The 70972-nt window shown below is 45.5% G+C and overlaps 1 protein-coding gene across 2 annotated transcripts; it reads left to right on the forward strand.

Annotated features, from left to right (window-relative positions):
- The first annotated feature begins 11274 nt into the window (after window positions 1-11274).
- On the forward strand, window positions 11275-55279 carry CCDC50 (coiled-coil domain containing 50). 2 transcript variants are annotated; one of them, XM_062005760.1, is made up of 12 exons: window positions 11275-11457; window positions 28214-28276; window positions 29577-29706; window positions 34015-34105; window positions 37674-37791; window positions 41355-42053; window positions 44732-44838; window positions 45409-45453; window positions 45927-46031; window positions 46969-47048; window positions 48079-48176; window positions 49202-55279. In XM_062005760.1, exons 1-12 carry the CDS (start codon window positions 11409-11411, stop codon window positions 49219-49221), a joined length of 1605 nt encoding a protein of 534 aa, XP_061861744.1. In that variant the 5' UTR covers window positions 11275-11408; the 3' UTR covers window positions 49222-55279. The 2 variants fall into 2 exon arrangements, with proteins under 2 accessions (XP_061861744.1, XP_061861746.1); XM_062005762.1 differs by lacking the exon at window positions 41355-42053.
- The last annotated feature ends 15693 nt before the right edge of the window (window positions 55280-70972 follow it).

Below are 70972 nucleotides of genomic sequence, written 5' to 3' on the forward strand. Positions count from 1 at the left end.
AGGAGTGCCTACAAAAATTAATGTGCTGCTCTCATTAAAGAATACTTCTCTACCAAAGAAATACTCCCAAATTTTCCCTGCAGATGTAATATGAACAAATAAACCAAACTCATCTTCTCCCTCAGTCTTGTGAACCAGTGACCAGCCAGCTGAAGCATTACCCTTCTTCACAAAGTTCTCTTTGGACTGGAGGACACCTTTGTGCTACTGGCAACACTTTTCCAGCTGCCTCTGTTTCCCTAAGCTGCCTATTTCAAACCAGTCAGAGGTTAACAGCCCCCATGAAGCAAACGCTATACTTGATGAGCACTACCTCACAGAGGAGTCTAGGGTGGGCAGTAGCAGCTTTGCCTCAAAACTATATTCTTGAGAGAAAGTCTAATTTTACTTGATATGAAGGCTTTCAAATCCATACCAGTCTGTCTTGAGAAGTGCTGTGAAATTTGGCTTTGCCTTGACATAGATGGTGAGTTTCCCCATCTCATCTAACTTTATACAGACTCCACAAATCTCTTACCTTTTTTCCCCACCCTTGGCTATAAGGCAGCATGGGCTATTGGCAGGCTTTGTCAGGAAGATGATTAATTCCCTAGGATTTCCTCTTTCACTGTGGAGAAACATCGGTTCTGGGTCACTGCAACTGTTCAGCCCCCTTGTACAGAGTCTGCAAATCCTGTGGAGTGAGGGTCTTGGTGAGGGCGAGGGTCTGCCATTCTGCATTTACATGCTAGAGGTGAGATTCCTGGATGCTGTGAGGATGCTCTCAGCAGCTGGGTGGATAGTTGCCTGCCAGACACTGCCAGACACTAGTTGACATTTTGCATTTATTACAGCTACAAGACAGTTGATTTGCAATGTTGGGCGTCTGTAAGACTCCTGCCTGGAGGATTCCTTTGGTTTTAGCCCATTGTCTGGCTGTTGGAAATGCTATTACATGTTATTGTTCTTGCATATTTTATTCTCAATGGGAAAACAACATAGTCTCTGTATTCTCCTTATTGCTTCACTTAGTGATAAAATCTTCTACGTCATCCACTGAGCACTTGTGTCTGCAGCTCAAAGGTAGTGAGAACATGAGGATGCAAGCTCGATTTCTACCTCCCATGATCCTAGTCTGTCTAAGCCTCTTTGCAGAATGGTAGCATGGTAGGGGTTGGAAGGCATCTCTAAAGATCATCTAATTTAACCCCCTTTTGTATAGAAATTTCTCTTTTCAGAAATGTGTGCAGACTTCAGGCAACCAAACACCATCAAACTGAAAAATTGATAAGGGTGGACAAAGCTAACCAGTGCAGAGGGCAGAAATGGAGAAGACTTGGCTTAAGCAGATGCTTAACTCAGCTGCAACAGCTTTGAGTGTGAGAGATGAATACCTGTGTCAACATCCTAAGGGTGTTATCAACCCTGAGCAGCCTTAGCTGGGGCCTCCACCCTTCTCTCTGCTTATAGCCTGAGAAGCTCCATTTAAGTTCAGCCCTGTGCTCCTCCCCTTTTTGCCTGAGCTGTGTTGGAGGAATGCTGGTCTGCAGCTCACCTGTGTCTTTGTTGGCCTATAATCCCTACTGATCCAGACCCAGACCTGCAGGTTTAGTTCTCTACTTGACCTCAGGCACGTTCCATCAGTGTGCACCTGTCTGGTATTCACAGTGTACTGTTTGATCCTGGTTCCTATAATCAGGTCTGATTCTCACTAGTGGATTGACTTACAGCTTTACTCTGGATTTACCCTGAATCTGCCTCATCATCATCTGCTTCCCTGATCATTTGGACTCTTGATTGAATCCAGCTGCTGCCTCTGGTCCTGCCCTGCTTGCACACCTTGGGGTGAGTCCCTGTCCTGCTGAGAGTGTCACTGCACTTGGCTTCCCATTCCTGAGGAAGTTGCTGGCCCTTGCTGTTCTTGAACATCATCTTCCTCAAAATTTTTATCTTCATTTGATATGTAGGCTCCTCTAATTGGTAGACTGGTAGGTCTTGGAGCACTGAAGGCTTTCAGGCATGTTATATAAAATCCCAGTTTTTCTGAAGTCACTTTGGGCTTTGTTGTTAGCTCTAATGAAGCGAGACCTCCATCTAGAAGAGGTATGGTCCCCAAATAATCTAACAAGTTTAACACCAAACTCTTACTGTTTCAGAGTATGTCTTGGACAAGGGGAATTCAGTATGGGTTTTGAGTGACTTGTAAGATGCAGGAGGCAGTGTTGAGCTGCTGGAAGTGGGAGAACATGTAAGGGCTGCTTTCCAGAGCCAGTTTGGAGTGGCAGGTTTCCAGACCACTTTGTATGCTGTACATTTGGGGTTTAGGGGGAGAGAGAGCATATTCTTTTCTTTTCCAGAGTTCCAGAGCTTCCTGAGAATATATGAAAACCTCACATGCATCATGTATTTCATGTGAACCTTTACAGGCTTTGCTATTGTCTTATGGTCTCCACTTCCATTTTGTTTGGTCCCAAAGCAACCAACCTGCTGTGAGAAGACTTGTCAGAGAAGAACCTTTACTTAAGGCTGAGTGAAAGGACAGATGAACTGGCCTGCAGACTCTGCACCAAGGATGGGTCTTGGCTGCAACCAGGCAGTCTCAGCTAGTAGAGACAGGATTTTTATACTTTGTGATACATATGGGGAGAGTCATGTTATCACACTTTTCTTACCTAGAGTGTTTCTAAGAATAAGATGAGTCTGGGGAATGACCAAAAGAAAAAGGGAAATGAGGAGGGGTTATCTCTTGTAGAGGGAGAAGTCATTGAGATTTTAGCAGACAAGAAAGAGAGGCTCATAGCAAGGGTGAAGTGAGTTTCAAACACAACATCAGAAAGGCAGAAGTCTTCTTGCTCTTCATCCTGGGTAGTGACTGACAGTATACATCCCATCCCATCGCATGCCTCTATCACCTCTGTCTATTCACATGCCCAACAAATTGTTTCCACCTTCTGTAGCCAAATCCTTTCTCTCTTCCATAGCATCCACCTTTCTTGTTTGTATCACCATTATAGACCCGTCAGTGTATCTTCCTATTACATCTACCTGCTCCTCTGTCTCTCCAACTGTGCTTCACTTAGTAAGAATCAGAATAGAAGGTGCTGAAAACCACTGTCCTCTTCAGTCTTCATTGCTTACACACTTAATATCTCATTTCTCCTCTGCCTTTGTCACTCCTGCACCAGGGCAAACTTGAGGGAACAAAACCCTCTCCATTCCCATTATTAAAAGCATCATTGGAAGATGCTCAGATACTCTGCTCATGTCTGGTGCAAAGTCTCTGACAGAGCAACTTGACTGTAGAAAGAAATTCAAATCTTGTGCATGTAAGCCAGGAGAGCAGACCCCCTCACAGATCCCAGAGAACAGGGAGTGCATAATAGGGAGTGAAATGTAGTTATAAAATAAGAGTCTCTGTTCCTTAAGGGGCTGTTAAAACCAGTCAATATTTATGAAGCTTTCAGTCTGACTCATGCAATTTGTTGCCCCTTCTACGTGCATGTCTTTGGGACTCAGCTGTTGCTTGGCCTATTACTGACATAAAATTGGAGCTGTGGTTTAACTATATTATTGCTTAGAGAAATAAAAGTGAAAGGTCCAAGGCAGGATGTAAAGCAGCTCAAGTTGCCACTTTACCGCAAGCAACCAAGGGAACACACAGAGAGAAGGTTCACCAGCTCTCATCAAATGGGCATTGTACTAAAGAGCAGCAGTTCCTCGTGGTAAAGGCAGCAGAGGGAAAGAAGCTCAGCTGAGCTGCCTGCCTGGCATTTGCATCCACTCCAGGGGATGTCAGGAAACAGTTCAGCTTCTCAGAGAACAAGCCAGCTCCAAAATACCCTCCTGGAGTGAGAAACTGAAAAAATAATGCAGGAATGTAAAACCATTTGATAGGAGAGAAGGCAGCCAATGTAACTGGGATCAGAGGTGTTAATAGTACCATTCTCACCTCTGCTTCTTAATCCTGAGCTGCAGCACTTCCTCCAGACTCAATCTTCCATCCCTACTAACTAGGGTTGTGTGGCTGAGATTTCTGATGACGAGACAAAGGCAAAATAGAAACTTTTTCCGCTTAGAAATGTTCTGTGACTTGTTGGTCTCAAAGAAATTTTCAGTGATGGTCCTGAATGGTAAATATTGATGAGGCTCTGTAGGGAATGATCTGATCCCTGTGCCAAGACAGTGTCCTGTTCTGTAATGACCTAGTTATACCATCAGATATACCCTGAGCTTGATCCCTCTCTGTTCTGGCTCACCTTTTGCAAGCCCCGAGTCCATCCTGATGATAAGTGTGAACAGTGTCCTTGAACTTGGCAGGGACACCAAGTTCTGAGTAAGTGGTGCTGTGAAGTGTTGTTGCAAGAGTAATGTCACCTACAGAAGCTAGTCCTCCAGTATAGGCAGTAGAAGTAGAAAGGCTGAGAGTAAGTTGGTGCAGGAGCCTGCCTGGTTTTCTGGAGGACGTTTTCCCTCTATCATTTATAGGACATTAGAGAACAGTTAGTTGTGGAAGTGGAAGCTGAGGTGACAAAGCAGTATGTGGCCAGCAAGAGGCAATTTCTAGATCTGGGACTTGCCCTCCATGAATGCAGCTACAAGCCCATCACCCTGCCAACAGTGGAAGACCTCAGATCATTTATTCTTTCTAGAAGATGGGTATCGATGGTCTCAGGTCACTTATCATGTGAGCATGCAAATCCAGGAGGACCATAGAGGTGGTCTGGCATGGGGTTTCTGATGGTGCTTGCCACTACCTGGATGGAAGGGGAAGTAAGGCATGCTATGTGTTATCTCCACTGTGTAGCAGCAGGCTGTACTTAGGGTAACACAACCATATAGTCAAGGCCGGGTAATTTCTTGATGAAAATACTGGTTGGGAGACATTTGAGGTTGTGGAGATCAACACTGTTTGCTAACTGTGTCAACTTTCACACTGTCCTTCCCCTTTCTTGTTCTTCTTCTCTCAGTTCTCATCATCTGGCCTTTTGGTTTATTGAGAAATGTTACCCATTTTTTTGAGGAAACTCTCACCCACAGGTCACCCAAGGGAGGGCTTAGAGTGTACACAGAGGGTACACAGATCTATGTTTTTTTTGAGAAAACTTGTGCAGACAACCATAATCCTTGCATTTTAGAGAGACTGTCATCTTACCTCACTTTTCATTTGCACCCAGAGCTGCTGAGACTCCACAATAGCTTCTGCACGTACGAAAACAGTGTTTTGTTAAGTGACTACCAATGTTATGTGTATGTAAACTTGAAATGAGGGATCCAACTGAGACTAAAGGACATATCCATCCATCACTTTTTGTCCTGCTTGCCACCCTGCAGCTTGGGAAACAAGGGTGGCAGAAGTGATAGTACAGAATTAATTTTTCTATTCTCCAGAAAAAAGATGGGCAGGTGGAAAACAAAAGAGATTTTTAGGTAGATCTAGAAAAATTTTAAAGTGCAATATAGCAAACTTGCTGCTAGGCAAGAACTGCACTCACTTCAGCTCTCACCAAACTCCCTCTAACATTAGAGTGTTGAAGTTTCAACCAGGCAGTAGTGCCAGTGAATAGCTAAGAACTGGCCCTGGTGCTTCACTACCTGCCACTTTTGTGGGGCTTCTTATGCCTCCATTGTGTGGGATTGCAGGAGGCTCCCTGCAGAGCACTAAGTGAATAACACACTTCTCTGGTAGGTTCTGCTCTTTTGCCTTATAAAACTATGGAAAGATGTACAGTGGTCAAGGGAAGAAAGTTGCAAATGTACCACTTTTAGTATTACTTCTCACTTCCATTGGTAAAGGAGATTTTTTGGAAGGCATCTGGTCTCTTTTGCTGATGTGAAGCTTCACACTGTTTTGCTTGGAAAAAAAAATAATCACCAAAAATACAACCCTTGCAAAAGTATATGTAAAACTGTGGGCAGAGATGCAGAACTAATTTGCACCTTGCAGTTTCCAGGGCAGCCTATACAAACATCTGATCTGTGCTAGTAACTGAGCTGTGAGCAGCATCATACTTGACTTCAACTTGCATGGGTTTGCTGTCCAACTTGAAAGCCAACAAAAGCCCTTGTTCTGTAAATGCACAGCTCATTATTTTCTTAGTGCCCCTCATTATGTTACATGTAAGCACAAGTTTAGTTTCCTCTTTGTTCATTCTTTGCAATCAGCCCATTCATTTCCCCTGGTGTGCTTTATAATACCTTAATCCTTGCTGGCTCCTGCTCTCCTTGTTCTTCAGGGAGCTTGAATTCCCATTCAGCTACCTCTGGAAATTGCACACCTGCCTCTTGGTGCTCCTTGCCAATGCTGTAAAGTTTGCTTCCTCTCATCAGCTTTTTCTGGCACAAGACTTTAAACTTCTCTTGAAGTGCCTTAGCTTAGAAATGCAGGGAAGTTAATGACTGAAGTGCATCAAAGACAAGAAAAATACGAGCGTGTCCCTAGCTCAGGTAAGAAGAAAGGTCAGTCCCCTGATGTACAGGTTTTGGACCTGGGTTTATGTGGTACTTGATATCACGAGACATCTAGAACCACTTTTTCCCATCCCTTTGCACTGACCATTAACTGATGCATGTTCCTGCCTGTAGGATCATTGTCTTCTTTGTCTATTCCCGCAGCAGCCTCATCAGGTAGAAGTTAGCCTTGCCATCATTAAGGAAACTTTAACAAAGACTGTTCTGTTGAAAGTGAACATCTTGATGAGGCCTAATTTATTTCACAGTTGTTGTTATCCTGTTGACCTAAAATGACAGCGGGAGATTTGGAGAGGTGCCCAGTTTATTTAAGAAGCAAGCAGAAAAATGCCTCTTGCTGTCTGCAGAAAGAGCTCAGCATCAAAGGCACTCCTATCTCCTGGCCCCAGTGTTCTGCCTGGCAGCTCCTGCCCCTAAAAGCTCACTGTAGTTTTATCTGAGGGCCAGTCCAGATCCTGTTGCTTTTATCTGTTTTTGACATTTCCAATCTCTGCTTTGCACATCCTCTCAGGAGTGTTTTCAGTGCTGTGAGAGCTGGGAAAGAGTTGTGTGATGCACTAGCATGACAATCTGGGTGGACTGCAGGAGTGACATGTGTTTAGGGACAGGATCAGATGCCTGAGTGCAGATAGGGAAAGAGCTCAGTCCCGAAGCTACCTTGGGTTTAAGACTTGTGTGGTGGCACAGTCCCAGCTGCAGTACCATCTCTGAGCCCCTGCCCACAGCTGTCTGCTGGAGTACACTCCTCACTGATCATGATGTGCCTGGTACATGGTGTCTGCCAAGCACAGAGCCAAACAAGGCACACAGTGCAAGGACAAGGGTCTGGTGTTACAGGTTGTAGCAAGAGATCGACTTGGATACAAGGAGAGAAATCACAATAAGCAAAGTAAGGAACTGGAGCTCAGAGATGTGGTGTGATCTCTAGCCTTTGAGATTTTCAGAACTCATCAGTGCAAGGTACTGAGCAACCTCATCAAATTTTGAAGCCAGTCCTGCTTTGAGTAGAAGGTTGGACTAGAGCCCTGAAAATTCCCTCCTGAGTGAAGTTGCTCCATTAGAGAAAAGTTAAAGGTGTGTTGTGCACTCCAGTTCAAATTCTGTATCAGCTTCCCAGTTGCTTTTGTCCTGGGCCAAGAGAAGCTCCTGTGAGGTTTAGTGCATGCTTTTATAAAAGATTGAAATGCCATCTTCTTATTATCTTAAATAAAAGAAAGTGGTTAGTCTTCCCAGCTTTATTTGGATTCATCTGCCCACTGCAACATATACCATTTGTCAAACTAGATGCTGTACAATTTGTACAAGAATTTGTCAATCTAGCAGAACAGGTAAATCCCTTCCATATTTTTTTTACTAGAAGCAGTTGCTTTTACACCCAAGTGAGAGTGGGAAGGATGATTTGAGATCCACCACAATGAGGAGTCCTTTGGGAGCACAAGATGTGATGTGGCTGCAGTGCTAGTAAGACATCAGTAACTTGTTCTCTGGATTCTGTTTAATTTCCTCTCATCCTCAAGCCCCCTGTGGTAATTTGGGGGGTTTGTAGCTGTCTTTGAAAACTTCTATAATCTTCAAGTGATTCATGCCATATTTTAGTCTCAGAGATCTCATCTGAACATATCTCAAAAATAGAGATTCTTTAAGATGAGAGGGAAGCCCGATATCAAGACTGCAAAGAAAATACTTTGGTGTGTAGGACCCTGCCTTAGGGAACAGTGCTGACAAATGTTGTTCACTGTTTTTGCTTGTGCTAATCCTCTCAGGAGCCTGTTTCAGTCTTTCTGTGCCCTAACAGCTGGAGATGTTCCCCTTCATTTCTAGCAACAAGGAAGTAAATAATGTCACTTACATTGTGTCCCTGTAGTTTCTCTGGGTCCCAGCAGAACACACCAACCAGCTCCTATCACTAAGCTTCAGAAGATCTTGCAAGAATAACAGCAAAAAACGTGCATGATTAGGGGAGTCACAGGAAGGCATGAGGAGACATACAATTTGTCTACAAGAAATCTGACCCCAGGAACCTCAGGAAATATTCTGCTGTGACCCTGAGGTACCAGATATTGTTTTAGTGAAGATACACATAGCCAGGAACACGGCTTTCTCAACAGCAGCCAAAGTCACATCAGTCCAACACAGTATTTCTTAAGTGCAGTGGAGATTATGACTAATTTATGCTGCTGGTTTTGTCCCCAGCCAGACAGTTTAATATGATGCAAATTCATTACTGAAGGCTAGACCAAAGAGCTGTGTGCACGAAGTAAAATACAGGATCGCTGGGATGGACAGCTTAAAAGTTGTGCTCATAAATGTAGGGTCATAAAGGTGGTTCTGTTGCATTAAATCTGCTGTGTAAATGTCAAGGCTTCAGGCTTTCAGCTTCTGCTACTTTGTATTGAATACCTTATACTGAGAGAAGGGCCAGAGAAAACCATATTCCAGTTTGGGAGAGCTGTGACTTATATCAGGTCAAGTACATTCTGTGCCACTTCTGTATATTTCTGGTTACTTGGCCTCTTCTTTTGTCCTCACTTTTGTCCAATAAGAAGTGCTTACCCATTGATCAAAAAAATTGGTTAGTAAAAGGTGAGGGATGTCCAGAGAAAAAGACTGTGTTCAGAAAAACTCAAATTTAGGAGAAAATAGAAATGCATTTTAGACCCTGCCTTAGCATGGAGATGGCTGGAACCATGGGAAATATTTGCAAGCAGTCCAGTTGAATGGCTTGTGTGAGTGGAAGGGTGATTAGAGGGAGAAGCTGAGCAGAGTTAGGACTGTGACAGGAGATAATCTGTGTGAGCTGTCCCTTGGAGAGACAAGATCCTGTGACTAATTCCCATCTGTATGATCATATGGAGTACCTGTGAAGGGGGTTGCCCTCTTTTTGGTTGGGATAGAGTGAACTTTCCTCCTAGTAGCTGGTACAGGGATATGTTTTGGATTTAAGTGTGAAACTAATGTTGACAACACACTGCTGTTTTTCTTGCTGCTAGTTAGCACTTATCTTGAGTTAAGGACTTTTCAGTTTCCCATGCTCTGCCCATTAGCAGGCGCACAAGAAGCGGGGAGGGACCATGGCCAGAACTAGGCAGTTGACCCTAACTAGCTAAAGGGCTATTCCACACTGGAAGATGTCATGGCCAGTGTTTAAACTGGAGGAGTTGCTGGGGAGGGGCCAATTGATGCTCAGGCATTGTTTGGCAGGTGGTGAAAAATTGTATTGGGCATCACTTGGGGTTTTTTTGTGGTTTTTTTTTTCTTCATGGCTGTGATTTCTCTCTTTTTGTTACCTTCCTTTTCATTCCAAATATGATTATACTTTTCATTCTTTATATTAATATGTTTTATTGGATTTTAGTGATTTAATTGTTCTTATCCTGACCATGAGTATCACTTTTTTTTTGCAATTCTCTTCTCCATCCCACTGAGAGAGGCAAGAAAGAGCGAGTCTGTATAGTGCTTAGTTGTTGGCTGAGCTCAAATGAGAACAAGAGGCTCATCCTCTGTACCACTCACCTCTCAGTAAATGAGTACAATAGCCTTCCAGCAGAAGGCTCATCAGCTCTCAGCACATGTCAGCACTTGGGAGAGCTATGCTAGGTGTGAGAAAGAATCACAAATATGGACAATTCAGTGGCTTAATAAAATGGAGATTATTCCCTTTGCTATTTTTCCTGAGATTTGACATCTCACTATATCTCCCTCTCGGTACCCACCCCAGTTGTCCAGGGCATAGAACACCCCAGAGACCCTCTCCTGCTCCAGGGGAAGCAGGAGATGGGTCTGGCTCACCTCTAGCCCCTGCGTCCCCCTACTCACCAGTGGCACAGAGGGCATAGGACATTAGAATAGAAGCTGGAGGTCACATGTTTCAAATATAGTAGTACTGATTCATCTGCTGCTTGCATGCTCCTGAGATAATTATGATCAACACTGAATAGTCAACCTGAGTGTTTGGTTGTGCTAAGCACAGCCCAGAGAAGCTCAGACATCCCTAAACCCCAAATCCTCTTGCTCTTATCTCCTCTCTTTTGCCCAGAGGGCATCACCTCATGCTGCTTCTTTGCTGTTGGAAAACAAAGGTGGACAGAGCACTGGAAAGGGCTGCCCAGATGGGTTGTTGAGTCTCCTCTGGAGTCATTAAAAATCCACCTGGATGAGTTCCTATGTGACTTAGTCTAGGTGGTCCTGCTCTGGCAGGGGGGTGGACTACATGATCTTTTGGGGTCCTTAAGATTCTGTGTGATTCTATGACTGCAGCTGTAAGTCCTCCTGGTCTCTGCTGAAGGCTGGTTCCAACCCATATGTGGCAGAGCACTACTGGGTTTCAAAAGCCTTTCAAGGTGCTCCTTGTCCAGAAATCTCTCACCCACACTTGCCCTCCTCGAACTCTGCCCATCCCGACAGATAAACTCATCACACTCTCTCACGTCCCTCCCCACCCCCGCCGAAGGACAAGGTGCACGGTGCAGTGTCTGTGACAGCGCTGAGAAGCTGGCTCGTTGCGGGCTGGACCTGGGCACGTTTTCATTTCCCAGGCCGGTGGGACACATGGAGGCGACGGGATGCGAAGGCTCGGGAAGGTGGAGCGGGACCAGAAGCAGAGGAGAAAGCGCCGAGGGACAGAGACACGGAGAAAAGCCGCTCCAGTCCCCGCTCCAAAGAAAAGTAAAATGACCTGTAACTAAAGGCGCTGTGAGGCTCTGGTCCCGCCGCGCTCCTGCTGAGCAGGGGAGGGGGCAGAAGCGCGGTCCCGCCGAGGGCAGAGGGGCGGCGAGCGCGGCCCCGCCCCGCCCGGCGCTTTCTGTCCCCTCTCCCGCGCCGTACGCCCGCGCGCGCCGGCTCCAGCCGCTGGGAACTTTGTGGCGCGGGGCGCGGACGGCGCCGCGGCTCTGCCCTCAGCCCTGCCCTCAGCCCGGGCAGCGCACACCCGCACGGCCACGGCCCCGCGGGCCACGCTCGCCATGGCCGGCATCGGCATCGACCACTCCAAGCTGCCCGGCGTCAAAGAAGGTGGGGGTCACGCCGGGCGAGGGGGAAGAAGACCGCTCTGTGTGTGTGTGTGTGTGTGTGTGTGGTGGGGGGCGCGGAGCCCGGCCCTGCACCGGGACCATTTGGGGCAAAGGAAGCGGAGAAACTACTTATTCATTTTTTTTTCCTAAACGTCATTTTCCGTTTTCCGTCCGCGGGGGCGGTTGGTGGTCCCCCTGCAGCCTGGGGAGGGGGTGTGGTGGTGGTGTCCGTGCTCCGTCCGCGACACGGACGCGCGGGATGCGCGGGGCCCTTTAGGGGCTTGCGGGAAGAGTCCCGCGGTCCTGTGCGTTGTCTTCGGCGGTTGCGCGACTCGGAGGGAGGGCGGAGGGCCGGCGGGGCAGAAGCAGCGTTAGCTTGTCGGAGAGCCGCGGCTGCTCTCCCAGCCCGGCTCCGGGCCGCCGTTCCCGAGGCTTGGGGCGAAAGAGGAAGGGCCGCTGCGCCCCGGGAGAAGACGAGGAGCGGCGCTGGGGGAGGGTCCAGCCCTTTGTCTGTGCCGGAGCCGAGGCCGCCGGCGCTTCTGCTTCGCTTTCCCCCATCCCCCGCGCTCCTCCGGCCAGCAGGGCTGCGGGGGCCGGAGTGCGATACCACGGGAGATAGATCGGCTGTGAAATAACTGGGAGACCTTTCAGGGTACTGACATCCAAATATGTTCGTGGCAGTTATGGCTTGACTGGGGTTGAAGGCTCTGCTCAGGACACTGAAAAATGGAAGCAGCAGAACGGTGTCTATCCACAGACTGGATGATACGAGGGGGGCTGGCTATGTTGAGGTCCTGGTTAAAAACCCTTGAGGCTATGGGCTTTTTGTGGAGATTTTGCATTAAGCTTTTGAGCACCAAGCAGTCATCTCCACCCTGCAAAATCCCTGTGCACCCCAAGAGTGCAGGGGAAGCGTGGGCTGTAAGCACCCCCGCTGCATGGGGCCACTGGTTCACCCTATGCCCAGTACACACAAGCACCTTCAGTTGGGCCAGACTGGCCTCAGCTTCCCTGTTAGCAGTATCTGCTTCACAGATGTGCTTTTAAGCTTAATTAAAGAAGCCCTGGAGCTGCTTTGTGTTTCAAAAGCTTTGTTCAAGGTAGAGTCTGTTCTTTGAGAGAGTGCTATGGATCTGTAAAAGCTGTCAAAATTGGATTATTTTAGATTTACACTGTAGTAATGGAGAGCACTGTGTGTCTGTCTCGATACAATCAAAAGTCCTTAAACTTGTTTCTTTGCCATGGGCCATTTCTTTTCTAAAATTCCAATTCTTACAAATAGCAATTGTGAATTTGATGATTCAGCTAGTCAAAAGTGGAAGGCTTATGTCTGTACAGGGAGTGAGAGGTACTATTTGGCCTTTTGTTATCTTTCAGCGCTTCACTTCTTATTGCTACTGGAAGAAAAGTAATATCCACGTGCTGAAATTTTGGGAGCTAATGTTGATCCTGTTTAAGTTACTTGTAAATTGCTATTGGTCATTTTATCATGACCAAGATCTCATCCTTGGAGTCCATCCACACATGGTTACTCAAGGAAATTAATCCAATTAACCTTTCCAGTGAGTTGATTAAAGTGAATTAAATCCCTGTATAGACACTCATTCAGAATTTCTGTAGCCTTGATTTAGTCTAGTTTGGATCATTTTTGAAGTGAAGTAACTGGATTGAGTTAAGGTTGCTTACGTGCTGAATGAAAGCATGTCGACAGGGTTGCAATGTAGCTCAACCAGTCCTTGGTGAGTTTGCACCTATGGTTACTGTGGATTAAGTTTCCAGAGTCTTGGTGTGATGATCTGTTGTTACCTGATAGCAATTGGATTAATGTGCAAAGTAGATGAGGCCCGAGCAGTGTTCTGCAAAGCCTCAGGCATGTTTCAAGCTTTTAGTTTAGTGACATCATTTGTTTTTGTTGTGGAAAGTGGTGAAACTGAGCTATGCTTTGGATTACATGATTTCATGCTTGATGTTGATGCCAACCAAGGAAAGAAATGCATTGCCTTCCGTACCTAGGGAAATGTTTATTGTTCCTGATACAGAAATCACTGTTGATCTTTCTGGAAAAACATTCCCTTTCTCCATTTCGGGTAAAGGTCAGTTTAGTCATTCATTAACACTGAAAAACATTGTTTTGATTTGAATACTTTGTTCTTCACCAGCTTTCCTTTGGGAGGCCAGGTCCAGGTTCTCTCTGACTGCAGGTAACTGGGACTGCAGCAAGACAACGTCATCCTCGACTTCTGGTGTGGCCTCTCAAACACTTCCACAAGCGAAATCATTTTTGTGTGAAGAGGGCAGAGAAAATCTGATAACCATAGCTAGGTGTTGCAGGAAGCCTTGCTTCTTGTGTTTACTTTCTTTTTTTAATCTTTAAAAGCATTTAGGTTACCTGAAGGACTGATAATAGATGGCATTTTCCTGCTTCAGCCAGTCCAGTTTATTTTATGGGCAGGGGTTGACTGGTGTGCAATACACCCTCAAAACACTCTTTTTCTAGTATAAACCAGACTTGGTGCTGCAGTCTGGTGTTACAGAGCCATTTCTCCATGGGCAGTAAAGTGGATGTTCTGACCACTGTGGTCAGGAAAGCTCTTGTAAGTTATTTGCTAAAGGTTTTGGTGTTAGTTGCAACCCGTGGGCGGAGTTTGTCTGCCTGTATTTCTCTTAGCCTTTGGAGTATCTGTGACATTTTCTCCTTTCACAAAGTAACTTTCACTGTGTGTTCTTTTGACCCTCTCCAGCTCTCTGTGTGTAGGTCTCTGTGTGTAATGAAACCTTACTAGAGGTTTCATTTGTAAGCCTTCTGAGGATAAAAGTGTCCTGGAATTATTATTTTAATGAGCAAATAAAATAAACTGGTGTGGGCTCTGCTTGATCTGTCTCATCTCTGGTGATCTAGCAGCATTACTAGCAGCTGAAATTGGGAAGGTCTGCCCGTTTTAAGTGAGCTCTTTGGTGCAACTCCCCATGCCATCTCAGAGCACTGTGTATTGCTTCATTGACCTGAAAGGCATCTCTACCTGCATGCATACAGGCAGAGCTCACAGGAGTTATTCCTGCTGAGGTGCTTTGGAGCTGTGCAGACATTGCCTCCTCTCTGCAGGACATACCTGTTGTCCTGTCTGCTGTTGTTGCCTTTGCCAAAGGGCTCAGGCCTGTGGCAAGTTTTGTGAAGGGAATGCCTGTCTGCTAAGACTGAGGCTTTGACCCTCGTCTAATGCAGTCTCCAAGAGCCATCAGTTGTTAGCAGTGGTGGGTAAAACCCAGGTATCTTGCCAGGGGCTCCTGATCTTCCTGCCAGTTTGAATCCTCAGTGAGGAGAGAAAAGTGACAGGGCGAGAAAAAGGGAGGGAGAGACCCTGACTCTGCTCCAACACTGTATGGCTCTTTGGAACTGCAGAAAATTGCAGTGCCTCAAGTGCTTTTATTTAAATTCATTTTTGGTAGTATTATAAAGTATAAGGGCACTACCTCTATGCCAATTGTTGGAACCAACCCTGCCATGCAGCTGTCTCTCGAGCTCCAGCCTTGACAAAGGCTGATTGTGCCACCCGTGCTAGCAGAGACACAGCAATAATGCTCACACTGTGGCTCCTACTCTTCATTAAGCATCTGATTTGACTTTCTGAAGCTCCTGAGCTGTACATTCTAATGCTACTAGTTGTAGTCTGCTGCCAGAGGTCAATTTCTCAAACCTGGTAGTAAAAGATACACTCCTGGCTGTGGTCTTGGGAAATGGGAAGGACTTGAATCTTTATTTTCCATCTTGGCACTGCATTCTCTGTCTGGCTCTCTTTTGCTTTAACATAAATTGAATAAAAGTTTGTTGTATGCATCAGTCTCTCTCTTCCAGCCAACCACAGCCCCTTCCTTCTGACCTCTGTAGCTTAGTGTAACCTTTGCTGAGACTCCTACAGTAAAAACCTCCTGGCTGCTGTCTTTCCAAATGACAGGGGAATGGGGTCAGCTCTGAGGTGCAGTGTCGCATGGAACAGACTGACGTTATCGGCTTATATCAGGGCTTTTGGTGCCTGTATGTGCTCAGCAACACAACAGTGGACAAGAGAAACTTAATGTTTGTCAAAGGTGGAAGTGTGTTCAGAAAGTGTTGATGGCAGGCATGGTGTCTGGTAAGGAGGGATTCTGCTTTGGGATTTTTCAGGGGACTGGCATTGAGGGATGAGGTGTCAGCTGTGCTCCTGTGAAGGAAGGGTTGGCCTTTAACTGGATTAGTATAATCAGGACAACAATTTTGAGAGCAGCTGAGGGTCAGGCAGGTCACTGTGAAGCCACCTGCTCCATGCCCTCTGGCTCCAGCTGAGATTTTTCCTTGCAGTGTGATGTATAGTGTCATGGTTTTGTGCTTTGTGACTTTCTGGGAGAAGGGCTCTGAAAAATTCAGGCAAACTGAATGACTCTAGGGCAACGAGGAGGTGGAGAGTGATGGGACATAGACACAGGCTTTTCTTTCTAGGTCACTGGTTCATGTCCAGTTCTTCTGAGTCATAGGAAGTCTGTTTTTCCAGCATGCATGAATTCAGTAGCTGAGGCTGTGGTACTCATTTCACTTCTGGTTAAAGCTGGGTGAAACTTTTTTATTATGCATTCAGTTGTTCTGGGTCTGCAGCACTTGGCAGAGGAGATGGGCAGGATTAACATATTTCGTGCTTTTGGCTCTGAAACACAACTGAGCAAGCAGGTCTGCCTCCTCCCATCCCTCAGATCCTTAGCACTTGTCCTCTGCAAGCACCATGGAGGTTGTACTGAGGCAAAAAGAGTGCTCTAAAAGCAGTCTTTGGCAGAGAAGAGCTTCCAGACTCACGTTGATGTCTTCTGCAGGGATGTTTCCTTAGTTACTGACAAGTTTTTGGACTGGAATAAGAAAGAGCACATTCTGATTTGCCCAGATTCTGGGGGATGTAGGGAGTTGGGGGCCTTCTCCCATTTGTGATACCTGGACATTGACCATCTCTGAGTAACGATCCAACTGAGTGGTGTGTTGCAGACCACATTGTGTTTGCTTTGACCACATTGCTCTGTAGCCATGAGCAATGTCAGAGGGTGAGTGCATACCATGTGGAGTTGGAGATGGCTGATGCCAGGAGCAGGAGAGGTCAGTTGTGCTCTCTCTGGGCCCAAGGAAGACCTAGCTTGGAGGAGCAATGGAACATGTCTTGGGGTTGTGTGACACTTCTGTGTTTTGCTGGAGTAAGCTTTTGGTCTCAGTGGCATCCAGTTCACATGAATGTGATGATTTAAAGGATGAAGTGACATATTCCCTCCCTGCTTCCTCATCCTCTTCCCAGCTGGCTGACTTGCCACTTGCTTGGTGCTGCTCCTCCACATAGGGCTGACTTGGAGACTGAAGGACTGAGGAAGGAGTCTGGTCCATTTGTAAAACTGCCTTAAAACCCGAGAAGCTTAGGTCCAGTTTTTGGTGTGACACTCACTGCTGGCTTGTCCTTTTGTCTTTCTCCAAAACGATGACAAAGATATTTGCTATTCTGCTGCTGGCAGCTCGCACTGTGAGGGGTAGAAGGTGTTTGCTGGGCACTTCCACTGGGAAAGCAGGGCTGCTGTTTCCCTGGAGGCTGCTGTGTGTTGGAAATGCTCTGTGTTTACCTTGTAGTGCCAGCTTTTTCTCAGGACACATAGGATCTTGTGAAAGTTCCTTGACGCTTCATTTATACTTCCTTCTCAGATGGAAACTGAAGCCTTCCTGCTGTGTTTTCTTTCTCAGTATGTACCGCACAGCTCGTTGAGTGAGTGCTATATGGCCCTGGCACCGTGGAGGCTGGGAAAGAAGCAGGAGAGTGCAGCATCACACTGTATGTGTAAGAGATGCAAGGCGGGGCATTGAGCAAAGGAGAATGAAAGGCCTGAGTGCCTGTAAAAGCTACTCTATAACCCCAGGCATCCTATGAGTTAAGTTTGCTAGAGGTGTTGCTTTCCCTGGATTGCTTCTCTGCTCAGAAGCTTGGCACAGCCCTTCTGCCCCTGCCCAAGGATTTTGTGTCAGGCTCTGGAAGCTCGACTGGTGATTATTTTAATTGCACACCAACCCACGGTGCCACCACCACAATGCTCTGTTAGCCAAATAAAAATAGGAAGGGCTTTTTTGACTCGGACCTGTGTTGGCAGGGGTTTGATCTGCACTCTTGACAGCCCTGCCTGCGGTGAGTGCTGTTCAGGACAGAAAGTTGAAGTGGGTTTGCAAGTGAGTCACTCTTCTTCTCTTTTCAAAGGAGGTATAAAAAGCAGTGTGCAGTAAAACTAAAAGTTTCTGTGTGCACATGGGTATGGGTCATTCTTCTCCCTGCCTCCAGTGGCTGGAGGAATCAGCTTAAGAACAAATGTTAACGTGGACTTAATATGTGGTGGTCCTTCAGCAGTAGCAAAGAGGGAGGGGACATAAGTGAACAAATATTTGAAGGCATGCGTACTTTAAGGACCCTAACGTAATGACCTGAGAAATAGTGGGATAAAAGCAGGGAAGGAAGTTTATGCAAACAGGAATACTTCCTGGCAGTTAAAGTGGTTTGGGTTTTATTTCTGCAGAAATATCTCCAGAAGACAAGGTGCATGTAACTTTAGCCCTTTACAGACAGACAGAACAAGAGGTTGAAGTGTGCCCTGGTAGGTAATGTTCCTTGCAGAGGGACTGTCACCACTGACCCGGCACATGGACTGGGGAAGTGCTGACCTGTCTCTGGATGAAAAGATTCTCCCCCTCTGCATGACAGAGCAGTTTTGCTCTGCAAAAGCATCTGAGTTTATCATATGTCTGTTATGGATATGGCAAACCTTAGTTGTGGGATCCTGGTGGGAAGAAACTTTTAATCCCTCTGTTCTGAAATTAGTTTTATTGTTGAGATGCTGGCTGGACAGAGAGAATTTATGTCTTAAATTCACCGGTAACTCCTGCAGGTGTTGGCAGTGCTGCTGGGGCTGAGGTGAAGCAGTACAGGACAGCAGGGAAAGAGCTGGGAATTTTCCAAGCCACCAGGGTGTTGGCTGTTTCAGTGGCACGCAGAGAGCACTGCTGTTCACAGGCCTGTGCTCTCCTGCAGGCGATTCGGTTGGCGCCAGGTTTCGGAAGGAAGTTGGTGCTAGGAAGAGGCTGGGCTGTCCTGACCTTGTTTGTGGCGTTACAGGGACTTGACTAGGACTTTTTTGTTGTTGTTTTTTCTTTTTTTTTTTAAGCTGCTGTGAATATACAGTATCCCCTAAAAGTGATTTAGCTCTCAAAGCAAAAATGTTACTACTGACTGACTTGGCGTTCATTTTGTGCTCTCAGACAGAAGGAGGCATTTAGAAGGCTGCCAGACTGCTTCTTCCTCATGCTTTGCACTGCATGTGAGCTGTGAGCATGAATATCACAAAGGAGTTTGCTCAAGGTTGATGCTGGGAGCTCTGCCTCCCTGCCCATCTGGCCCCAGAGGCCAGGGACTTATTCTTGCCCTCTATGGCACTGTTTTAAATCTTTAGTTGCTCTAAGGGCAGTGTGCCAACAGTAGACTTTGACAGGAAGGGGTCGGTATTGTTAGTGCTACAACTTTACTGATTTGTGACTCTGTGGTAGGTGGATAGGGAGGATTTGACTGACCTGGGACCAGCTTTGGTATTTTGTGTTCTCCAGAGATGACAAAGCTGGAGAACTTAAACATAGTGAGGAGGGAGAGGAGAGAGTACCCTTGAGAAGCTGGCAAAGCAAAGGAAAGGGGTTTTGAAAGCGAGCAGAGCATCCTCGGTTGGTTAGGTAGAGGGAAGCCATTCTTAGGAGCAGATTTGCAGTGCTGGCAACTACTGAATGGGTGGCAGACAGGAGCCTCACAGCCACCTTTCTAGGAAAAGGGAAGCTGGTAGGAATCTGTGCAAGAATCAGAGCCGATTGCAGGATCAATTCAAACACCTCCAACTTCAAATGTAGCATCTGACCAGGTTTCCAGTAAGGCTAGGAGGCTGCCCTGAAGCCCGTCCTCCTGGGACTTTGGTTCTTTTGGTCTCTGATCTAGATGCATAAAACCTGGCTTGTTTGCATGTGCACTGATGCTGCAGTCTGTCCTTCCTGCCGCAGCTCTGGTTTAACTACAAGCTTTGGAGAGGTCTTGGGCTTGGCTCTAGTCGCCTGAAGGCTGAGAAGAAAGTGTTATCTCTGAAGAAATCTTTGTTCTGCTTGTTCTCTCCAGAGATGCTTGTTCCTCCAAATGACTGCGGGTCTCTGTGGTGTAAAACCACACTGTGGGGTTTCAAGAGGAACTAGAACCTTATTTTGGCACTTGGCACCTCCTGTGTGGGCGTCAGGCTTTCAGGAGTCAGCCTTGCATAAACAGTCACCAAACTGAGTCAGTGCTTGAACTCAGACCAGAGGGGCATTGAGAGCTCCCTTTGTGAGTTCTGTACCCCTTCTATTTTGCTACATTATCTTTTAGGATTAAGCTGGATGAGAAGCCTAGGAGAGCTGACACTTTGAGTTATCTGTGCTCCCAGCTGCCTGCCTGACTCTGGAGCTGCTGTGTGAGGTTGTTCACCACAGCCTGAAACTGAGGGCTTAGAAATACTAGTGAAGGATCTGAGATCCAGGCTGTAATGGTTCCTGAAAGGCACCCTGAACCTTAGAAAAACTACTGAACCAAACAAGGGATTTGGGTTTGCATTTAGCAGAGAACAGAAGTGTTGCCTATCTGTGAATTTCAGCATGTCCTTCCAAGAGTTTTGTGTAGTATGAAATTGCCTGAAATGCTGAAATAAAAGCTGAAGTAAACAGATCGAGGCAAAATATGGTGATTACTGTTGAGATGGGTCTGGGGGAAGGGAGCATGTGTAGTGCAAATCTCTTGAGATGCAAGCTCCATGCCTGAGCAGTTTTCTGAGTGGGTGGCTGTTTAGAGTTGTGCATGAAAGGAAACACTTTTTCTTTTCCCACTCCCTTACACCAGTTTAAGTGACTGATATTGGACTTAAAACTAAAATTGTCATGACATTCTGTCTGTAAAAGCAAAAGCCTCCAGAAAAGGACAGTGTCTTATTAGCTGTGGGACATTGCTGAAGGGACATTTTACAGCTACAGTAGTGCTCATGGTGACATCTGTATGAGCCAGGGATTTTGACCTCTCCCGGTGAAGGCCACTCCTGCCCTGCTCACCGCTGACTCGTGTAGTGGTTTGCCCTTTGGCAAAGGGAGAGTAAAACACAGCTGTTGGAGGCAGCCTTGTTTGGTTTGCTGTGATCCATGATCGGGAGGCAGTGTTGAAAGTTGACTGCTGGTAAAGCTTCTCCCTGTCTTTATTGTTGGTTATTCATTTTGTGCATGTGGTCCTAGCCGAGTCAACTAAGGCTGTGTCAGATGCTGGAGAGGACGACTACAGAAGCAGGTTTGTTCTCCTTGATGATTAATTAACTTCCTCCACACACAGACCCAGTTATGTCTCAAATATTGTCAGTGAAGTGTGTGTTTGGCTGCCTGGAGTCTACTGCTTGGCTGTAGTGTCAAACTCAGTGATGTGGTTTAACCCCAGCTGGCGGCTAAGCACCACACAGTTACTTGCTCACACCCCCTCACTCCTGATGGGATGGGGAAGAGAATTTGGAAAAAAAAAATCCCAAACTCATAGGCTGAGGTAAGAACAGTTTAATAATTGAAATAAAATATCATAATTGTAATGAAAAGGAAGGTAACAAAACCAGAAAGAGGTCACTACCTGCTGACCAGGCTCTGGTGTTCCCTGCCAACTGCCCCCAGTTTATATACTGGGCATGATGTCCTGTGGTGTGGAACAGCCCTTTGGCTAGTTGGGGTTAGCTGTCCTGGCTGTGCTCCCTCCCAGCTTCTTGTGAACCTCCACACTGGCTGAACACGGGAAACCGAAAAGTCCTTGGCTTAGGATATTAGCACCAAGCAAAACATCAGTGTGTTATCAACATTATTCTCACACTAAATTGAAGACACCAGCTACTAGGGAGAAAAGTAACTCTATCCCAGCTGAAACCAGGACACTAGCCAAGTCACCTCTGGTTGAGGTAGCTACCTTGAAGGCTTTTATACCTGTCCACTTGAACATACATTACTGATAGGTCAACGGTGCAATTCCAGAATAGGAAGCAGCAGCTGTAGCAGCAGTGTTGGCTATGGGACTGAGAGGATTTGGTATTACTTTATATCTGGGTACCCAGCTGGACCTGGATGAAAATGCTGAATGTGAGTGCCAGTCTTTCTTAAGGTTCAAAACATTTTCAAGTATGTCTGTGTGCCCAAGATTGAAATGCTTTAACTCAGTATTTTCTTCTGTAAGTCAATGTCTTTACCATTCTTGACCTATGAATTGTATTTTAAGGAAAGAAGAGTTGCTCTTATTTAGAAAGACTGCAGATGAAGGGATGTAGGGTGCAGTTATCCATTGATGAAAAAGATGTCAGGCTTCTGTAATAAAAGCAGAATGATACATTTTATCAGATTTTAAGGTTGGGGCATGCTCTAGGATGACCTTTTGGGCTCCCTTGTGTTGTTTTTTTTTTATCTTATATCTCCAGCTTCCTGTTTATACTGTGCAAGCACATCACCTACTGCTTTGGGATATTCAGCAGATGCTCTCTCAGCTTGATGCCCACTATTAGAGTTTGCAGGCAGGTCTATAGAAGGAGAATCTGTAGCCTTGGAGAAGGCATTTTGTGAATGCTGCTGATTTCTATTTCAAGGCAGTTTATTTTTTAAACTTAATGTTCTAAGGATTTGGTTCCAAAATATATATAGTTTTCCTTTTTAAAGCATAGTTGGGCACGTGAGAACTTATTGTTGGAGAACAATGCAGATAGAGCACAAATCTCTCATGCCCTTGACCTCAAGGCATTAGCTTAGAACAGAGAGGATAACCCGTTTCCCAAATCCCATGCTGTTCTCAGCTTCCAGGCCAAGACTGCCAATAAAAACCCTTATGGTTTGGTGGCAATATTTTTATTGTTTTGCTTTGCTTGTTTATGCTTTTGAAAATTAGGCTTTTGAGAATTAGTTCCCCATGGGGCTGCCTAGTCTTCTTGTGCTGCTTTGTAGCTCCAGGTTACGTGAGATTCTCTGGTGCTGTGGCTGAGAGGCGGAAATTGTTCCCTTTGCCAGGCTGCCCAGCCCTGCCCTCTGCCTAGGAGCCACCTTTTCCCTGCCTGAGTTTTCTGATGTGCTTGGCACTGGGAGTGCCTGGTGAAGAAGGTCCTAGGAATGCAGTCTGTGTAACTGCAGCTGCAGCAGCCCAGGCGTGTCCTGGCCAGTCTCTGTCAGCATCCGTGTGTGGTAGCAGGAGCTCAGGCATCTCTTGGTGTGATGGGAGAGACAGATGGAAATGAGAAACTCTGAGGTCAGGCTATGTGTCTCGTAGAGCAGCTTTGCTGGGGTGAGAAGGAAACGTTCCCATTGTGTGTTTCCTCTGGAAACAGCCCTCTAGGTAGCCTCTCGCGCTGAGTGGTTGCTTGGTCGTGTTGGCTTTGGTTCAAGGAAATGATCTGCAGATTTTGGAGGGCTTACCTGGCTTGGAGTTGCTTGGCTGGTCCCTGCTGGTAAGAGTCTCTATGAGGTCCTGGATTGCTTTCTAATCTGCAGAGATCTTCATAACTCTGCATCTTCCTGAAACTGCTGGCTTGTAACAGGCTGTGCTTGTTCCTTGCCACTTCATTCATCAGCTCTGTAGGCCCTTAAAAGTGATTTTTCTTTTAGCTGATGAAACTGTGTTTTTTCCCTGTACCACTTTTGTGTTTCCTTTCCCTCCTGACCTTCAGTATTCAAAACCTGCAGATGCTCTAAACTAAGCATGACTCACACCTCCTAGTTTATTTTGTGAATTGTCCAGTATATGATGCTTGATGGGAAAATGTTGAGAGTGGAAAGAGTGGAGGGGGTGGGGAGCAGGAGATGTTTTTGAAGACTCAAAAGGAAATGCTTGGAGCATGCGTATGTGGTCCCTGGGTCATTGAACTGGCCTGTGTCCCAGAGCACAGTGTATGGGTCATGTCAACCAAGGGGGCCTTTGAGCCCTTCAGCACATGTCAAAACACAGTCTAAGACTTCAGGCAGAGGCAGGGGCTGCTTTCTTGTAAGCCTGGCTTGAGAAGCCAGTGGGATTTGACCTCTTGTAGAGACAGCGCACAAGCATGCTGTCCATTCCTGGACATTACCTGTATCTTTGTCACACACTGAGTGTCACTAGCAACGCCTGAGGCTGTCTTTGCTTCTCTGTTGTGCTTATCTCACTCTATTTGAAGCAATTTGGTGTTAGGAATGATGAGCTAGAGAGCTGAGGTAATGCTGGAGAAAGCTAGTGAGGCAGGTGGCAGAATAGAAAAAGCGAAGTATTACTTTGTGAAATTTTGCTAAGTTGTACCTAGAGACACTATTATCTCAGCCATAAAGGCAGAGCTTGCAACCATACAACCTCGGATGTATTGATGCACGTTATTGGACTAAGCTTCTGCCAGTGAAGAAGACTTGTGCTTTGGGCTTGCAGAGAAGCTCTATAGGATCCCTCCAACAAGGGAGCTCCCTCTTTCATACTGCTGTATGGATTCTGCAGCCCACCACCACTGCAGAAAGTGATGCTTCCAGCCATGCTTCTGCCCTTATCTTTCCCTCTTGGCATCTCTGCTGGCTCTGGCAGTGGCTGGGATTCCTGGGCTGGCATTTTTTTCATTGACAGCTGTGCCAGAAGCATATATCCCAGGCCTGCTGCCTGCTGTGCTGAGGCAGATTGGCTTAATCAGGCTGTGGTAAACCTGTTGTTAATGTTTCATGCTTCACTGGACTTGCCAATTGTAGCTGCTCTGATTCCACCCCTGCTGCTTGTTTGACTGTCTGATGGCTCACGGCCAGGGCCTGGAGATTGTGAGTCAGGTTAATTCACAGCAGTGAACGCAGCATTAATAGTGCCTTTCATTTTTTAGGTATACAGTTAGGGAATAAGGAAATAGATTTCTTTCCCCTTAGATATGAAGCCTTTTGGAGAGGAGGGGATGTGAGTCTCCTGATTGTCATTGTGGCCATCCTATTTCTCAGAACAAGCCCAGTGGACATAATACCTAGTAATGAGTGTGCTGGGGTCATGCTGAGGCTGGACAGCACTGATGAAGCTTCATTTCAGGAGATGCTGGGCTACTCCACATCTCCAGTTACTTTGTAGTCGTCTCACTGTTGGATGCGTGTCTTAAGAGGTGGAGAGTTGATTTCACTTGGCCTTGCTGGCAGCTGCAGTCATACTTGACTTCATGCCATGGCACTGGACCTAGTATGGAGGGAGGTCTCTGCACTTACCATCACCCCCAGACTTGCTAGGGAATTTCAGATGCCCTCATATCTGGGGACCTGGCTGGCTGACATTGTGTTTATAATGGGATGTCCTCATCTTCCTTTGCACATTGTTCTCTGGTTGATGGGACTTGAGAATAATGTGCTTAGCTGAGTTAGGGGCAGGGAGCCCAGACAAGTTTTTGACAGTAGCAAAGCAAGGGCTGTGTGCTTGAGCTGTCCATCTGTGGGTTTCTAAGAGCTCTTTAACATAGTGTACATGCAGCTTCATCAGCAGTGCTCAAATGAATCCAAACATGGAGCAAACCCCAGACTTGCTGCTGCCAGCTGCCTCAGAGGTGTCCTCTGCGAAATGAGGGCACTGTGGAGCTCAGACACTTGGCAGCTTCCAGTGTACACACTGTGAATAGTTATCCAGTTTGGATAGGATAGTCAGCACAGGTTTAAGATGCAGCCCCTGTATTCACATGTAAGCTCCGCACTTTGCTGTCTTGTCCCAGGACATTGTCTCCACTTGCATTGTCCCTGTTTGTTTAACTTTGCAAACCCATGAGCTACTCGCAGGAGATCTCTGGAAGAGCATTTAGAAGATACAATATGCAATTGGCTTTTTTATTTGAGGAGTCCATGCTTTCTTTAGGAAGGTTTTAGTGGCCTGTCAATCAAAAAGGGTTACACAGTTGTTGCTACATTGTAGGAATGAAGCTCACCAGGGGAGACGAAACTTTTCTGGGGGTGGTGCAAGACTATCAAGAGAGGAGCAGCAGTGTTTTACCATGACCCTCCCACTCTATCCCCTGTATGCCAAGCATGTTTCTATCAACATGTTTCTTCTCAAACAAATATAGAAGTGTGTCTGGCTGTGGGTAAATGGAGTAAAAAACCCTAAAGTCCTCTTTTGCACATCTGCCTGCCTGAGGGGGATGGAGCAGCTTCATGACTGGTGAGACAGAGCTCAAATACGATGAGGATCAGAGCAGCGTATGAGCCTGTGCAGAAAGGAATTGGGAAGACTGGGATGTGCTTTCGTGAGCTTTTATTACAGCAGCAATCTTTATGCAAAAAATCTGCAGCTCTGAAATGCTCATCCTTGCTTCTATGCTGTTTGCCTTGTCTTGCTACTGCAGCTGTTCAGGCAGCTGTGCAGTGGACTTGCTCAGAGGCCTATTGCAGTTAAAAATAACACTTTCCTCCCTCTTTTTTTTTTTAAACTATCAGGAGTAAGTGCTCCTTCTTGACTATGTGGTGGTAAAAGTACAGCCCTAAATCTAGGCAGATTGTTTATGGCTCTGTATTGAGGTGGCTATGCTTTAGCTCTGACCTGAGACCTGAGAGTAGTGCTTAAACTTCTGAGTTGGATGTGCCTTTCCAGCAGGCCAGATGATGCTTGTTTTAAGCAGAAGATGGCTGTTCCACAATTGTGCTGTGAAGATGAGGTAGCATTAGAGACCACAGAAATAACACCTCTGTGGACAAGTTCCCTTTGCCCTATCCCATAACAACATGTTCATGACCACCAAGCACCCTGGGTGTGTCACCTGTGACTAGTACTGCTGCCTTCAACTCAGCTGTGGCTTTTCCAGATCAGTGGCTGAAGGTAACATTTCTGTATTTATACACAAATTTCCCCTGGAAGTGTTTCAGTGCTGTTTAGTGTTTTATATAATCTTTCTTTTTTTAAATAAGTTGCAATAGAAAAAAGCAACAACAAAACTGTAATTGCACCATCCAGAATTGTACTTGCTTAAAGTGAGTCACTATGAGAACCTATAACCATAATCTTTGTCCTCATCTCCACCCTGCTGTTTGTCACTCTCCTTCCTTGAAGCACTGCTCTGCTGTTAGAAGTTTTTGTCATCTGTGAAACACCCTCCAGTGCAGAAAGACTCAACCAAAAAGTTCTGTTGGATACAGTAATGGTTTATCTGACCTCTTACTCCACACAACTAGAAACCCTTCTAGATATTTTGTGAAAATACCTGAGTGCAGAGGAAGAATCTTGACACTTCTCTAGCTGAGCATGTGCATCAGTGTGAGCAGAGGGAAGGCTTGTGAGACTGAGACTCAGGAAGACACAGACACCTCTCATTTCCTTCTATTTTCCACCCTTTGTGATGATGGAAATGTTTCTTCTCTCTGAACCGTTTCATAAATGGATTCCTTATAAATTCCCCTTGTAGTTTTAGTACATTCTGGGGGTTTTGGGGTTATTTTCACATTCTCTTCTAGGGTGTCACTGTCCTATGCTAAAGAAAAACCTTGTTCTTCCCCAGAGGTTTTGCCTGGGAGTGCAATAGCTCTCTCTGTGGTGTTGGAAGCACCTCATAGTTCTCTGCTTTGTATGATTCAAATAGGAGATATTCCCCCTCCAGGTCCCGTTAAGCTGCTTATCTTGTCACGTTGAGGGGAAAACAAGTGACAGACCTCCCCAGCATAAATTTTTCAGTGTCTGTGCCTTAATTCCCCTTGAAGGAGATGGGAACCCTGCACTGTGCATGGCAGATGTGTAAAGTGAGGCCCCATCCTGCAGTTTTGGGGCACAGGTCACAATTTATCTTGGGTTTACTGAGAAGCTGATGTGTACCCCCCACCAAAAGACTGAACCAGATGCTATGTGTGTGCCCCTGTCCCAGTATGTATGTGACTTATGTTTTGTGGCTCTGCTGCCTATCAAAACAAGTTAAAAATAAACACTGGTGTTTTTCTACAGTGTGGGTAGAGCGTTCCTTTGAAAGTTCAAGTGTGAAAGTGATAGGCATTGGCAAAAATCCGCTACTTTCAGACTGGTGCCAAAGAGAGCTCGTCCCCTTCCCGTTCAGCTTGTCTCCAGGTCATTTTCAGCATGTCTTTAAGAAGTTGTGCTTATCCCTGCCATTGATCCTATATTTAGGTTCTAGGTACAAATCCACCATCTGCAATTGAAAAAGTCAATGAAGCTTACAAAAGACAACTGTAAAAGGATGCCTGAGCTGGTAGAAATGCTTGTGGCGAGAGTCATGAAGCTGTCTGCTTAGCTCTGCAGAGATGACAGTGTGTGTGTGCCTTTGTGCAGAGAAACTATTATTCTCAGGCCCTTTAACATGGCAAAGAATATCATAGCAAGCACATATGCTTGCCCTTAGTTTTAGTTGAGCGTGGGCACTGGTGTAAATCTGTGTGGAATACAAAGTTTTGTACACAAAGTCTAATCCAGTGGTGGCATGGGCAGCTCTGTTCTAAAGAAGCAGAGGTGGAGGGGAGAGTGGAGAAAACTGTTGATACAAACAGGGACAAAGAAGTGAGTGCATGCAAAAATAACCACAAGTGCAGGAGGGAAAAAAAACCCTACAGGTCCAGACCTTGGCTGGTGGTCAGTGTGTCAGAAGTCACTGTGTATGGATGCCCCCCCTGGCCCCCATAGCTCTTTTGATGTTTTGGGTGGGGTTTTTTTTTTTGCTCCTGGTGCTAATTCTCTTGACTCTCTTTCCCCATCCAGTGTGTCGTGACTTCGCTGTTCTGGAAGATCATACCTTGGCCCATAACTTACAGGAGCAAGAGAGTAAGTAACAATGGTCTTTGGAACACACTGAAGCAAATTTGTCCCAACAGATAGCTGACCTTTTTTTTGTTTTGTTTTGCTAAGAAAAATCCTCCCTGCTTTTATTTCACTTTTATTCTTTTAAATGGAATACATTTTATCATTGCTGTCTTCATTGTTCTGTAACACTACTCTGCATTCTGTCCCAGCTTGCATTGTACCCTGAAGATAGTTACATTTCATGTTTCAATTTTGTGCTCTCCTTTAGAGTTGAGTTTATGCCGTTTATGATAAAATTGCTTGTAGGACTGCACTTGAGGTTTTGTTGCTGTGTGAAGTTTTTAGAAATGGCTAGCAATTTTGGAAGCTTCAGGTTTCATAGGTTGAACTGATGTGCAACCAGAAGATAATCTCTTTGTTTGCTTGTTTCAGGTTGCTAATGCCTGCCTTTTGAAAGGAGGCTTTGTTTTAAGACATTTTGAGGTAGAGCAGCTGTACACTGAAAAGGCTTAAAAAGGAGAAAAAAATACAGCCATGAACTTCAAAGTGACTGGTGATTGGTTTTTTTAATATGCTTATCTGTTGCTTTGGATATATTTGCATTGCAGTTTCAGGTGTGGTGGCCTCTCTAATCTGCTTTAAGTGCCAAGACCATTAGTATCTACCAGTGCTAGGTGTTAATACCATGCCAGCTACTTGTGCCAAAGATGTGACCTTGCTGCTAGAACCTGAGACTGCTGAATTAAAGATGGCTCTCAGCTGCAGCTCATGTAGTCATCTTTTCTTGCAGGCAGTATCCATGTATGGTAAAGGGCTTGCTGTTGTACTCAGTTGATCTGTTGCTAAATTTAAACATAGTGAGATTCTGGAACTGGTTATGTTGAGAGTGACATGAGTTTCCTGCTCTAGAGGTTCTTGAGAATGAATTAGAGAACCATCCATCAGAAGTGGTTTAGGTTCAGCTCATCCTTCCTGGCCTCTGGTGGTCCCTTCCAGACTCACTTTATTAACCTAAGATAACCAGAAAATGAAATTAAAAGCCTAAAAAGCATTACCTATAAACCTGGATGTGATTAAGGTATTCAGATCATGTTTTGGTAACAACACCCATATACAGCCTCCTCAGTGCTGAAATGAGGCAGTCTCAAGCTGGTAGCATAATTTCAGTTCAGGACTTCCCCACCTTTAGGGATACTACATGGTGTTTTCCTGCCAGGAACCATCTTCCTTTCTGGCCTGGAATCTCCCACCCACTTGCTCTGTCTTGTCACGTGAAGTTCTTCAGGCTGATTTGGGGGTTCTTGCCTGTGCTTATTTCCAGTTGAGCATCACTTGGCAACAAATGTTCAGCGTAATCGTCTGGTACAACATGACTTGCAGATGGCCAAGCAACTGCAAGAAGAAGAGGATCTGAAAGCACGTGCTCAAATCCAAAAACACCGGAAAGACTTGTGAGTGTGGGATGGAACTGTTGAAATGCTGATCCTGTTTGGTCAGAGCACTGAAATCAGCTGCCTTGATTTGGGTGATTGACAGTATGTGGAGTTTGGGTTGATCAGCCTTTTGCTTTTGCTTCCTTTTTCTTTTGACTATCTACTGTGGCCCAGGATCAGTTGGTGGAGATGAGTGTTGGGGACCGAGGCTTATCTTGCAGTCACTGCCTTCTGCAGCAGTGGTGAGAGGCTATTTATTGAGCAATCCAATTTCCTCTGCAGGTTTGCTCAGGCCCCACACACCAGATTTAACCCTGTGGCCTGTGATTTGGCTTTGTGTGCCATGCCTCCTAGGCTTTGGAGCTGGTTTCTTTTGGTTTGGTTGTTTTTTTTAGGGAGGAGCAGGGCATTTGAGGGTGTTTTTTTGTCTTCCCCCCTAGTCTCTTACAGTCTGTGTGATGTAACAAATGGATTGTGGGAGAGAGCTCAGTCAGATCCCAACAATGGGGGATAGCAGCTTGCTTTCTGATGAGGCTCCCTGCAAATGCAGGATCTGCAGGGCAGGATTGTCTCCCGGCAGCTCTGCTGCCTCCTGGCTTTTGTCATGGTCTGTGATGCCACCCACCAGGTACAGCTGTTGGTGGTTCACAAACTCTGGGTGGCTCATCTGGGAGAGATAGCAATGGAGTAGAAGAGCTCTGTATTGCAGATGTGTGAGATCTAGAACTGGCTTCAAAGGAGCTGCTCATAAAAGCTTTGAAGTTGGGGCATGACAAATCAGCTACTGTTTTTAATGTTCCCAGCATACTGAGGAATCACTGTGTAGACAAATGTGTGTACCTCAAGTCTGCTTTCTTTCAATGATTTTGTCTTTGTTACCAATTAGAGATGTGAGCATGTATATGACAACATAAAAGTTAATTTTGTATGACACAGATGATTCCGTTTTGTTACTTGCTGGGAACTGCAAACAATTTTCTTGTTGTAGTAATCTGTAAAATGGGATTCATGAACTTTGTGAGCCAAGTTATAGGCAGAACTACTGACGCAAAATGTTGTGTCAGCAGCAGTTCCGCTCCTGAAAGTGTGAGCTCTTTTGTAAGAACAGTAAAAGAAGTGCATCCTTTTGAAACTGGATCTTTGGCTTCCTTAATTCTTTACATGTTTCCACTGTCTCTTCCTTGTGCAAGATCAGCATGTTCCGGCAACAGAATGATCCTCCTTGCTGTTGCTTTCTGTATTGTCTAGGACAGTTTGACATTGAAAGATGATGGAGGGGTAAAGGGGCAGAACTGAGTGATCTTTAGAAACATTTTAAAAAACCTGTAAAAAAAGCTCTTCAAATTTCTGTGCTTTCTTCTGTCTTTCAAATCCTAGATTCAGAAATGAGAGAGAATGGAAATAACTTTTCTCTTTTTAAGAATTCAGGGAAGCATCAAACTTTTTTTTTCATGCTTCTTTAAAAGCACCTCTCACATCTAACTGAGCAGTCTGCACACTGCCAAGTGTAGTAGCAAGGCTGCTAAAATAGCTGTCATAAATACCATGCAAATATGCTCTTTCCTTGCTTTACTCCCAGTACAGTGCTGATTCTCTTACACTAATGTGAACAGTTCTTTCAAATGGTTCCCTTAAACCCTTTCATTTTTTTTCCCTCATCTGGCAACAATTAGTTGCTACAGCCAACATGAATGGAAGCTTCCTGATCACACTGACTTCTTTCTCTTTTTCCTAAACTGATGTGGAGTTTCCCTGATGCTATTAATGCTCCTGGCTGTCCAGGAATGAAGGACATGCAGGTGTGATGTTCAGGGATGGTGACATGTTGCTCTGCCTCATTTCTGGGAACTGATGGACACTTGAACTCACACTAAAGAAACTGAGGAAGAGCTGTCAAAGTTTTTTAACCTGTTTTCTTAGGCCCAGTCAAGTTGAAACATTAGCTTAGATGATTAGTTAGTCCAGTCCCAGTATTTAATTACCACTGAGCAATAACACCCAAAATCTAATCCTTTGTTGCTGTTCAGTGGTTCTTTGATACAATGTGTTGCAAAATGCGTGCCATCGGGAGCAAGAAAATACTGCTGCTTTTGCATTGCTTCTAGTGTTTCTTTTTCACAAATGGAGAGGCAGTGACCTTGCTGCCCTGGCTCTGAAAGACGATTAGCTGGCTCCTGTTTGTCCTCAATAAGATGTATTTTAAGCTTTTCGCAAGTCACTTGGTGCTGATGAACTTGGCACCTTAGCTCTGCTCACAGGTGCTGAGGGAACTGGAGATGTGCAATGCCTTGATATGTCTGACCTTTCTAACTTATTTTCTACCTGGATTTGTGTTCTCTGAGGTTGGGGTCGTAAGGGATCCACTGCCTTAGGTCCACTGACAGCCTGTTGCCCAGGATTTGCATATTCAACTATTGTTTTTCTGGGACTGTGGTCCCCTGATAGTGACAGGTTTGCCAAGGTTCCCTTTTACATGGTAGGTTCTTGATCTAGATTTGCTGCTGTGTGACCTCATGTGCCTTCAAAGATATCTCTTCCTGGAGTCAAATGAAACACACACAGTCACACACATAAAGTCTTTTTATTACCTGGATGAGAGAAACTGATGTCTGAAGGTGTTTGACCAGACTTACAAACACTGGAATTCATGTGTGCCTTCCAGGGCATTGCTGAAAGTTGGTCAGTTTATGGATACATGTGTAGATCCAAGTGTTTGAGCATGGTGATCTGGGAAAGGGAAAGAAATGTCATGTTGTGACACTGAGTTGGGGGGTTCATAAGTGTTTGGGAAAAGGGATATAAATAACATGCAGTACCCAACTGCAGATCTGCTTCCAAGGAGCTGTTCCCAGAAATAAAGAAGCTCTTTTTTTCTTCCCTCCAACTGCATGTTCCTTTTTCTTCCCTATGACAGATTAATTTTTGGTGACATTTATCCTCTAAACCCTCTTCTTGTCACAGTGTCCTTCCTCCTCACCCTAATCCACATATCCACTCCTTCCACTTCTCTTGTTCTTCACTTTCTATAAAAGAAGGTTCTGTGGTGACACTGATTGCTCCAATCATGCCACTTCTCTGTTTTGCTACTGAAGTGCTCATCTGCACTACTCACATCCTAGATGCCCTGTCCCTTGCCTTCAAGTTCAGTAGGTCACTACTAAAGCTTAGAACTAGTTGCTCCAGCCCATGTGGCCCAGCTTTGACATAGCTGAACCTGCTTCTCTGGAAATATTTGCTTGACTTCCATAATATGCTCTTGATAGTCCTCCCATCACCTATCTAATCATTGCCAGCATATTCTTCAAGAGATTTTATCCTAATAAAGCAAGCTCTGCCTGTTGCTGTTCCCATTCTTATCTCTTTCTGTACCTTTCCTTTCAGTAGACTCAATTGCAGAGATTGCTTTTTTTTTTTTGAACCTGCTTAGAGCTGGCTTTTGTCTCAATTCCAACACTCCTGAAAGACAGAGCTCTTAATGTTTCTTCAAAAGTCCCCCAGTCCTCTTCTGGGGGATTCCCTAAGGAACCCCATGACATCATTCCAGCCTGTTACCTGGTTGCAGAGCCTGTGGCTGGGTATGGCACAGATCTTGCAGATGCTTTCCGTATGACATGCTTGAAATGCAGCCTTCCTGCTCTATCCACACAGACCAAACTCTCATGTCACGTCTCAACAACTGATATCTCTTCTTCTGCCCCTTGTTCATGCAATATAGTGTTGCTCCTGCATCTGCAGTACATGACTGCTCATTTTGACCTCTTGTTTTGGCATGTGTTGCTTTTTTGTCTCTTGGCACCGGTTCTGCCTCTGTCTCATCCCACTTCAGTGGCATTTTTTGTTCATTACTGAACTGCTGCCTCCAGTTTCTACTTGACCTAATTACTTCACTTTGCTATCAGCATTTCTGTACTTTCTTCTTCTTGGCTTTCCCGTGAAAACCACTTCCCAGAAATGCCTACATTAACTGTACCCCAACTCCCTCCATTGGCACTACATGTACAAAAACTCAGCAGAATTAGACTGTAGAGACTCCTATGTGCTACCTGTGCCTGCACTATCCTACGGTGCCTACCTCCTTTCTTAGCAAAATGAATATTTTCTCTTGCTTTATACTCTTATTGGTGAATATTTTGGGAGCTATTTTCTAAATTTGTCCAGCATTAAGTACAGAGAGTCCTGATTGAGGATTCAAAGGCTCTATACTAATACTGAGTAAGAATTCTTTTGTGTAAATCAGATGATTCTTTAGTTCTTTTATTCCTTTCTCCAGGCTGACTGATGCCTGTGATTTTGGCTGCCTATAATCCTTGTCTCCTTGCCTTCTAGAGAGCGACAGGACTGTGAGATTGCTCAGGAAATCCAAGTGAAGCTGGTATTTGAAGCAGAGCAGCGCCGCAGGCAAGAGGAAAAAGATGAGGTAACCTTTGAAGCTGCACGGATAGCAGGGCTATTTGTAGCAGCCCTTTTGGTGCAGACATTTCTCAGCTGTTAGCCACAGGACTTGGCTTGCACCTTGTCAGTCCCGGTCCCCACAGATTTCAGCATGCACAGAGATTTTTGAGGCATCTTGTTACGGAAATAAGATACAGTCCTAGTCCTCATGCTCAAGGGTCACAGGGTTGTTGATGCCAGTGGCCTTGCTAATGAAGAGGGCAAGTAATATGTGGGTTTTGTTGAGGTGTTTATTACCCTGGTCTAGAAAAGTGTAATTGCTTATGTAGTTTGAGATCTCTCTTTCTCAAATGCAACAAGACAGGACCAAGAAAGATTCAAACTCTCTCATCGGTGCAACATCTTCAGCTAGACCCTCAGCTCAGCCTTCCATCTCTGGCTTTTCTATTACCTTCTTTCATCTTCACTTTAATCTCTCACAGCATGAATGCTTAGTTGCAGTATCTTGTTAGCAGATTCCTTTTGTGATTTCGGAATATTGGTCTGCTGCTGTTGCTTGAGAGTGTGCAGTGCAATTTGTCCATGGTACTCAAAGGATGTTGATTACTTTGTGTTAGCCTGTCAGTTTGGGTATTTGAGAAAGCCAGAGGGAAAGAACACTTCGGAGAGCCTGGAGTGTGGCCCCATTTTTGATTACAGATAGTTTCCTGTGAAGTCTGGGTAGTCCTTAAGATGCCTGACAGGCACCTGGTGGCATTTTTCTCTAGAGGAACAGCTTGAATGCAAGGCTGTGTTTCATAGAAGAGCCTGAAATAAGAATCTATCCTTGCCTGACAGATGCATCAGTTTGCTTGTGCAAGAGCTCATTTTCTCTTTACACCATTAAGTCTAAGCAAGTACCAAGAGGCTGCCCAGGCAAATGTAGAGCTCTAAAGAGGAGTTTGTGGCACCGGGGGTGGGAGGAACACTCTGGATAAAGGATTTGTGCTATAAATGTGACCATCTGCCTCATTTTTTATCAAGAAGATGGAGGGGATGCAATACTACTCATGTTAGCTGTGGGAATTGCACCTTTCCTTTCTGCTTTAATGTAGAGAGCTGCTGGGATGTTTGCAATCTGACAGCAGGTCCCTGCAACAAACCTGGTGCTAATCATCTTGTGCTGTTGGGAGCAATTTTCAAATGAGTATTGGCTCAAAGCAAGGAGAAAAAGTCATAAATATTCTTTCTCTTCCTGCTGTTATGTGGGAAGTTCCCAAGCATGGCCTGAGGCTGCAGCTAGGTACTCAGGTGTGGCACTACTGCCCATCCTTGTGTCAGTGCTTCTGGAGAGCTTGAATCCATCCTGCTTCCCTCCCACAGTCTCCCCACAACATTATTTCTTTGGAGTGGGCTCCTGTGCTGAGACAGAGCCTGAGTGATGTGAGTGAGGCTGTGCAGTGCCCCAGGGCTTTGTCAGCTGACAGTGACAAAAGTCAGTACTCCTTCTGTAGCCCTTGGCACAGCATCTGTACACACCCTGCAGGACAGTCTGTATTATGCTGGTACTGGCCCCATGCTGGACTTGCATTTGTCACACATGAGGATGCAGCAACTGCCTGGCTTATGTGACAGCTCTCTGATATCAGTAGTGGCTAGCAGTATTATGCCAGTGCTCTGCTTGAGGCAGATCCAGTCTAGTGTACAAGGTTTTTAAATGAAGCACTAAGCCTACTTGCTTACAAGTCCAGTTTGTAAGAAATGGTTTGTGTGGGTTTGCAAGTCCTGAGCTGTCTTGGAGATAATGTACTTAAGCCCATATATTTATAGACTTACAGTATTTGCTAGAAGAGATTAACCTTGTCATGGGAAGGGTTTTTTTTAAATTGTTTTGCTAAAGAGCCTGTGGCATCCACAGATCCTTCACAAAGCTGGTTACTGAGCAGATCTGATCTGAATCCTGAAATAATAGTTTAGAATCATAGAATCGTTTTAGTTGGAAAAGACCATTAAGATCATTAAGTCCAACCACTCACCTTACACTACCAAGCCCATCACTAAACCATGGCCCTCAGCACCTCAGCTACACAGCTTTTAAGTACCTCCAGGGATGGGGACTCCACTACCTCCCTGGGCAGCCTGGGACAGGGTCTAACAACCCTCTCTGTGAAAAAGTTCTTCCTCATGTCCAATCTAAACCTGCTCTGGTACAACTTGAAGCCATTTCCTTGTGCCATATCACCCTTTACTGGGGGAAAAATGACCAATCCCTACCTCACTGTAGACTCATTTCAGGTAGTTGTAGAGGGTGATCATGTCTCCCCTCAGCCTTCCAGGGTAAACAAGCCCCCTTCCCTCACCCACTTCTCATCAGACTTGTGCTCCAGATGCTTCACCAGCTTTGTTGTCTGTCTCTGGGCACACTCCAGCACCTCAGCGTCTTTCTTGTAGTGAGAGACCCAAACCAAACACAGTTATTTGGGATGCAGCCTTACCAGCACTGATTACAAGAGTTCAATCACTACCCTGGTCCTGCTGGTTAAACTGTTTCTGATACAAATCAGAATGCCATTGACCTTCTTGGCCACCTGGGCTTGAACTTGAGAGTGCTTGTAATTAAACACCCATCCAATGTCCTCCAGTGCTGGCTTTGCTCTGGAGGGTGTTGGCTCTTAGTTTGCATTTCAGTGATGCCTTTCCTGCCTGTAATGTACACTTGACATATATGGCTGAGGATTAGGGAGACTTAAATGAATAGCATCCAAAGAGCCCTGCTGGTATCTTCCAGCTTTGCTTTCCAGTTTCAGACTAGCTCCACTGACTCACAAGCCTCTGGGCCTCAAATGAGCAAGCCCCAGGGAGCTGTTTGCTGTTGCTAGGCCTTGTTGATCCATTAGTCATCTCGAAGGAAAACCAATTAGGAAAAATGGACTGCTGTTCTCTTTGATGGTGTATCTACCAAAACTGCAACAGAAAATAAATGACTGCAGTCCCCACAGTGCCTCTGCCTTTTGCATAGTCTACTCTTCCTAACGTCCCTTTCGATTTTCTTTGCTTTCAGCCTCTGTCTGTCAAATTGATGCATTTCCCTTCCTGGCATCCTATAGTCCCTGTAAATTACAGCTAGTTTGAAGTGAGTTCATGACTTACTCTGGGAACTCCTTTCAGTCAAAAATGTCTTCAGTGGGAGACAATCTTTGCCTCTGTGGAGTCTGGGAGAAGGTCCAGCCCACTCGTGCAAGCGTATGTGCACTTGTGTGACTTCCAGATCCTTACTGAAAGCCTGGGGTTGTGCACACAGTCCTTCTGCTTTCCTTTGGCCTTAGGGAGTTGCAGACTTGTGTGCAGACAGAACAGGAACTTACAAGTCTGCCATGGGGTTGTAAATTTAGCAGAGGACCTGGGTGACCTTGGATACTGGTTACTGAAGTGATCCTTTGCATCAGCTACTAAGTGGGAAGCCCCATCCAACCTGGAGGCTGAGTTTGAGAGTAACCCTGTCGTCTGAAAAATCAGACTATGGGGATTTTTACAAGTAGGTAAAGAATTAGAATAAAATCTGGAAGGTTTTTTTTGAGGGGAATGATAATGTCTATTTTCTTCCATCTCTGCAGGATATTGCCCGTCTCCTCCAACAGAGAGAACTGCAGGAAGAAAAAAAGCGCAAGAAACACTACCCAGAATCCCAGGGACACGCAGTCTATGAAGACAGCTATTATGCAGAAAGTGGAGGTATGTTACTGCTAGATAAGGGATTGAGGTCATGGCAGTATAGGTGAACCCGGCCATATGGCACCTCTGTTGCGGAGATTCCCTTTATCCAACAATCCTACATTCAGCTCTGGAGCACCACATTGGTTCCAGGGTTGAGATCAGACTTCGATCTAGAATCAGAAAGCATAAAGAAAAAAAGTGGAGATGACGACCTATAGGGCAGGGATAGTGTGTGTGATGTGTATATGTGCCAGCACACCCACACATGCATGTTTTAAAAGGCCTTATGGAAAAAGCCAGTAGCTGATGGTACTGATAGGCCACAGTTACTTCTGTGTAACACCGCAAGCGTGTGGGGGAGAAGTGCAGCTGCAATGCCACGCTTGCAGTCCAAGAGAGACAGCTCCATGTGCTCCTCTGTGATGGTGGCAGGGCTAAGTGCATAAAGGAAGAAATGCTGGTTCATGGAACAGTCTTTCTAAAGTAACTCCTTGCAGGTATGTATCCAGGCATTAAAATTAGCACAACCGCTTTGAATGACTTACTGAATAACAAGGTCATCTCCACGGAGTGTCTCTGCTGTGATTGTCATCTGGGACTGAACATTGTGGAAAAGATGTGACTCACAGTGCTTATTGCTTTCTCTTGGTCGGCTTTTATGAGTGAATACAGACTTTCTTTAAATTGCAAAGGGAGAATCAGGGTGTCTTCAATTATGGAGCAATCTGGGGATGGCTTTGCTGTGCGCTGGTGGTGGTTCTTGTGTTCTTTCTTGAAAAAAACATGTGGTAGGGAAGAGACAGGCTGCTGTTGTTTAACAGATTGTGAAGATGAAGGTCAAACATCCTCTTTTTCATTTTGACACCTATGCTGTTGGCAATTTTAAGTGTCTTTTATTTGGACGTACACAAAGCATTTTCATTTCATTTGGGAACAGTTTCAAGGATGACCAAGAAAACACAAAGCACAAAGTGCAAAACAGTTACCAAGTAGAAACTTCATGACCACAAGTCCTGCCATGTAAATAGAGCTAGGAAAGACTTTGGAGAGTCCTACAGCTAACCCACGCTTCAGTTTTTCAGAATTAAATGTGCCTTAATAAAATACACCATAGACAATAGTGTTGCTGTGTGAAGGTGGTGCTACAGGATGGATTTGTATAACAGAAACTGGCTGACAAAAGCCCATGACTCTCTGAACTGAGAGTGTGGATTTGGAGAGCAGGATGTCTTGTCTAGTTTGTCTTCCTGCAATAACCTGTGGTCTCAAAGGTGAGGTAGAAGGTGTTTTGCCTAACCTTTCATAGTAGTTCTGCTCTTGATTCTGTGCTTTTTAAAAACTAGAAAGGACTCAAGTGGATTCTGATGCCTGGATTTCCAAGGCAATTGATCTAGAATGTCTTGAATGCTGGGGCACCATTTGGTTAAGCTTCAGCATCCTTGGTTTGTATTGTCCTCGTTACTTAGACAAAAAAAGCCCTTGTTTGAGCTTTAGTCTGTCTTGAGACTGAACAAAAATGTATTCACATCCAGGAGGAATGTGAATGAGGACTATTGCTCCCAAGCAATGTGAGCTCTTAAAAAGTGGAAAAATAAACATGAAAAAAATAGAATTCTTCCCAGAAGTATCTGTGCCATGAAAAACATTTCTGTGTTTGCTCAGTCACTTGCTGCTTGAGAGAGTAACACCAGGACCTAAAGAGTGTTTATATGGCCCTTACGAAAGGTGCCCCAGGAACCAGCATCTGCTGAGGAATTAACTGCCCTGAGATACCCCAAAGCCAGTCTTCTGCTTGGGCTGCCTGGTGTGGTTGTGTTACCCACAGCAATCCTTCCCAGCAATGCTTTGCTGTTTCATGATCTCCTGCTCTCTGCTGCTGTATTTATTGATCTTTCCTTAATGACAAAATTGAATTAATTCTCAGACCCTTATTATTATTGTTCAAACTGACTCTTGCTTTCAGACTCTGGTCTCTGTTGTTCAGTAAGTCACTTAGATTGTTTTATTGGATGTTTGTTTTCTCTAGCTTGTGATCTAAAGCTCAACAGGAACTACTGTGGTTACTCTTAGAGTTCTTGGATTTTTAAAAATATACCTGTTCTGAACAAAAGTCACACAGATTTGTTTTCAAGGGGGATTTTCTGTAGGCTGTTTTTTTTTCTGGCTCTGGAAAAGTTTTATTCTGAACAGAATGACTTGAAGGGAACATTCAGTTTTGGTGTGGTGTTTTGGGGATTTTTTATCTTTTTCTCCCCCTGAAATCTAGATGGTTAAGGAAGACAGAGCTATTTATTAAAACAGAATACAGTTTGTGTGCAGTGAAATCTATTTTAAATATTTTCTAGGTACTATAAAAAAACCTCTCAGCAGTGGAAAAGGAAATTCTTCAGCTGCTGGCTTTTGGTTTTGGGTTATTTTTTTTTTTGAGGTAGTTTTTGTTTCAAATTGGCCTCTGCTTCAAAGCAATTTATTTTTCTTCAGAAATACCCCTTCATTCTGAAAAGCTGCTGTAGAGAGATAATTGTTCACTTAGTGCAACAACTGTAATGACATTTTTCTTAGCAAATAGGTTGATTGGAAACTAAATTGATCAGCAGATTGTATCCAGGCAGACTGCTGCATCCTCGTGGTTGTGTCAGCTTTGTTACTGAAACTAGAAGCAAAGAAAATTTCCACCTGCTTTCTGGAAAGCACGGAGGAAACAACCCCACTAAGCTGCTGAGTCAACAGCTTTTCCAGCTACATTGCTGAGGTCAGGAGCTGGGGTTTTGTGAAGTCTTATCCTGCCTGTGAATTTTTCTAGCGCTCTCTGCAGTCGAGGCCTAAACTTTTATTTAGACAATGAGTAAGCGCAGGCCCTGAAACTTCTGGATCTGCAAGAGATACACAAGAGCCTGTGGTGGAAGATACTTGGATACTGCAGCCATCCACCATCTCATTCTTGCTTTTGTATTAAAAAAAACTATACTCCCATCCCACTTGTCTCTTTCTCTTCTGCTTTATGTGGATCTGGCCCTGAAGGTGAGGTTGTTTTTTTTTCTGTGAAAACCCTTGTGCCAGAAGCTAAGTCAAGGCACTGGTGCTCATCAACCAGAATCCAACCTGACCATCTACGAGGCTCCTCCTGGCCTTGTGTCTCCTCTGTGTTGCCTCCCAGCCTCACCTGCATCTTACACCCTCCTTTGCAAGCCTTTCTCTGGGGATTTTGGTATCCTGTAGCAGTGACATGTCACCAGCTCTGCTGGCTGTTTTTCAGCCCCAGTGGCATCAGTATAAGTCTTTCATCTCTGTATTGGCTTGTTCTTGTCTTAGGAGGTACTCGACCATGCTTTTGGGCTGGACCTTCATCTCCAACCCTGTTGCCTCCCTTGCAGTCCTGCTGCTAGCCAGGGTGCCGTTTCAACTCTGTCCGCCGTTCTATCCTACAACTATTCATCCTTCTTTCTGATATCATGCTTCGCCTTTGTTTCCAGCTTCTTGCATCAAGCTCCCCTATCTGCACACTGTGAGTCTGGCCTCACTGAGCCACCATTAACCCCCTCCTCACTAACCCGCTTGTTGTTTGTCCCCCCGTTGCCCAGAGGCCCCCTGGGGTGAGCCCAGGGAGCAGGTGTGTGAGCATCGCAGGGCACGTGGTGGTGATGGGCGCAGGCCCCAGCAGAGACAGCCCCAAGAAGCTCCCTCACCGGTGTCTGACGGTGCCCCCGCACACGGGCGTTCTGCCTCGGAGCAGCCTCGGAGGCCTCCTCGGCAGAGGGAGCCCAGCAATGGCCATCAGCAGGAGTGGATATCAGCCAGCCAGGGAAGGTCCAGGAGACATCCCAGCCTTGACCTGGAAAGGAAGGCTGAGCACGATGCCTCTGAGCGCAGCAATAGCTGGGAGCTGCATGAGAGGGGAGCAGCCAGCAGGGAGAAAGCACGGAGACCTCTCAGTCTTGACCTGGAGTCAGAACGTGGACTTGCAGACCAGCACAACAGGAAGCCAACAAGGCAAGATAGAGAAAAGCACCTTCCACTTCTTGAGCTGGACCTGGAGGCTGAGCAGGAGAGCTGGCATCGGGGTGGCAGCCAGCTGACACGCCCCAAAAAACACAAACCTCGTCATGAGGGCCGCTCATCGCACAGGACAGTGCGTGACGAGAAGCTCCATGATGCTGAATCTAGAGATGATCATAGAAGTGGCGAGGAGAGAGACTGCAAAAGGGCAGGACACAAGAGACATTCCCCCTCCACACATGCTGTGACCCAGGGGAGGGTCAGAGACTACCAGCGACACTCAGGTAACCAAGTGATGGGGAAGGTGTATGTACATGTGGGGATGGACCTTTGCGTGCCTCATCCTGGGGTCTCAAATCTGTGGTGTTTTCTTTTGAAGATGTTTCTCTCCAGTATCTATCTGTACATGGTGAATCCTGCCCATGTTTCTCTCTTTGCTGAGTTTCTTCTTATCTGCTAACGTTCCTGCTCAGTTTATTTCTTGACATGTTCCATGGCATCAGAGAGGATGAGTAAGAATGTATTGTTGGAAATGGTGCTCTTGGTATCCCGCATTTAAGAGAAAAAATAGACCCAAAAAACCCCAAAACTGAACCAACCAGCTTTTATTTTCCTGATCGATTTTGGGTTGTGGTCTCCTTGCGCAGGATCAAAACCAGCAACTAACCCCTAAATGTTATGATTACACTTGTATTTTGCTGACTCGGGATGCAGGGCTGTAAGTGTGGACAGTTTGCTTAAGCACCAACAACCCAGCAATTTCTGTCCACTTAGTGAGAACCTTACTGGCAACATAATCAACCCACTTCTGGCAAAGTTCAGTAGTGGCACTAGGTGTCTGACTGGGCTCTTTTGTAAGGTGGAGTTCTTGTCAAATTCTGCACAAATGTATTATTCTGGGAAACATGTACCTGTGTAGTTTTTGCTGTTCAGTAATACTTGGACTAGTGGGTTTTAAATATAAAGATTCATCTTTCTGCTTTTAAAACCACACTGGGGGTTGGGGATAACTTGTCTCTTAGTGAAAGTAGTTGTTTAGAGACTTGAATCTATGTCCGTCCCACTGTGGGAAACTTGTGCTTTAGGTCATCTATCTGGTCTTCCTTGGATAAGGTGGGGATGATAATGTCTGTCTCTGGAGATGCTGGGAGAATTCTTTTTCGTCTTCATCCTGCAGCTATTTACCTTTGGGTATGTGGAGGGTGTTAATCAGACTTCTACATATATATTCAGTAGATTGTGAGTTGCTCTGGTACAATGTGGGTCCAAGTGACTCAGTATCACATCACATTGAGTCAAATAGCCAGAAGCTCACATCCTGTTCCTGTGGGCCCTGGTCAGGGTAGGCTTTGTGCTCCCTTGAGAGTGAGCAGAAGCGATGTGGAAGTAATGTTTGTTGTTGTCTTCTGGGCAAATGAAGCCTGGCACTGATCAGCGTGTGAGAAAAACTCAGCCTCAGGCTGCCCAGCAAACAATTCCTGGAAATCTATTCTTTATAGAAGTAGTGCTGTACAGGAGCCTGTTGGCCACACTGTTGTTAATTCCAACCTGGTAAAACTTTGTCTTGACCTTGGAAGCACTATGAATAATTGAACTTTGACCAGGTTGGTGCTTTTTGCCAGTTTCTGTGCTGGTCAGAGATTGCAGCTCTTCACAGCTTGAATTGATCAAAGTGTACAGGGAAAGGCCAGGTCATATGCTTAATCATAACATGCCAGGGCTGAAGTTTTCTTTATGCTAAGTTAATTTGTAAGAGGAGTGTTAATTCCCTAAGATAATCAGTTGATTCCAACAAAACAAAATGCAGAAAAAAACACAGGCCTCCTTTAATACCTGGAAAAGAGGTGGTTTCCTATTCCACAGTTCTGTTCTGGGTTGATGCATGAAGTCTGTGACCCTCTGCAGTTTGAAGCCTTCAGGACACTTGGTGAACTATGATGGTAGATGGTTGGTAGAAGCGAAGAAAGCTTTATGAGGCCAGTTGGCTACTTCAATGGGGTTTTTTCCCTTAGTCTTACAAGATGGGAAGGAAACTGATAGGTGGTCCAGTAGATGTAACAGGTATTTATAGCACATGTGCAAGTGATGTAGCTGCAAGCATGAAAGTTTTGAGTGAAACTGTCTGGATTTGAGGTGAAAGACAGACATCTGGAGTGTTTGTATATTCTGAATATAAAGCAGGAAGCTCATTTAGATGTCCAAGATGTCTGAACAGCACAGTTCAGACTGCAAATGGAAGGAGAAGGCATTCATTGTACGCAAGTGAAGTCATGCATTTTATAACAAGCATACAGTGAGGCTCCTTTGATGAAGAGACTCTCAAAATGTAATATTTTAAATCACTTGGAGATAGTTTAACATTAAAATAAACAAAAAATAAAACTCAAAGCAAGAACTGAACCTTTTATGAACTTAAAGAATGTTTACTTGGCTGTTTTCTCTTTGTGAATGGTAAAATTTGTGGGTCAGCCCGAGGAAGAGATTATCTGAAACCTTATGTGAGCCTGCCCCAGGCAACTTTTGCAGCCCATGCTGCTCAAGCAGTGTGTTCACAGACTGCTGTGCTCATAACAAATGTTGGGCTGCCTTCTGCTGCCCAGTTTTCCCAGTGTATCTGTATCAACACAGAGTGAGAAAAAATTAAGATTACTTTGCTAGTATTCCTGTATCAGCAAAGACTGCTTTGAGATTCTCTCTCAAAGAGCTCTTCTGCCACTTAGCTGCATTTGTCATGTATGACACACTGTGTCAGATATTTCTATATGCACAGAGAAACCTCCCTAAGGTGTGTACTGCACCTCAGCTGAAGGTACTCTCAAACCAGCTCCCTGGCAGGTATGCTGTCGTGGTTGCTGGTTCCCTTGAGTGGATCTTTTGCAGGTGGTTGAGGAGATGGTGGGACTTTCTTTCCAAACCATTTGGAACATGGTTGAGCTGATTGTTTTCTCTCACAATTCTATAGGCACTAAGTTGAGGGGGACAGAACCAGCCCTGTATGATACACCCCGAAGGGAACAGGAGTTGTCTGATGAAGAGATTGCTCGGAAGCTGCAGGAGGAAGAGCTCCTGGTAAGTAGAGAGGGTGAATTAGTCAACTCAAAGGGACTAAAGTAGCCAATGATATATCATAATGACTTTTAAGACCTAAGGTCTTGCTACCGTGCATTCTGGTAATTGTCTTCCATACTCAAACACAGGGAGTGAGAGTGACAGCTGGCATCCAGCTAGTAGAGCCCTAGTTTCTTGAATAAACATCCAAAAATTAGGTGATCAAAGCAGAGTGATATTAAATGAATGTTGCTTGGTGAACAATGGCCTGTAGTCAATATGATCAGCCTAGAAGTGAGGCAGGTCAGTGCCTACCTTTGAGAGAGAGAAAGCAGCAAGGTGGGCAGTGTGTTTGTGTTGTGATGTGGCCTAGCAGATAGATGAGGGCAAAATTCAGCTGAAAAGCTGAAATGACAGTTTGGTGTTGGGTTGTGGGGTAAATGTTGAGGTGGCTTACATTTGAAAAGGATGGTAGAGCATCAGTATAGGCACCTACTTGCCCTGCCCAGTAGGTTAATAATTCAGAGGTGTTAGTCTTTTGTCTCTGTTCCCTGCCTTTCCCTTCCACTCTCCCATGTTGTTTCTTTTCAGGCTAATGAGGCAGATCAGAAGGCAGCTCAAGTAGCTCAAGATGAGGTGAGCAAGAAGTCAAATGTTGTGGTATTTCTTTACTTGTGGAAAATGCTAAACTCCACTGTCCCTTCTGACCCTCAAGTTGTTCATTTCCTTCCTTGTAGAGGACCCTCAGGGCTGTGATGGGATTTAGTCCTAACTGTAACCATGGCAAAAGGAAGAAGTTCACGGCTCTTGTAACTGAGCCCCAAGGGAGACTATCAGAGATACTGTGAGATGACCCCTGCTTTGAGGGAAAAGGGATAGCGGTCAGAAAGGCTCTGCAAACACAGTTCTGGCAAATCAAGCATCCACTGGGAATGCTGCATTTAGTCAGTCTTAATTCTACCCTATCACTTATTTCTGACTGTGGATGGATGAGATCCTGGCTTTGCACCCTTCCCATTCAGCAGCTGTCCATAGGAAAAGGGTTTAAATAACTGAAACCACAAGAGCAATAAAACAGCCTGACACACTTTCTGAATTGTCCTTTCTAGGAAATTGCCCGACTCTTGATGGCTGAGGAGAAAAAGGCTTTCAAGAAAGAGAAGGAGAGAGAAAAGTCTTCCTTTGAAAAGAGGAGGCATGATCAAGACTGGAGGGTATGTCAAGCTTCAGAAGATGCCACAAATTATGCATTAGAATGTTATTCCCTTTTCCAGAGGGAGCTGAGGGGATGTGGTGAGAATAAAAGGAGTGAAGCAGGCTCTTGCATCCAAGGGATCTTGCTACCTATTACTCTGCTGCTTCCCAACCGTTTTTGGAGCCACTTCCTTGGCTAGATGCTCTTTGGCTTCAGCATTAAACAAGATAAGCCGTGGGCTCTGGAACTGGAGGTTGATGATGAATGTCACAGCATCTTCTGGTCTCCTTCAAGCACCATTAGTCTTCCTGGTGCAGGATCTTCCCTCTGCTGAAATCCTGGCTGTAGCAATCAAAGCAGTAGTTAGTTCTGGTTGTGCACAGGTCTAAGGACAATGCAGCTACTCAAGTTGTCACTCTGCTAATTGAGTCTGTAATGAAAGTTTTGAGTGTATCAAGCCTAGGCTTTTGTATGAGGGATACTACAGAAGCCTTGTCTAGCCAACAGGGAAGGTGATAGGCAGCAGATCTCATGTTCTGCACTGGTGACGTGCTAGAAGGAGGTATCATGTTAATCTTGGGGCCAATTTGAGACAGCACTGATGTATTCAGCCTCTTTACTGTGTTTGAGTGGTTGCAGGAGCACAGCTGCAGCTGGTCCCTTGTGCTTGTCCCAGCATGTGCAGAGTCATTACACACTGACTGCATTTGACCTCAGCTTTGGGACAGGTTCCACAGCGCTGTCTCATATTTAGTGCAAAAATTGAGTTTGACCCAGCAAGGCTGAGTTTCATTTACTGGAAACTAGTCCTGATACTGGTGTTTGCACTTGTCTGACTGTAGTGAGTTGTGTCTATAAACTGAGCACAAAAGGGCTGTGTGCAGCTGGGTCAGCCTTTGCACTGGCTGGTGTCTTGCAAGGCACACAGCTGAGCTGCTTTCCCTTCTTCTCATCAGCATGAGGCAAGTGACTCCACACGCTCGAGGTCAAGAGAAGGGCCTGAAACTCAGCGACACAAAGGTGACAGATCTTCAAGGTGAGTCCCAACTGGCTGATAAAAGTGGGGAAATAGAGTTGGGGAAGCTGCTCAGAAGCTGAGTCCTAGGGAGGAGTTGTGGTGCAACCATCCTGACCCACCTGCAAAGGACTTGTTAGTGAGCAGAGGTTTTAGCACTGAAAAGAAATGGAGGACACAGAGCTGGTGAGGAGTTCAATGACACAGCAGTCACTCTGCTCGTGGCAGTTATCGGTACCAATCTCCCTGCCTGGCCATGACGGAGATTGATGAGCTTGTGCAGTGACATTTGTTAAATGGCAGAGAAACACTGAGAGAGTTAAAGAGCTTCTGGGGATGTGAAACCAAATGTCATCTCAGGGCAGGAAGGGGTAATCACAATGGTGTTTGCACAGCTGCTCCCTTGAGTCCTAGCTCTCATTTAAGTCCTGTACCTTACTGCTGCTGCTGTGTGTGAGCACCTCCCCTGCAAGCAAGTACGTTTTGCTTTGGGGACTTCACCCCAGAGATGATAGGAATGTGCTGTAGCCCAGTGCTGCTTCTCAATCACTTGGTGCTCTGATGTGAAGTGCCTCATAAGGTGCTGAGCCCTGGTGGCTTTGATTTTCAATACACATATGATCCTAAAAATTCTCATTGAGTTTGCAAAAGAAACAACAAATGGTGTGTGCAGATGGGGGATGAGAGAGATCTTACTAAATATTCTGGGGTTGACACAGGGCAAGCATTAAACAATTTAAAATGTTGCTCTTTTGCAGGGACATTTGCATCAAACTTTGTAATGGAAATACTTTATTTCCTTTACAACTTGAAACTTTCATTATTAACTGAAAGCAGTCCATGAGAAGTAGTAAATACTGTGCATTGTCCCTGCAGGAGCAGTAACAGACTGTGCTCAAAGGAGCTGGTCTGCAGGTGCGAAGTCCAGTCCAGACAGAGTTTGCATCAAACTGACAGGGACAGACCAGCTGGGCTGAGATGTTGCTTTTGCCACACTGTTTTGCCTTCGAAGTGTTTTTCCCTAGCGCTTCTTTTCCACTGTGCTTGGCAGGTCACAGCCTCTCCAGGATGACTTTGAACCCGCTCGGTATTACTCAAGCCAGCCCAGCCCCTTGCGCCAGGTCCCCAGACCTGAGCACTCTCCTAGAGGTAGGATCAAGCCTGTGGTTGCCTGAGCTCTTGGGTTATTGTGGCCCTTTTTTTTTTCCCCCTCAAATAAGCAGCCTTCAGGACAGCATATCTGAAAGAGATGCTAACAGATAGGAGGAATGGATGCTACTGCCCCAGCAGACAGGTTCAAGCCAGTGTTCAAGTTGTACTTACTGAGCACGTTGCAGGCTGAGACACTAAAAAGCTGAATTGGTTTGCCTTGAGTTTATCTAACTGCTCTCTGCATGTCCTCCATGATCTCTTAATGATGAATCTGGAAATGCTGTCTGGAAATCCAGACAGCAAACAAAGGAGAAATAATGCAAAGACAATGATGTGATAGATTTTAGATGACTCACTAGTATCAAACAGTCCAATATAAGATGAAATCTTGCAGTGTCACCTGTCTGGCAGGCAGGTGGCATGACCAGACAGAAGCTTGTCCTGAGAACATGCTTATTTTGTTCCTGTAGCATATCAGCACTGCTTTGTTGGCTTCTTTCCTGAAATCACCTGGCACAAGAGCAGTGTGGTTTGAGTCACTCACCCAGTTTTTAAAATCAATGCCAATTGTCTGAGTTATCTGGGGAAAGAAAGAGGCAGCCAGAGTTTGACTCAATTGCTCAGATTTCTTCCAGCTCACTGAGTGTGACTGAGGTGTGGACACTTACCAAATTTGAAGTTTGGGAAACTTTTGTGTTCTATCGTCCTCAAACAAACTGTAAAATTAAGGGCCCTTCATTGCGTCTGTAAGCCCAGGATTCATTCTGCTTTCCTTAGCAAGACTGTGCAATGTGATTGTGACACTGTTCACAGCCTAGAAGAAATGTAAATGCCTGCCTATCTTTGGACCTGTCCTTCATTTTGCTTGGGTAATGTTAACATATGTTCCCATATGGCATTTGACTTCAGCACTACCCTGAAGTCACACAGACATTCAAGAAGGCAGGACGAGCTGGCTGCAGGTAATATTTTCTTTACCAGGTTCTATTCTTACAGCCTTTTTCTTTTCTTTTTCTTTCTAGGTTCCCATAGGAAACAGTAAACTCTGCTAGCCTTTGCTTTGGTACTGACTCTTCTGTAGCAAACATTACTGGAATTGCCAGGCAACTTTCTCGATTCCTCACCCAAAGGGAGGTCCACCCTCCAATCCCAGGATCTTTTCTTGAAGTGTCATCGTAATAAGGAACATTGTTTGTTTCAATTTCTTACTTGTATGTGATGACTTAAGCAGTGCAGTATAACCTAGCCGCCCCTGAGCTGTGTGGGTCAACTAGCTGACTTAACAGCTCCCTCTCACATTCTTTTGAGACTTTCCTTTTTATTTTTAAGCTTTGGCTGGAGCTTTGAGAAATAGGACAAATAGAGATGCACGTACAACAGGGAGGAAAATCTATGAGCTGGGTTATGACAATGCAGCAGAATGTCAGAAGGAAAAGTCTTTTCCATATTAGGGTGATGCAGCAAAAGAGGATAATAAAAGGGAATGTGTTCCTTCTGTGCTGGGTGAGACAGCTGAGCCAACCCAACAGTCATTCTAGGTTCTAGGAGGGAGAGAGGATCTTTATAGTGTATGCCAGCAAAAGCCAGAACCTGGGACTAGTGAGGAAGAAATTGCCTATAGAACAGAATTTCTTAAGTGCCCTATTTCTTTCTAGGGTTTCCAGCAATCTGGGCAGAGTGTGTAACCAGGCATTTAGCTCCAGGATATAGAACAGAACAGTTAAGAGGAAATACAGTTTCAACTGAAATTAGACCTTGTGTGCATGACTTTTAAGAGATGCCAGAGAGCTGATGAAGCTGTGAGTTGTGGACGGGGAAGAATCATAAAAACAGATTGAAATGCCTGAAGGGACCTCTGTGGTCACTTGCTTTGAGCTTTGGTGTGGTGTAAGCCAAGGAACTTCACCGAAGCCAAGTAGGAGCTGCTGGAACTCTCAGCTCAGTTCCTGATGTGCCTGACTACAGTAACATATGCCTGAACCTGCAAATGTCTTGGAAACATGGGGCTGACCAAAGGAGGGCTACGTGGGCATTGAGCATTGAATCCAAAAGTCTACAGTTCCAGGCAACTTTGAGCTGGACAGAGAGTGCTGAACAGTCCCCACAAGGCCTGTGCTGACTGCCTGTCCTCTGCACTGCTCCGTCCAGCACTCCAGGCAGGCTCCAGTCAGGATAGAACTGTTGCTCTCTGGGGCACAGCACAATCTGCAAGTTCAAGTTTTCTGTTTAGATTTTCTTTCTTCTTTATTTTTCCTGATTTTAATGGCTTGGTTTCCCTCTCTTCTGAAAATCACTCTTGCCTTGCACAAACAAGTAGCCTTTTCCCTTGGCCCCCTTGCATTTTAATTCTTTCATCTTTTTAGCTGGATTTTTTTTAGCTGGATTTTTTTTTTTGGCCATTTTTTCAGGTGCATTTTTAAATGACAAAGCTAAGCATCTGGATGCTGGCTTGGAGTCTATTCAGCCAGTACAGGCTAGTTACTCATTTACCAGTCTAGTTCATGGCAGCAAGCCTGGCCACCTGTCCTTGCAGCCCACCTTCCTTAATGCCCAACACCGAGTCTGTCCCAACACACTCCCATCTTCTGTTGTCAGCCACAATTCTGCTCTGGCTTTGCTGAGGAGAGGAGGCAGAGCCATGACTGTACTTGGCCTCCCCACTGATCTGCTTGGGAAAGGAGCTTTGACGGGTCTGTAGAGCTTTGTGGAGATCACGTGCTGGTGTGGAGCACTGATAGGGAATTGGAAGAGATCTTGGCTCTCTGCTCTTGCAGTAAAGCACAACTCAAGCTCCAAGGCAGCTGTGAGGCTTTAAGCTTGGCTGTGGCCCTTGGTCATGATAGTTACAGAGACAAATCTTGAGGAAGACAAAGCAAATCCTTGTTCACTGAAGGTGCAAGGGCATGTTTAATATGATAGCACAAGCTCTTGTCTTGCCTTGACCAGCAACTCACAAACATCCATCTCCTACCCCCACTGGGATGTTGGCAGCAGTTCACCACCTGTGAAGAACCAGATAATCCCTGATAGCCCTCTGCTCCAGGCATACACTAACCAAAAGTCTCGTAGCATAGGACTTTGTGCGTTGGCAGCATCCTGTTAGCTGCAGACATTTGCTTCCAGACTGCTCACCTGTGTGAATCCTTAAGTTACTGGCAAGCTCTTGCTTGCTGCTGCTTCTCAGGAACTATCCCAGCCAGCGGCTAGATTTTACTGTCCTTGCCTTGTGCCCTCTTCTCGTTCCATCTCTGTCCATTCAGAAGTGTTAACATTGTTTTAAAGGATCCAGAAAAAAACAAACCAACATAGACTGTATTTTTTCCTTTTAGTTTGATAACTTGGGCCCACGTGGCAGCCTCATCTGCAAGGATTTTCTTTTGTAAAAATGTATTTTTGTATTTCATGTAACAGTCAAAATTTCTACTGCTGAAAATGCCTTTTTTTTTCCTGGGGGTTTTTCCCCTTCATTGCCATCAGAGTGTATTTCTTATTGTGAAATGGATGCCTGGTGGGGTTTTTATATACTAATACTTCTACAAATACTCCAGCCCAGGCCCTGCTGCTTGTATCAATCTGATGTACTTGTGAAAACTGGATTGGGAAAAATCCTGCCAAATCAAAAAGTGATTGTGCTCTGTACTCCCTGTACATGGGGAAAAATGGTGACGCTCTGCACAGGGCAAGGGGAAATCACCAAGCTGGAATTGAGCCCTCCCTGGCCCTGGCTGTGATGGGCTTTTTTGCACTGCTGTTGGCCCATGTAACTTCTATCTCACTCTAATCAGATGAGTCACAAAGGCCCTGAGCCCCCTGACATCTGACAAACCTGTTAATTCAGGAGATGCTTGGGAGTATCCAAGTTGTTGATTTCAATGGGAGAGTGAGGGTAAATAACAGGAGATAGAACCCCAGATGATTTTATTTGGAAGCTGGTTAAAGTCTAAAGAACACTTCAGTGCCACCCTGGAGCTGCATGTTCTCCTTAATGGCCTCCTGGGGCCAGGCAAGTTCTCCAGCCATGGCAGCAAGAAATGAGAGCCCAAGGGAGGGATCCCAGGAACATCTCCTGCTTCCCAGGATGCCTTCAGCAAGTGCTGAATGCTTTGTGAACTGCTTTGCTCTGTGGCCTCCCTTAGTCCTTACCTTTTTATTCCTACTACCTTTATTGATTTGCTGTCCTTTGTGTTTCTTCTGTTTAATTTCCCATAGGCCTTGTGAAAAGAGGGTCTCTAAAGTTTTCTTGGAAAGGGCTGACACCTGGCAAGTGAGAAAAAGGTCTAGGGATGTCAGCTGAGGAAAGCAGGTATTAAATGGGGTATAAACAGAGCTGTTCATCTCCTATACCCTGTGGGCCTCATGCAGATGAGAGTCTTCCTGAGGCAAAGGTTGCAACTGGACTTCCATGTTTGGTAACCACTTTGGAAGGAGATGCTGTGGTCCCATCGAAGTCAACAAAAGTTGAGTGAAGATCATGGATAAACAAGGGAGCCAAGACATCTGGGGGCTCAGCAGCCATGGTCCTGCTGAGAGCAGAGTACTTGCAGCTGGTGTAGGCAAGATGCAAGATCAGCACCATGCTTCTGTGTCCTTGGAAGGGGGCACAATAAAACTGATGTTTTAGAAGGAAACAATCAGAGCAGTATTCATTTTTATTGCAGAAAAATGTTTCAATAACTTTTTTTTCCCTTGTCATGTGTCACAAAATTTTAGTAGCTTGGTCTATGGTTTTGCTCTGGATTTAACAGCATGTCGGAGCCCTTGCTGGGACCCCTGCGCAGGTCATTCAGGTCTTGCATCCCTTTCTGACTGTGCATCGACAAGGCAACAGGCAAACCCATCACCATGAAACCCTGGCACTTCCTAGTCCCCACCGTAGGCACATCTCTCCAGCAGGAGCCCTCGCCCCCTCCTGGCCTCCACCCGAAGCACAGTGGGCTCCAGAGGAGCGGTGGAGAGGACCTGAGTGCCTTACCCCCAGGGATGCTGGCTGGCCTCAGCAGCCTGACCTGAGCCACCTTACTGGGAAGTACTGGCTGCCTAGGCACTGTGCAGCTGCCCACAGCCAGAAGCAGTTGTCGTCACGCCTATAGATCCAACAGGTTCATCTCATCTCTGTTAAGGAACTTTGTGGTTTTGAACTCAGCGGGGTGGGAACTGTTAGGGGATTGATGAAGCCTCATCGTTGAATTACTCCTGGGGACTAGAGATAGAAGTTCCAAATGCTGCAGTCTGCTTCACTCTGTAAAAGGGATCTTGTATGTACAGTATTTTTATATCTCTGCATTCCCACCTATCAGGATTTATGACTTTCTTTTACTTCAAGGAGAGAGGACAAAACCCAGACTTTTACTTTTACAGTGCTAGACCTTTGTGCATTTTTATTTCGTGCCAAATGACAGCCACTGTTACATTCTAGTGTTTTCATTCAGTTTATTGCCATAGATCAATGTGTATATTATATATATTTTTATTACCAAGGTTTTTATTCTTGTTCATTTTAACCTGTATGCAAACTAACTCTGGATTGCTAATTTATATATAAAGGGGAACACTTGGAGACAGTGTGAGGATTCCCCTAGTTTACACTCTTGTAATCTAGCACAGTCAGTCCATGGAACTCATGGCCTCTAAGGCAGAATGATCTCCTGGGGGTCTGTCACCCCAAGCAGATGGCTCCTGCCCTTCCTCCAGGCAGCACTAGCACTGCAGGGCTCTCTCAGGTGCAATAGGAAACAAAGCACAGCTACATAGCATAGGCTGATAGGGGGCAGAGCTCTCTGTTCTCCTGCCCCTGGCAGCAATGCCAGGGAGGATGATGCAGCAGGAGTTCCCATCTGGGGCTGACCTTGAGGTTTACTCTGCCCTGTCTCCGTCCCCAGCCCATGGATGGGTGGCTTTGTCCCTCTCTTTCAAAAGGCTCAGTGCTTTGTTTTGCAGTTGCTTTGGAAGGTGGGTATGGGATAGAGTGCTGAGGCACAGCAGTGCTGCTTGCACGAGGTGTACCACAGGCAGCCTGGCTTGTTTTATGAGAAATTCCTCTTGCTGTATCTAACACAGGCCATAGTGCATTTCTGGCTCTGGAGGCTCTGGCCATGCTGCACACAAGTGCTGGCTGGACTGTTGTGCCCAGGATGGCTCCAGGACATGAGTTTTGTGTTGAGAACCTGCAATGCCCTCAGCTTCGGAGCTGGAGATACCATCAGCCACCTCTTCCCCATGGGTTGCATAATGCAAGGCTTATCTGTGCAGTTTGGGCTCTTCCAGGAGAGTCCCAGAGGGGACAGTGGTACACACAAGTGAGTATTCTCTGCTTCATGGTAAACAAGTTCCACTGTATCAGTGTTCACTCTAAGTATTAGACTCCACGGTGTGTCTCCAGATGCATCTGTGTACTGCAATATAGTTAATTGCCTCAGAGGAATAACTGCAGTTGTCTCATTTAGCTCTTCAGGGTAAACTTTCAGCCTGTCAAATCTAAATAGTAGCTGTGTGATGAGAAGGATTAGTCATCAGGCTTGAATTCATCAGAGCTGCAAGTGTACCCTGTGTTACAACAGCTAATCCCTACATGTAAGTTGTGCACTGACAATAATCTGTCTATGCAAGCCTGTTTTGTTTTCTTCATTATTTCGACTGTTCACTCTAATTGTACCAGGTTTGGCATAGAACTTCTGAATGGCATTTAACCAAAGTATCATGTCTGTGTGTGTGTGTAGCACGTTTGGCTTCATACCCCTCAATTCTCATTGAATGTAAAGGGAACATTGCCTTGCCCTATTTAGTTCAATAAACCTCTGTATTTTGTTATCCACCCCATCCTTCTGTCCTTCTGTGTGCTTTTCTGCAAACACTGAAGTGGATTACACAAGAGCAAGAAAAAACAATGCTTCATTCTGTCCCTGACTCCTGGAGCTCAGCTGCTTCTACCAATAATTAAGTTCTTCCAATGTAATAGATGTAGCAAAACAACAAATTGATATTTGATTATTTTATCATCAGAGATGGAAAAAAAAAGCTGTGTAATATCTCTGAAAGGATCTGGACTGTTTCATTTCCTGAGATTGTGATACTGCAAAATAAAGCAATGTCATTATTTGCAAGGGTAGGATATTTCTTTTTTGTTAACGTGGCTCTTTAGTTTGCAAAAAGCCTGCTTGGAGCTTCCCAAGAAAAACTCCCACCTACCCTGGAGGGATGGAAGGCAAGAGGGGAAACATGGCAAATGTGCCTGCCTGACTGTCTTCAGAGGCATCAGATGAGGATGTCGCCACATGCAGCTCAAACACGAGCAGACACGGAGCCATGTCCCTGTCATGATTCAGAGCACTCTAAAATATTGGGGATGTTACTAAATAGCAACTCTGGCTCTTGAGTTTAAACTGTAAACCTTTCTTAAAAGTTTGTTTACTCATTTCCTTCTGCTTGCCCAGTCTAACCTTTGTAGAGAGCCCTTTCTCCCTGCCCCAGGGTGCATCAGGCTGTCCCGCTATGGGCCAGGGCCTTGGATCTGGGCAGGAGTGACTGCTCTGACTCCAGCTGAGTTCAGCTGTGGGCTTGATGAGTGGTTGTCTTCCAGCACTACTCCAGTGCTTTCAAGTGCCTTCACGTGGTCTTTACCTCCTTCCCTCTCCATCTCAGAGTCCCATAGGTGTTAGCAGTGAGTGGAGGTAGGGATCAGCAAAACATTAAATTAGAAACACTGGGACATGACTAGCAGGGGAAGAGCCTGGCTGTAGTTACAGGGCACAGGGGAGTGCCAACAGCTCTGCTAGCTTTGGGTTTACTGCAGCCTCTTGTCTGAAGTGACTGGGTTGCTGTATTTTCTTCCAAAGGCTTCTTTCATGCCAGCCTTGGCACTTACTGAAGCATTAGGAGATGGTGGGACAGTGACCAGCTGGAGCCTAAAGTAGCATCTCTCCCCTGCTCCAGGGCTGTGCCCACAGCGACCTGTGTGTGAGACTCACCAAAGGAACACTGAAGAGACCCCAGCACTTTTTTGTTTTCCCTTTATTGTTTGTTTGCTGGATCAGAGGAACTGCTGCTCTTTGGGTTTCCAAGTCATGTGCAGCTCTCAAACTATGGATGTGAGTGGTGATGAATCAGGTTCCCCATGTGCCTCACAACTGTGAGAGAAGGTGAGACAGCTTCCAGTTGCCATGGCTGGCTGCCCAGCAGCCCCACTTCCCCCTGTGCTGCTCTGTCCTGCACTGCAAGGTAGGAGTTGCAGGTGGCAGCTGCCATCTCCTACCTGTGCACACCTTCAAATACTCACCTTCCACCCTGGGCTGTGACATCTGCCCACAAAGAGCTGGCTGGGTGCTTACACAGCTTGGGAGGACTGAGCCATGCTGACAGGCTGCCTCTGCAGGCCTGTGCCTGCTCACACACAACAGGCAAATGGCTTTTCTTGTCCAGGTAGACAGCCAGGGCTAAACTGAGCTGTTCTGTGCTGGCTCACACTTTACATTGGGAGCAGGTGCTGGTGAGTGACTCATATCTGGAATTGATCCTTCTCTTGTTCACAAGGCTAGCTATGGCTGCAGAGCAACCCCAAGTCTAAACAATTCAGGATATCTGAGGTTCCAATGACTTGGTACACTCAGTATGTATCATTTACAATTTGTTTCTGGGGGACCTGGTGGGTCACAGCATTCCTGGAGGTGGAGAACATCCCCTTTGCCATAAAACCTGGTTTATGCCAGAGGCTATTCCTTCTCAATCTCAATATGAAGTAAAACCAGCCCCTATACCCCAATTCTTTGTACCATCCTGCTAGCAAACAAGTGACAGCCCCTGACACCAATCAGTTCTCTCAGGTCAGAGCTACACATCTGTCACTACGACTTGTTCTTTCAGAGACAGAGAACCTTGGACAGCACCCCAAGGCCATCAGTTTTACCCTGCTTGACCCTGGCCAGAATTCCTGATACAGTTAATGGCAAACCTGAGATTTAGTAGATGAGACCTGGGATCAGGCTCCAAACCAAGGTTAAAATAAGTACAGAACTTGAGTCTGGCAGCTGGGGATTTGTTGATGTCTGCTTCTCTGACCCCAGAGAGCCCAAAGCAAGTGCCCAAGCACCTGTGCCAAAACCTGCTCCTGTTTCATGTTGTTGCTGGTGAGCAGCAGCTCTGAGCACTGACACATCACTTTTCACAGTCTCCTTTCCCCTTACACTTCATGCCTCAGCAGTAGCTGCTCTGTTCTGCCCTTTCTCCCAACAGACATCCTACCTCCACCTTGCTAACTCACTCAGGGCCTTTTGCTGGGGCTCCCCAACCACCACAGGATATCTGTTTATGTGTAAATGCTCATATGTGTCTCACTCATTGGGTTTATGCCCAAGTGGGCAGTGCAGAAGCACATCAGCATCCCCTTCCCTGACTGAGCATGGAGCTGGAATAGACACAGACCCCAAGTGTGCTTCACACTGCTACCTTCTTCTCCTCTTCATCCTCCTCAGGTACAGGCAGTGTCCAGAGGGTGATGACACATTCATGCGTGTGGTTGTCACCAGAGGGCACTTGGGTAGAGGGAGCTTTGTCCCGGTGAGGCTGGAAAAGAGAGGATTCGTAGTCTTAACAGTTGGTGATAAAACAATTGGAGTTTTATCAGCAGAAGGTGTTTGGGGAGAGGATGAGATGTCCAGCTGCACAAGTCCTACCTCTAGCACTGGCTGCCAGCTGCCTCACCACATGCTGTCCTGAGAAGCTGTGCTTAACCTGCCAAGGGGAACACAAACCCCCTCAAGCACTTCACTTGTGTGGTTTTTATTTACTTGTTATTCATTTACAACTGATGGGCCACTGAAGGCCAGCCTGAGGGCACATGTTCATATCCAGGAACATCCCTACCATAAATGTGCGGGAAGGTCTGGAGGAAAATTGCTTGCAGTCTCCTCTCCAGGTGCAAAGCGAGGCATCAAGAACAAGGGCTTCTTAGTGAGTTTTCTGGTCTGCTAGCAAATCCAGTGAGCTCATCCTATTGGAGAGGTGCTCAGCTGTAGGAAACACACTTCCTGGGTAGAGACAGGACCACCCCTGTTCCTGCAAGGAGCCTGGGAGAGTCAGTGCTGAGCATCCTCCAGGAGAAGGGGGTGCAGTGTTACAGCACCTGAGGCAGGGAGAGCTCACAGCTGCCTCAACTATGTCGTTGACTGGCAGCAGCTGTGTCCTGTTGACATCCTCATGGGATAAGAGGGATCAAGAGGAGCACTACAGATGACTGAGATGAGCAGCTCTCCGAGGAGAACTGTAGTTTCCCAACAGCAGCAGATGACTAGGGGCTTACTGGTGCTTGCTCTTCTGGGGACTTAAGCCAGCAATCCTGATACCAGGAGTTGGGCTGTGCAGAAGTGCAAGTCAATGCCAGCTTGCCTCATCCCTCAGGATGCTGACACAGCCACCAACCAAATCAGGCCCCTTCCAGCCTTGCTGCTATTGGTCTTCTGCACTTTTATCTGGGAAGAAACTAATGACCTTACTGGTCTTGGCTGACAATAATGGCTCTTGTTGGAAGCAGGTAGGGCAAGAAGGAATGGCTTTTCTTTCTCTCTGGGACAGACACTGGTAGCTGGTCTTGGGAAGATGTAGAATGTGCTGCTTGACAACATCCCAGGACCAGTCACTCTGATTTGGAAGTTACTTGTTGCACAGCTGAAAATGTTGTTTTCTCTAAATTTGCTGAATTGCAGATGTGCAAGTAGAGCAGGTATTGGCTGAGAGAGAATGAGAGAAATCCCCCAAAACAGGGCAATATTTCACTGCCCAGGCTACTGAGCCCTGTGGACTAGTCCAGTCCACCTAAGTTTGACTAGAAAACACTCAAAATGTGTGAATTGCAGAAATAAACCAACAAATAATTCAAATAATCACCTTTTTTAATTGGTTATTGAGACATTTATGGAGGCAATATGAACACAGGTAAGAAGGGGAGCACCAGAGGGGGGCTTATTCCTGTAAGTCATGCCCTGGGTACCACACAGCACGAAGATTGATGTTAGTTCTGATCACCCTGAGATCTTAATATGTGCAAAGCATCACTCTGTACAGGTTTTGGATCAGTCTCCAAAGCATCTCAGCTGCATAGGAGTGGCTCAGGGCTAGAGTAATGCAACCCAGCCTGGCAGTAAGGCAAAGATGTTCAAATACTGTGGTGTATTAAACTGATCTTACTCTCAGGTAAAGCTCCATTACCACTAATACTGATAACTCTGCCCTATGAAAAGGGTCTTCAGCTCCACAGAAGTGTTTGGATGCTTCTACCCTATTCTTACTGGTGTACTATTAACTTTCTTCATATTTCTCTGGTGTCTGAATTTAACCCAGTTTTGGTGCCAGCCATGCAGTGCAATCCACTCCCTGCTGGTGAGAAACCTTTTTCCCTCAAATATCTTTAACAAGGAATGGGAGAAATACTAGTTTGTCTACCCCTTCTCCTCCCCACCCATCTCTTCCTTGAGAAATGAAGAGCAAATGGAAAAAAAATGCTTGAAATTAAATATGTATCAATAAAAATAAAGTTAAATAATCTTGGAGGAAAAAAAAGTGGGAAAATACTTTTTTTTTTTCCCTTTTAAATGAGATATTTGGGGGTTTTTTGGCTGCAATGACAGTTGGAGTGTTGTATCCTGTGCCCAGGGATGCTGCTATACCATGGCTCGCTCTAGTGGCCAGAGTTCAGAAGAGTGTACAGCTGCTCAATGGCAAAACTCCAGCTGCAACTCAAGACAGGTGTAACTGCACCACAGGAGTTGGTTTTGAGGTGCTGACATACTGCAGCAGAGAGCAGGAAACTGCCCCCTGCATGGACCGATCAGTGCCCAAGGAGCAGCAGGCAGATGCAGCCTGGACCCCTGCCTGCCAGGTGTGCCAACAGAGGAACCACATCTCTGACAGATGCACGTGGCTATTTGGGGTCAGTTATTCCAGTCCCAGCTGCTTCATATTGGTTACAGACCAAACTCACACCCTGAGAGCTGTACCCTTGCCTTTGTTTCAGCACACTGCAGCTGGGACCTGATAGAATCCTCCAGAAAGGATTCCTCCTCTGGGTTGCCCAGTGGTCATTTATTTTACATCATTTGGCAGCACAGTTGGTAATAACCATTGGCACCTGAACTATTGATCTCTTGCAGGGCAGTATTTGAGCATTTTTCTTGTTGACAGTACTGCACATCTTATGTTCCTTTCATTATACAAATTGTGTACCAAAACTGTGGAGTTCAATAATGTCAATTGTGGGGCAAAGCCAAACACTCCAAAACTGAGGAAGTATATGAATTGAATTAGTAGAGGTAATATTAATCTAGCCCCTTTGCCCAGTGCACAGTGTAAGTCAGGTAAGATCAGGGTCAGTATTTTTTCCTGGACTCTTCAGCCCCAGGGCAAGGTTGCTGGGTGATGAGCTATGGCTAGTGCTATTTGCTGCCATCACCTCAAGCTAGGTAGCAGCCACAGGAATGCTGTTCACTAGTAATACAACACATCAGTTAAAAAGACCCTTAAAATGCCAAAACAACCAACAAAAAACCCCAGACAACTTTTAGAGCATTAGATAAAACCAAATCTCCCCAAAGAACAGGGAGTTCTGCTTCTTGACAAATAACATAATCATCATCCAGGAGACAGGGGCTCTACCACCTTCTCTTACAAGCTCTTAATGCCCTGAAGTAAGTGGCTCCTCCCATTTGTAGCCAGCCTTTCCCAGATTCCTCTCCTGGGAAAAATGTCTCTTCCTCTCTGATGGATTGGAACTTGTCTCTTCTTTTATTGTGAGTATTTTGTTTTACTTTTTTTCTTCTCCTTAAAGGATTAAAAGTTGCCTCTTAGTAAAATTAATTCCCCACCTTATCTCCCTCTTGTTTGTTTTAGCTACTGGTCTGAAATACTTCAAACTGTGTTTCAAAGCAAGTGAATGGTTTTCTCTGGCTTTTAGTGCTTTGTGTTTTGGAGAAGGTATTCTTGGTGTGGTGTGAGCACCACATGTAACCTGTGGCTGCTCTTTTGCAAGGAAGCTTGCAGTGGCTGTTGGATGTGTAGTCCTCTCAGGAGGCTATGCTGGATACTCATGTGTTAGGCAACCTGTTGAAAACTTGGCCTTGCAGCCTCTTCTCCAAAGGGAACTGGTGTGGATGGCTTCTGCAACACTGGAGGCTCTGGATGTGGTATGGGGTGGTACAGAGCACTGCTCAGGTCCTGCAGCAAAGCTGCTGAAGTAAACTGCTAGTAACTACTTTAAACTTTCTGTTGAATCATTGCAACCTGGAGGAGAGATGTTCTGTATCAAAACCACCACAAGGGTGTGAAAGGGGAGAAGGCACTTAAGGAAACCTTTCTCCCCCTGAATCATTTCACTTCTGCTGTGCACCAAGGCAGAAAAAGCATCACTGCCATGTAGAATATGAGGAACTTCCACTGCAGAGGTTACTCACATCCCACTATGATGATGCTGTACAACTCTGAAAGAGAAAAACTATCCTTACCTGAAATTGCTTGAGGAGCACAGGTAAGGCACAGATAGCCTAGCTATAGGAACAGCATCTTAGCAATACCAGCTTTTTCTGCTGTTGCTGTCTCAATCCTTTAATGGCTTCAGAAGTGCAACTGTATCTGCTTCTACCCCATGGACTTATGTATCCCACATAATGTTCTTGTATCTGGTCTTTCTTCTTTTTGTGGTATTTATCAGCTGCAGCTTAATTGGGTTCTATGTCCCTGAGTGCTGCATGCTACTTAAAGGGCATCAGAGAGTTGCATTGAAGTATTTATGCCCAGTGCATTCCTTCATTAAGGAAATGACCTAAAATGAATTAAGATTGAGTTATGTCCCAAATGCCCTATAAAACTGGATGCTGTTTGATTACTTAATGGTTCTCCTAATACATGATGCATTAGAGGTCTATGTTGCCTTTAATTTTTCATGGTCTGAACTGTGTCTTACACCAAGCCCAACTTGTTGGTTAATGGCATTTCCTTGTAACAAAGAATATCACTCCTTTTATTATTATTATTCCTTGGCATATGTGGTGGTCTTGTGAGTCGAGGTGTCAAAGTATGTTTTGTGCTTGAGGACATAGCTGAGGTCACTAAATGGATCACTTCCATTTCACTGCTAGGAAGGAAACCTGTACAGAAAATACATCTGCCCCTCAGGAGAGTCCTTGTGATGTGTTTTTTACCTTGAGCCAGGTACATGGAAGCTGTGTCACACACACATGGGCCTGTGGTAAGAGAATGCTTCTGTGGTTAAAACTGAAAGACCTTAATTTTGTGCTAACCACTCAATAGAATATTTAGACAGCAGAGAGCTCTTACCAAACTTGCTAGTTTCCAGTCTTTTCAGCAAGCTTAATTTGATCTTCAGTAACAGAACGAATTCTTCCAGCTGTGACCAGTTAATGCGAATGTTCCAGACGTAAAGGGACACTGCAACAGGGCTTTTGAACTCTACTGTCTTCACTTCCAAGTGTATGGTACATATTTCTTTCTCTTCTGGACTTTTGTATTTGTTGAGATCCTCATAAAAATCACTATATGCTTCCATGATGGAGAAGCTCCAGCCTGTGAAGGCTGGAAAGGGCTTGGAGTCACTCTGGGAACAGCAGAGACTGCACTGCTGAACTGGACCTGGCATGTCTGCATTGCTTGCAATGCTCTTGCAGCAGCATATCTCATGGCCTGTAGGACCACTCCAGAGAAACCTCTTCTAAGACCTGTGCAGTACCTGTTTCAATGCCTGGGAAGGATCTAGACACCTACATACAGTGTTGGCCTGGACTTCTGCAGAGAAGGAGTTCTTTGAATCTTCATTTGTGCAAAAGAAAAATGTCCAGGATTTAACAGAAATGCTTTTTTTTGTAGCAGAAATGTCAGCTCTGTTTCCCTGTTGGCCTGTCCCTTAACCTCACTGTCTCATGCCTAAGAGAAATCCAGTCCTTGCAAAGTCATCTTTATTAAGTGATGCATATTGGATTATCTTTAACATCATATAAGCTTTAGCTGAGTGAGCTGGAAAATAAAGAGCATGCATGGACTTAAAGGATATTCATTCAGTAGAATGCCTTTGATGGTAAAACATAGCTCCTGTAGAGCCTGTTTTCCTGAAACACTGTGGGTTCCTCCACTGTGACTATCATGGCAGAAAATGCAAGACTGGAAGGCAAGAGAGCCAGGTCCATTCTCCAGTTCCATGCAGACTCCCAATGCAGTGCTGACAGGGTTGAGAGTACCAGTAAAGGCCTTGAGCTCTGCAGCAGGAGGTGCCTGGTGCTCAGCACAGAATATGAAAACCTTGCAAGCACCTGGGGAAAGCTGGTGTTTTGGAAGCATGGTTTAGAACATCATTTGGCACACTTGAGGCTATTCAACAGGAGGTGTGATGTGTGTGGAGGCTGAGCTTTGCTCAGGTTGATGGCTGCTTTCATGGCTTGAGGAGATTTAGCTACCCTCCAGGCAGCATCCGCTGCAGTAGTGTATGAGTTTTCTGCATCCCAAATGTAGGTGGTTAGCAAGTTGGAAACCTGGATTTTATTGCATCTATTCTCTGAGATACAAAGCTGTGTCTTCACTGTGCCAGAAGAGTGTGCTGGCTCCACAAATTTAGTCTGATTGTGCTCTCCAGGTCCAGGCACTCAAGCTCTGCTGCTCTGTGCTGAACTGAGCTGCCAAGGCTCAGAACAGTGCAAGGAGAAGCCTTAGATGTCCCTCAGAAAGAGGAGGATTCTGATCAGTCTGTCATTGGATTAAATTCTAAAATATCCTTGCTGTAGAGAGCCAAGCTTGACACTTTCAGAGTGCACAGTCCCGAGGCAGCTTCCCCTGAGTGGGTGCATAGAGCTGATGTTTCTGTGCCTTCCAAGGCTCTACTGGGTACTGTGTCCCTCTGGGTGATGTCAGGCAGTGAGCCTGCCTGGGAGCCAAAGGATAAGGTGTATGCAGCAGCCAGACAGCAAGCAACTGCCTGGAAAAGAATTGGAGAGAGTCATAGGGGAGTCAGGGTTATTGTGGAGGGAGGCATAGGGAAAAAGGACATAAATGAAAAAGAAAGCAAATTAGCATTTTGATTGTTTCTTCTAGAACAATCTGGGGTTTTGCTTTGCCTTCCTGGGCAAAAGGGAATATCTATTCCCTGTCTCACAATGCAATGCAAACCCAAAGCAAATCACCTGACTCCTGACAGCTTGAGGTTTTTAACACAGTAAATAAGGCAACATGTTTTTCCAAAGTCAAAAAAAGGACCTGGGGTTTGGGACAAAAGTTATTAATAAGAAATGCTCTCTTGGGCAGGGAATTCAGAGGCTGCCTCATCAGACAGTAATTACCAGCCCAGCACCACCATTGCTGAGACAATTGAAATTTAGCCTCCTGACAAAAAATTGATTTTGAAGATTAATTGTCCCCTGTAGCACAGTTTTAGGCCTCTCTGAAATACAGAGAGGACAATTGTCCTTTGGGTTTAATAGAGCTGTCTCTCCAACACGCACAGAGCCGGAGCAGCTATATGTGTTTTTGCCCTGACTTAAAGCTGCTATGATGAAGGCAGTTTGAGAGGTGCTGCTGTCAGAAAGCAAACCACCATGGGTGACATCTGTCCCAGCTGTACTCCCAGCTCCTGTGCTGGACTGAGGGTAACAGCAAACAAATTTTGAGTTTAAAAAGTGGAATTTCCTCATGCAGCTGCAACTGCTGTGTAGTCTGCACAGCTTTTAAACCTGCACTGGGAAGACGAAGCTAGCTGAAAGAGTTTGTCTTGTTACTTTTGAATCTATGTGAAAGAGCATTGATTGCTCAGAGGCCTGGGGAGTTCAGCTCTCCCCAGAGAGGACTTTAAAGAGTAGTAACACAAGCTTTGCTCTCTCTAACACACAATTATTGCCTAGCTACTGATGGAGTGTTGGTTTGAGCTGAGGAAACTTCTGGGTAGAAATTCGTTTGGGAGATACCTTGTTCCTTGCCTGGCTTCCTGTAGTTTGAGCTGGAACTCTGTCAGTACTCCTCTAACATTTGAACCTACAGGTGAGTTTTAGTGAAATTAGCCAGGGACATTCTAGGGATTGCAGCAGAGGCTCAACTAGTATTTAGTTGTCCCCAGGAGCCAGGCAGCTGACCTGCCAGGGTGCTATGTGAAGCATGCTGAATTTGAGGTGGCTATTGAACTGCCACAGGCAGCAGTGAGAAGCTGAGAGAAGGAAAAGAAGTTGGGTGTCAGGGAAATTTGGCCTGATTCAATGGTTCAAGAGTGCAAGGGCTGTTGTAGTGGATGCCTGACCCTTAGTGTGAAGCACTGGTGTCTTGGCAAGTTTAGTGACAGTTTTCTGTAACAATCCCTGTCCATATCCCATCACATGTGCTTTACTTTTGTAATGACAAACTTCTAGCAGGTGAGTGAGAGCTAAATTAGCCATATGCTGGGTGTCTCCTGGTGCCCAACCTGGCTAAGCTGTGCTTTCATGCCTTTGACCTGGTCTCTCCAGGTGTCCATAGCCTCTGTCCCAGGGCTCTTCCTTCTTTTTCCTTCTAGGAAATGTAAAACCTGGAGAGTTATTTGCTCCAAGAAGGAAGGGCTGTTCATGTGTCTATTTAAAATACCTGAGGAAAATGCAGACCTGGAGGCATGGGATCTTAACTTCTACCTGTAGACCTCTGGGCATGCTCTCTGCTCTTGTTCAGGCTGTGATGGGAAGTGCTTGGGAGTGGGAAAGCAAAAGTCTTCTGGAATAGCACTGCAGAGAGCAGTGAGGTTTAGGACTGCTCCCTGCTGCAGTGTTTCACAATTGAATCCCAGGAAGCCTGGCTTGCAAAAGCTGAAACTGTCCTTCACCTCTTAAACCTGCACACAGCCCTTGTCCCATAATTTCTCAGCTTCTGATGTGAGAGAAACTCCCACCAAATTGACTTAATACAAGATTTAGGAAGGTGATTTCCACAAGGTACTGCCAGGCTCCTGACAGCACTATCAGCTGGATGGTACCTACCAGCACCTCTGGGGCTCTTGGGCTTGCTGCTGAGCTCCCCAGTCACAGTCCCTTGTTATCAGAGGGGAAGGTGGGGGAAGAAGGAGCAGCTGATGGGAGCTTTGGGGTAGGATTAGCTTTGAAATGTTTTTTTTCATCTGTCTGAGAGAACAGCTTCTCCCCATGGTACTGACAATAGCAAATGAGTTTCAGCTTTGCCAGGCTCTCCTCCATTCTGCTTTGTGTTGCTGATAACCTTACAGCAGGGATTCAGGGGAAAAAAAACCCAAGCCACAAAAGCAATTCTGATTTGCTTTATACAAGGAGAAGGAGAGAAAGGGCAAAATCAAGGAAACAGACGTTACACAACCTGTTTATTTGCTTTGAGGTTTCTCTTGCACGAACACAGGCTCCAGTGCCTGGGTCTCCTTTAGAAGTGTGGTGGTGAGGAGCTTTGTTACACACTCCTGTGCAGGGACAGTGTCTGTGTGGGGTGAGGTGTTTGTACAAACCATGCAGTATGTATGTACAAACCACAAACCATGCAGTGTGTATGTACAAACCATTCAGATCATTGAGTTTGTATTGTTTTAGCCTTGCATTTGCTAAGCTTATAACCAGAAGAGGGAAAGGAAGAATAAAATGAAAGAACATTCAGTAAAGACATGGAGAGAAAACTTGCTGGGCTGTGAATGGCCCAACTTTGGTTCAGCTGAGATGCCTGACCATCCTCTCAAACCTTCCTCAGCAAAATCTACACTCTGTATATGTGCAATTAGACGATTTGGCCACTTGATGTCTCTGTGGGTTGTGGAGAGCGGTAGGTGAACAGAAGTCAAGCTGGGACTGGTGCTGAGCGGAGGCAGCAGTGGCGATTAGTTAGCTCCTTAGAGATAAGGCTTGAGAGAGCAGCACGTTGATTCCTCCTCCTTACTTGCTTCTTTTAATGAGCTTCAGATTTTCTAACGAACTGGAAAGTCAGGAAGATGTTGGTAATCAGTTTCCAAAGAGAGCTGCCAAGGATCTGCACCTATCAGTGCTGCAGGTCTAAAACATGCCATAGAAATGTGAGATTAGGGGTCCTGGCCAGTCCTCAATCTTATCTGCTTCCCCACTAGGCAAAGTCTCATGGACGAAGCAGCCAGGAAGCCAGACTACTGTCATATCTCCATGCAGAGGAAGATGGGCCTTGGCAATCCTCCCCATTTCCCAGGGAAGTCTTGCATAGGGAGATTGCTATGTGCTGCCTAAACCACACCATCCAGTTCTATGTGAGAGTGTGTCATAAGGAGATGTACCAGGCTGTCCCCTGAGACTGATCACCCTGTGACAGACACAGACTGAGCATTCAGATGGGGCAGAGATGCTCCTTCCAGTCTGACACCGTCACAGTCCTAAAGATAATGTTTTACACAAGTCTTTTTTATTTATGCATGATGAAAATCTAGATTGGCTTTTGCTGTGAGCCAGACTGTGATATCTCTGTGCCTGAGGTTGTGGAGAGATAGTTGGGACTGAGGTTGCTTTGGATACGATTGCAGCCGCAGTTGCACATGGAAAGGCCTCGGGAAGTTTCCCATCATCATTTCTGCTGGTGGTGCTAAACTTCAGTGATAGTAGCTGGAGGATCCAGCCCTACTGTGTTAAATGTTGTACATGTGCACAGTTAAATTCCTTCCAATCCCTCTAGTCCTAAACAACTTGAAATCTTGCTTCTGCAAACCCAGATCTGCCTAGATACAGGCTTTTTCTCATGGTGATTCAGCAAGACTGTTGCTGCTCCCTAGAAATGTACAGAGCCATATATAAATTAAAAGAAGTGAATGGCCTTTTTTCCAACCCAATAAAAGCTTCTGCTACAGTTTGTCTCAAACAAGCAGTTTTAGCTCACTGCATGGGTTTTCAGTTTGGACCTGGTATAAAGCTTCTGCCTGCAGTGTATCCATCACCTTTCCCAGAGCCACTTCAGAGGGAGGAGAGCTTAGTGTTGGGAAGATGGTGACTGGGGAAGCATGCATCTCCAGCAAAACAGCTTCCCTGAGCAGCTTCTCAGCCTCAGGGCACTTGAGCAAAATTGCACACAAGGCTCACCCTACAATTTGCTGTTACTTGTGTAGGAAGATAAACTTGAAACGTCTCAATCTATCTGCTAAGCTGCAATTTATGAGCTACAAATGGCTGAGTCTTAGAGGGGAATAACAGATTTGAACAAAAGCTCTGCCACTCTGCCTCTGGAGGTAGAGACCACTGGAAAAGCTAACTGCCTCTGAGGGGAACATATAGATTTACAGAGGTGCCAACAAGCCTTCCCAGGAAATGTCAGCATCTGTGGTCTATGCTGCAGATCAAAGCAGCTTCAACTTAAAGTGAGGAGCAAGGGCTCAATGAGGAAGCCAATGGTCTGGGAAATACACAGAAATAGCAAAGGCTTCTGTGATCACATACTCTGCTCCTGTACAGCTCAAGAGAAAAAGGGCAAATTTGTTTATTAAACAGCTTTGTGTGACTTATAAATTCCATTAATCTGAGGATAGAGCAGCTCCCTCCAGAGTGCTTGTTATTACTTGCCTGGAAACCAGTCAGGGTCTGGCCATGAAATGATGTTCTGGTAGAAAGACCTTGTTCAGTCTGTAATTTATGCAATTGCTAGGAGACTGCTCAGATGGCTGAATGACTTCTATTAACATAACTTTAATTCTGTACTTTTAACAGAAATAATTTATGCTTGGTGTTTCTTCAGGATCCTTTATTATTAGACTTCAAGCCTAACTTCTGGGGAGAGATCAAGGCTTTGTCTTTTCACCAGTCATTGCTTCAAGAGTGATCTTTGAGGCTAGAAGCTGCTTGGATTTTCCCAGGAGCCAGACTGGGAATATGGAACAGGTCTTGGCAGGTATTAATTTCTAAAGCCTCTTATCTTTTCCCAGGGAAGTGTTTGCAGAGACTTAGTTGCACAGACAAGTATGGCCAGGTTGACTTCCCCAAATTAGCATTGGTAACTGTAAACTTAATCAATACTTGTGGCAAATGTTAGAGGTCTTGACTGCACTTGTCAGTCAAACTTCTTTATTCAGTAGATGTTTGATGCAACAGCTACTCTAAATGCTTCTCTGATCTCTCTCAGTAAGTCTGATAGCAGGGTTGTCTTGCCATAGCTGCACCAGCTGGTGCCCTGCCATGTCTCCATTTCTGCCCAATTAGGAGCTGAGGCAGTTGTCTATAGGCAGGTTATGGCCTGGCAGTGAGATTTAGATAGGAGGGAAAAGTGCTTTGAGAATTTAGGATAGAAAGTACCATATAGGCAGCTCTCTTAAGCATAAAAGGTGGGATACATTCCTGATGGACAAACTTTTACTAATGTAACCATCATTAATCCAAACACTCAGCTAAATGTTGCATAAGCTACTGAGCAACAGATGGGGATCCAGTTCTGGCTTTGTGTTTAAAAGAAACCACATGAGCCCACAATGTGAAAATTCCTGAAAACGTGTTCCTTCCATCATCTCAAAGGAGGCAGTTTTTAATTAATACCGTGGTACCATATGCAATGCAAAAGAATCCACTTGGAGCCCTTTGACTGGATAACTTTGTACTGCAAAAGAGGGGAACATCTATCTGCAATTATAGCAATATATTTTTCCAGCCTGCTCTCACGGAATATTGCCAGGGAAAGTCTCTAATCATCAAAGAACATGGTAGTGTTAATGTGATTTTTGTAGGTCTCCTAAGGGAAAGGCTTATGTCCTTCCAGGAGGAATGCACTGCTGAATAAATCATCAAGCATTCCTTACCAATGGGACTCTGCTAAGTACATTGCTCAAATGAAGATTATTCTCCTGAAAGGAGAGGTGATTCTCCTCAGAGCAGCACACCAGACATACTGACAGTAGCTGCTCAGAGACATGGCAGCAGCTGAGGATCTTCTCAGGGAGTATTGCCCAGATAGCCCTGCAAGTTAGCAGTGTGGGCTAACAGAAACATCATGCAAGCAAGTCACTGTGCACTTTGGGGAGATAATGAAGCCCAGTGGCTTCACTACTTTCTCCTCTGGCAACTAAGCTATCTTAAGCTGCTTTGCTCCTGGTTCTTCTGGTGACTGGGCTTTCTGCTTTCTCTGCTCCTGTCACTCAAGGGCTTGCCTCTTTCTTGGCACTGCTGCAGAACAGTGTCCAGACAAACTGCAGGAGCATGTCCTACTCTGCAGGGAGCTGTACCTGGAGCAGAAGTCAGGATCTCTCCCTAAGAGGATTGCAATAAGCTGCCTTTTTCTGCAACAGCCAGGTAGCAATTATGGAAGTGAGATTTAAATGCAAGTGGTCTTCAGTGTGTGAGGGCACTGAGGACACCAGCATGGGCATCCTTCACCTTCCAGGCACTACGACTTCCATAAGAAAACTCTCTGAATACAACCTTAAATGTTTCACTGACATGTTGCCTCCCCATACTCTTGGCATCCAGTTGCAATTCTAGGAGCTGTTTGAAAGGGGCTTGGGAAAGTTTTGGGCTCAATTGAGACTAGGATCCACTTAGTCATCTGTGTTCTCTCATCCAGCCATGGGGACAAGGGAGGCAGACCCTATTATCCTAAGCAGAATCCCAGCATTTTTCTGCTTGGACTCCTGCCTACTGACAGTCTCCTCATCTCATTTTGCAAAGGTATATTGTTAGTCCTTGGCTGTATTTCTCACTAGAACATAATGTGGATGAAAACATCCTAGCAGCTCACATCATATCCAAAGGATATAGGGCAGGATACAACCTCTTGCTGGTCAACCTATACTTTCCCTAAACCTCATATGGCACCAGGCATGCCACTTGAGCACCAGCAGCACCCACCAT

Source organism: Colius striatus, chromosome 12 (genome assembly GCF_028858725.1).
Source record: "Colius striatus isolate bColStr4 chromosome 12, bColStr4.1.hap1, whole genome shotgun sequence".
Lineage (NCBI taxonomy): Eukaryota > Metazoa > Chordata > Aves > Coliiformes > Coliidae > Colius > Colius striatus.

Bases quoted from the DNA above. Each gene is read 5' to 3' on its own strand.
- CCDC50 (XM_062005760.1), top strand. From the start codon at position 11,409: ATGGCCGGCATCGGCATCGACCACTCCAAGCTGCCCGGCGTCAAAGAA. The intron at 37,792-41,354 runs GTATGTTACTGC...CCCGTTGCCCAG, and splicing joins CTATTATGCAGAAAGTGGAG to AGGCCCCCTGGGGTGAGCCC. The intron at 46,032-46,968 runs GTATGTCAAGCT...TCTTCTCATCAG, and splicing joins GGCATGATCAAGACTGGAGG to CATGAGGCAAGTGACTCCAC.